This window comes from Lycium barbarum, chromosome 6 (assembly GCF_019175385.1).
Source record: "Lycium barbarum isolate Lr01 chromosome 6, ASM1917538v2, whole genome shotgun sequence".
In the NCBI taxonomy this organism is placed as follows: Eukaryota; Viridiplantae; Streptophyta; class Magnoliopsida; order Solanales; family Solanaceae; genus Lycium; species Lycium barbarum.
Window position 1 is genome coordinate 16,269,818 of NC_083342.1, and position 72,089 is coordinate 16,341,906.

Below are 72,089 nucleotides of genomic sequence, written 5' to 3' on the forward strand. Positions count from 1 at the left end.
CATAATTTGAAAAGACGATTATATTAGCGAAAAAAACTGTCCTTCCATGAAGGAAGGTTGTCCCCTGATTGGGGCTGCGTTTGTAAGTTCAACCTCATGAAAGCACGTAGAAGTATTTGTAGAAACCTCCTCGAATCCCACGTCAGACTCTCCTCCTCTTTAAATGTCCGATAGACACGCGTCCGTTACATACATCCATTTAAATCAATTTCCATCCCGCATTTTCCACATTAAAAATATCCATTATTTGACTGACTTTTTTTCTTTGACTAACTTAACCAACAAGTAAAGTCGAACAACACGGTTAAATTAAACTGCCACGTTTTCAGAAACACGCAAGCTTAGCCTAGCTGAAACCTATATATATGTGATGAAACAACACCAACAAATGTATCATATCCCACTTCTATATTCTCTCATTTCTTTCAAAGTAAGTATCAAAAACTTGGTATACTAAGATATCCTTATATTTTCATAAACATGACTAGCATGAAAAGAAGCAGAGAAGATGATGGACAAGTGGAAGCACAAGCCATGGCTAACTGCGCCTTAATTCTAAACAACAAACTAGATCATTGGAATGACTTCGAATGCAAGACTTGTAATAAACGGTTCCCATCTTTCCAAGCCCTCGGTGGTCACCGTGCAAGTCATAAACGGCCAAGATTACTCGGAGATTTTGTTGTTGAAGCCAAAAAGAACAAGTTGTATAAATGTTCTATTTGTGGAATGGAGTTTTCTTTAGGTCAAGCATTAGGTGGACACATGAGGCGTCACCGCGATGAAATTAATAAAACATCGACGATGATTCCAGTGTTGAAGAAGTCAAATAGCAGCAAGAGAATTTTTTGCTTGGACTTAAACTTAACCCCCGAGGAAGGAAATGTTGATCTAAAGATATGGCCAACGGCATCAGTTCCATCTCCAGCCTTACATATCTTTTATTTAGGTCCCCTTTCATTGTAATCCTTGTACATAGGATTAGGAGTTGAAGTTGATTTGTTAGTTCTTTTCTTGTACAATTCATGCTGCATTTTTTTTCTTGTATATTTCCTTAATTCCCTTGATTCTTTATGGGAACGGTAGAGTAATTTTATTATCTTGACTCCCTTGATTCATTTAAATTCTATCAAATTGTACTCCCAATTTATGATATAGTTTGAATTCAATAAAACATGAAATCTTTGAAATTTCTAGTCTTCAACATGAGAATTTTACATCCACATACATAAAAAGTTCCTAATTATCACTCTTTTAAATACTTTTAACTAATTATCAAACATAATGGAGTAATATTTTACAATTTATAGCAATTTAAGAGAGAAGGAATATCTCTTAATTTTATGGAATAATTACTTGGCATAGCTATTTCTAAGAGGTAATTATTGCTAATAACTATCTTTTAATTTATTTATATTTAGTAGCTACACTGATTTTGTAAATTACCATTCGTAGCTATAACAAAATATATCAAGCTTTTGTGGCTGGAGTGGTTATTGGGTGTGGCTCTGTCACTGCCCGCTAGGTTCGAACTCAGTCAATCACATTACTTGTCTTACATATTTTTCATAGCTTCTTCTACTTGTATTTTGAGTGTATCTGAGTGTATTTCGGCAAATAAAGTTCAAATACATGTGACATCAGATACAATAAAGTTCAAATACATGTGACATCAGATACAACTGAACATGTACACTCAAATACAGCGAAAATGTACACTCAAATACAGCGAAACACTGTCAAAATACATGCGAATACACAAAAGATAGCTACGAATGGTAATTTCGAAAAGGTAGCTACGAATGATAAGAAGGGGCAATAAGGTAATTATTTATATAAGTTTACCTAATTATATCCCCCTACAGTTGGAAAACCAATTTCGCCCCAAAAATAAGATATGCTCTTTAATTTTATCCCCTAAAATTGAAAAAAGTCTATTCACACCCGATATAAGATATAATTCTGAATTTCCTCCCATTTACTGCTGCCACTAGCGTGTTAGCCATCGATGGCGACGTCACTACTTTAATATTGGTGACAGTAGTACTGTCACCTCCTATGGCCTCTTCTTCTTCTGCGGCTTGAAGGTAGAAATGAATGTATATTCGGTGTATCTCATTATATATCTGGTGTATGTCTAGTGTATATTATTGTATGTTATATGTATCACCATACATACAGTGACATACACACGACATACAAATACATACAACAACATAAAAATCCGTATATTACTATATGTTGTGTGTATAATATGTAAATATCTTGTATTTTTGTGGGAGTATATATCATTGTATGTTATGTGTATGTCATTTGTATATTTGGACATACATAGGATATACAATACTAAACAATGGTATACAAGTGTACATGGAGAGGAGAACTTGTAGAAGCCACGGGAGAGAACTCGTGAAGAAAATACTGATGGGAAAAAGAAACGGATAGATGTAGTCATTTGATTTTCCGGTGAAATTTAGACGAGACGGGGGCAGAGTAAATGGCGGCGGGCGGTAGAACAATGGCGGCTGGTGTTGTGATAAGAGAAGATCTAAATTAAAGAAAGAGAAGCTAGGAAGATCTCCAAAATTCTTAATTTTGTGGGAATTGTTGGAGGTTGTATACGTTTTGTTATAATTGCTAGTTTTTTAAAATATGATTTTATCGTTAGATCGGGCAATTAGAGTCCTGATTTGCATTGCTGAGACCTCACATGATTTGTGCGGCAATAAAACTTTTAAAACTTGTGTTCTTAAACATGTCATAATATTTATATGACTATAAAATTTTAAGAGTAAAATGGAAAATATATAAATAATTATTTAAAATATAGATACGTTATATTTTTCGAAAGAAACTAATAAAAGATAGTATCTTTTTTAACGAGATATAAGACTTGAGTTTTCGCTAATAATCAAGAGACTAGCAAAGCACGAGTCTTGCACCTATTGGTCCTATTCTCGTTGGTTCTAATGTTTTTTTTTTTTCGTTGGTTCTAATGTTGGAGAGTGATAGTATGTTTTTTTTTTTAGTCCATTTATCTTAATATTATTTATTCTCTCATACATGAATAAGTTTTAGCTCAGGAATTCGTGTAAGAGAGCGAGATGGATATTAGGATGAACTAGTGATGGCGTGATGTTCGAATTAGTGTCTTTGCTGGATTACTGACCGATTTACTACTTTTATTCATAGTTTGGAGACCCAATACACAAAGCAAAGGGCAAAAAACATATATATACATAGTAAGAGAGTATATTTACAGAATATGACGATACTTTTCAGTTTACAAAATATGTCAATAAATTTTTTACAAAATCTATACGAATCAGGTAAATTAAAAAGAAGCAAATAAAACAGTAAATAACGTAAGGAAACTTCCCTTATTTTATCAGCTTTTCTCTCCCATTCAAAACTAAGAGATATTGTTCCCTGATTTTCCCCAACTTTTGTTTCCTTATTTTATCCACTTTTCTCTCCCCATTCAATATAAAGAGATATTATTCCCTAATTTTCTTCGACTTTTGCTTGAAAAGTCCATTCTAATCGGTTATTCTCTCATTCAAAATTCATACACAATCAATTTCTCGGTATGAATCAGTTTTCATACAAAGTTCGTTATAATTTTTGCAATTGACACAAATCAGATTTCATACAAAGTTCATACACCAGAAAACAGATATGTATAAATTTTGTATGCACTATGTATAACTGTATAAATTCGTTATAATTTTTATGTATGAAATATGTATAAAAGTTGTATGTATATTTTGATTATCATAAAGTATATATAAATTGTATAAAATCTTATCAAAGTGTATATAAATTATGAGAAAATATGTATAATAAATCTGTAATTGTACAAACCAGATTCCATACAAAGTTCATATACCAGAAAATAAATATGTGGAGTATAAATTTTTGTAACGATGGGAGATCGAGTGAAATAAAACTGTGACATACCTCCGTCTTCATCAATTGGGACCATTAGAAGATTTGAATAATCTCTCTTGTATGACCCTACCTCTATTTTTTGTTGGATAATTCCAAAAAGAAGGGAGAGATTTATTATATAACTGCAAAAGGGATATATGAGTATTAATAAGGGCAAAAAATGTATATGTAAATGTTAAAATTGGTGGAGAATTGTTCGTCGAAATCGTATCATACTAGGAGAGAAGATGAATTTTAGGTTTGAAAATGGTATCTGTCAACATCTGTAAAGGAAGAGAGACAGAGAGAAATCTTTTTGAAAAGAAGAAGAAGGTGATTGGTAACTATCCTAAAATTAAGCTCACATTTAAAAATCAGATTTCTCTTCCTTAAAAAAAAACTCAAAATTATGGGTATCTTATTAAGTCCAAATCTGATGAACTTTATAATTCTGTTGGTATATTTTATAAATAAGAAAAAATATTCTTATATTTTATAATATAAAGTCTTAAATAGTATTATTAGATCATTTTTTCCCAAAGGAAAAAGCATGTGAGCCTCGAATGATGTTTGGTGACACACAATTAATGTGCAAATTAACCCATGAGCGATGCTGGATAACCTGAAACTTAGTCCAAACAGAATATTGATAAGTGTGTGAATAAAATTTCACGCGAAAACTAGTGTTAGGCTTCTCCGGAAAACGTGCGAATTTAGATAAGAAACAAAATTTCCACCAAAAACACCCCTCCGTCCCAAAATAAGTGTCTCTTTAGCTCATTTTAAGCTCATTTAGTGGCGGAGCCACGTTAGCTCCAGGGGTATCCGAACCCCGTCGGCAAAAAATTACAGTGTATTTTCAAAGTTAAAATTATTTTATTATGTATATATATAGTAGATGTTGAATCCCCTGACTTCTTCGTGTATTTACCTTTTAGAATTTTTGAACTCCCTAAATGAAATTCTGGCTCCGCCACTGCGCTCATTAGAAAACACAATAAATACAATGTATAGTTTACTAAGTTATCCTATTTATTAAATGTTTCTTGTGAATTGGACACTATATTAAGAAGTTTTTTAATATAAAAGTATAGTTAAAAACAATTACTCCCTTTGTCTCAATTTATGTGACACCATTTCTTTTTTGGTCTGTCTCAAAAAGAATGTTATTTTTTTATATTTAGAAGCAATTTAACATTACGAGATGATTTACAGCCACATATTTATATAAGGTTTTTTTTGGACCACATATTTTAAAAGTCTTCATTTTTTTCTTAAATTTCGTGTCAAATCAAATGATGCCATCTAAATTAAGATGGAGGGAGTACTATTTTTGTCTTCAATTTCCAAAACGATATTGGTTGTGGATTTTTTTTTTTTTTTGTTAAAGGGACACTTATTGTGGTCCGGAGTAGTGAGTACTAATGTGTCAAAACAAGAAACAATGGTGCTGTTACATTCCCACCAGGTGGACAGAGTTTGCACAAAATATATATATATATATATATATATATATATATATATATACTATACTACGTGGTTGTCACTTTGAGAATCTTGTAGAAGCATGGAAAAACACAATTCCTCAATGCAGCTGGTACCAATGTCACCGACACGTCGCCATCGAAGCGGTGCAGAGTACCAAACTTACGGTCAACTAATGACTGTGCCACCTACCACCACCGCCATTACACCATACACTTCTGTTTCAAACTTTAAGCTACCACCTGGTTGGGGTGTTGAAGAAGTACCTCGCTCTGACGGATATCGAGTTGACAGGGTCCATCACTTTTCCTTCTTTAACATTTTGCAATTTACTTTAAGTGAATTTGCTGTAAATATACTTGCTCTTTGTTCCCATTTTGAAGTGAACTTTTATACACTAAAGGGTCGTTTGGTTTGAAGACAAGTTAAGCTGGAATTAGTTATTCTAGGATTAGTTATTTTGGTATTGTTTTGTTAACGGTTTGGTTTGTTGTATTAAAAATAACATGCATTGCATATTTTTAAAAAGAAGTTGCTTGTTTACAAAAAAGCCCTCCAAACTGGCTGGTAGAAAAAAGATTTTGAGGGATTTCAAGGGTATTTTTGTCATTTTCATTGTTAATTCTGATACTATTATTGCTAGTTCATCACTTTTCCTTTTAATATTTTTGCTGCATATACTTGCTTCCCTTTTGAAGTTAATTTCTATAACTGAAGGGAGGGGTCGTTTGGCAGGGTGTATAAAAATAGTGTTGAATAGGGTGTATTAGTATTGTAGAGATTAGTAATGCTAGGATTAGTTATGTGGACATTATTTTTATCAGACTATTTGGTTTGTTGTAGTAAGTAGTAACACGCATTGCATAATTTTTTAGTAGTACTGAATAGGGTTTATTAGAATAGAAACAATATGGTATGGTTAATGCCTGGTTTACTATGTATAAGTATAAGAATAGTACTGAATAGTGTGTATAACAGAATGTATTGAATAAGGTGTTACTTATACATAGGTCGAAAACACTACCAAAAAAGGCATTAAATAATACCAAAGCTAATATCATTATTATTTTCTCTAATACCTCCTACCAAACAACCCCTGGCAGTATAAATAAATTACCACATGTGACATGGCAGTCTATGATAAATGAGAATAGAATTTTTAAAAAAGTAAGACAAGTAACACAAGTGTAATAGGATAAAATTCACTTATAGTATACAAATTCTTTACATTTATCAGTGTATACAAATTAGATCCTTCTATTTTTTTACTTCATTGTTTCTGCTTGCTAACTTTCAACAAGAGAAAAATGGGATGAATGTCACTTTAAGGCCATGAGATTTTGAGTTAGGGTGGTGTGGTGAACTGGGTTAGTGGAAGAAAGATATTGTAAATTGCTTAATTAATTCAATTTGGGGGTAACTGAAGTTGACAGGGTAACATGTCGTATGATTTTTGTCTCTCCAACCTTTAAGGAGCAGATATAGCATGTTAACGACGAGTACGAGCACACAACGATATATGCATATTCACATGGTTGAGAATTTCTCAAAACATATAACTATATTAGGCATTTGGACGTGAGTTGGTTGAAATTTGGAAAAAAAGTAGTAGTATTTGATGTTGAAGTTGAAAAGGGTATTTGGAAGTTGAAATTGTATTTGGAAATGAAAACACAGTTGAATTTAGTAAGTAAAAACTTGAAAAACTTCTAAAATTCTGCTTTTTAAACTTCAAATTCTATATTTCAAGTTTGAAGTTGAAGTGATGTACCAATTTGATAAACAAACGCTTTTTTTTGGTAACAACTGTATAAACAAACGCTTACTTGAGATACAACAACAACAACAACAACAACAGCCCAGTGAAATCCCACATCTTGGGGTCTGGGGAGGGTATAATGTACGCAGACCTTACTCCTACCAAGGTAGGATGGCTGTTTCCGAGAGACCCTCGGCTCAATAGAAGCATAAAAAGGGGGTCAGATAAGGTTAAAAGATTTAAAACGATATTGCAATGAAATAATGCAAGCGACACAGTAAAACAGGATAATCAAGGAATTCAAAGCGATATGGAAATGCAAATCACGAAAGCGGCACAGATAAAATAGAGTAATCAAAGTACAGAAAGTAGCAAATAATAACATAAATCAAAGCACAAGAAATTATAATGCGCTAATGCGCCTACTAATAAGGAAAGATAACGAGACTTATATACTAGCCTTCTACCCTAATGTGGGTCCTCCACACCTTCCTATCTAAGGTCATGTCCTCGGTAAGCTGTAACTGCGTCATGTCCTGTCTAATCACCTCTCCCCAATATTTCTTTGGCCTACCCCTACCTCTTCTGAAACCATCCAAACGCTTACTTGAGATAATCTCCAAATATTATTTCAAATCTTTGAGCCAAAATCTATGGCCAAACCGGTAAGTCTGCATCTATTGTGCCAAAGAAAAAGTGGGTGAGATGTTAACTTTCTATCATCTGAAGTTATTGCTAGTTATCCTGTAACTGAGGTATTTTAAAGGTTGAGTTTTGCTATAGCATCAAACTTAAGTTCTTCCTTTCTTTGCATTTTTATTTCTTTATTTTGATGCATAGAGTATTTTTAATATCACAAAACCTGTTTTGATTCATTTTGTCATGAAATTTGAATGTTAGTAGACAACTAGGTAATTTGTCCCTGGGAACGTCATACAGTAGGTTCACACTATAGCTGATGAATAAGAGAAAGACTAACCAGGACTAAGAATAAAGCTGAATTGAATTAAAAATTGATTTAAATATGAGATCTTTATGGCTTTGTCTCTGAGGTTATGTTGCGTGTGATGAAAGAATTGATGTGTCTGTACCTTGAGGCATGGATTTAGACCTTCAATTTTACAAGTCTGACTATTTTAGATCGTTTCTGTTGTGTCATAAAGATACAACAAGTCAATTGTGTTTTTATCACATCATGCTCTAAAACATACATTATGTTGTGATGCAGTACTACTATGAACCTGGGACTGGACTAAAGTACAGATCATTGAGAGAAGTCGAACGACGATTGAATGGTGAAATATTTGCTCCTAGAACCAGGGCATCGGTAATGAGAAGCTATCCTAAGGCAAGTCTAAGAGTTGAATATTTTCACAAAGATTTAGTACTTTCTCTAGTCTGATGATGTCTGAGTATGAATCTCCTTTCTTCTTATTTTTTACGTGGTGTTTTTTCCTGTTTTGGTCATCCACGGAGTATTCATCCTTCACAGAGTTCTCTATCTCGGAAGACGTTTATTTATGGTGGAAAGGTCAGACTTGGCTACACTTTCGCCCTCAGTTCTTTTCTAACTCTTTTTGTGTGGATGGAGTGTGTTGAATCATTATTATAGTGATATGTTTTCTTTAACTTTATTTACATTTTTTCTTGTGTTTTTTTATCTTGGGTTTGGGATGGGGGCGGTGGAAGGAAGAGGGTCATGTTGTTGCTCTTCTTCTTCCCCTTGTTTTTGTAATTGAAAATTGAAATTTGTAACAAAGCAATGGACTAAGATTTGAGAAGAAAACAAATTATGGTTTTTCGTAAGGGAAATTACTAGGAAACTTGATAATTGATGTCGACGAAATTTCAGTTCATGAGTATGGATGAATGGGCAATTGTGCCATCAACAAGTGCAGCCAACTTTCCCTGTGAACTTCCTGATGGCTGGGTGATAGAAGAGGTACCACGTAGAGACGGAAGCAACGTGGATAAGGTACACTCCTGTCCTTCAAAATAGTTAATTCATTTTATCTACCTTGATATCAGGCTGCTGTTATGTTTTCTCAGATTGGCCCTATCATTTATGTCTAATAAACCATGGTACATTAACGGATCCGAGGTAAAATTTCTGGTAGTTTGTTAAGTATAGTTTTCTTCTTTAAGGTAAGAGCATTCCCCTAAGGACGGATAGTGGGAGTTGAGGCGGGGTGGTAATAGAATCATTCTAAATATTTTAACCCTTTTCATAAGCTTTTACTAAACATCATATACGTGCTTCATTTTGCACGTTATGCAGAGAGTTATCCGAAGAGCTATTTGAGCATGCTTTTGCGTTTTACAAAATTTCTCATAGAGAAATTATTATGGAATTCTTTTGATTGTTGTCTACTTTATTCTATAATTCAGTTTTACCTTGTTCAGAATGCACTGATTTGACTTCTGAAGCATCATCAATCATCATAGGGTAATTTCACATATAAGCATATTAATGCAGTTATTAACCCTCATCTTCTGTCTATTTCTTTTTCTGAGTTTATGAAGTTTCATCTATTAACATGCTGTTCTTGTCCGTTTTGGCTATTATGATTTACGACAAAGATTTTTCTTTTCACCTTTTCCTTCTTTGTTTTGGTATGTGCCATTCTGATGAAATTGTAAACCGGTTTATTATTATCCTCGTGTACAGTTTTACTATGAACCAGGAACTGGACAAAAATTTAGATCCAGAATAGCAGCACTGAGATACTTGGCGGAAATGAGAGAACATGTTCCTTTGTCTGCTACTCTAGAAGAATTAAAAGAAAATAAGCCACTGTCCAAGATGTTTAAGTTGCAACATCCTGCAAAGGTAAGCTAATATCCAGAAGCTCAATATAAACATAACATTTTATCTTTTTTGATGTCAAGAATGTCTCCTTTTTTGCCTTTGTAGAGATCTCTTCCATGTAAGAGAAACATTGCTCAAGAAACTTCGGACCAATCCTCATTTCTTTCTCCACCAGCAAAAGTAAATTGGGTTCTATCTAGTCCTAAAGGGGATGCTTGGAATCCTTTCATTGCTGGAACACCAATTCCTGATTCGGTAAAACAGCAATGGACTAAAAGATTCATGTTGTTCATGAATGATGATGAGACCCTGAATGCAGAAAACTCGGACTAGAAAGGTAAGCCAAAGCACTAAAGCTTCAATTCTTCTATATTCCCTTCATATAAGGCATATTTTCTCTGGAAGTAACGTTCCCAACAACTCATGGAGCGCACCTAAACACCTCTTTTCACGTTCATTAAATCGAGAACTTTCACTTAATATTTCATGTGCATGTCAGCTGAAATGAGACAATTCAACTATGGTAGTTTCCAACTCAAAGCTCTCTGCATTTGTTTTGTCAGCTTTCATGCATTATATGAAGCATGAGTTACCTTTTCTTGTAGTAAAACAACTAAAATAGCACTGCATATACCACTGGTGCGTCTAATCAGATGGCCGTACGTTATCTTCCTTGCAGGCGTTAAATGGAGAGTCCAAAAAGAATGCGGTTGGTAACAGTTGTTTATGCTCCAAGAAAGCTTGGACTGCTTCTTACCTAGAGAATTGCATGCTATCTTGTACATACTGACATTATGTTACTTTTTTTTCACGTTGCTATCTAATCGCTGCACAGAATCTGTTGTCCTGTTAATTCTGTGTCTTGTGACAATTTCGGATACTTTCTTCTATGGTGCATGTCAGTTCAAGCTTTAATCCGGTGTACTACATGTGCTCTGATTTGAAAGCTCGCGGCTGCTTGAATCAACAACATATCCTTGCCAAAAGGTTCCTGCACAGGCGAGCTCGGGTAATGTAGATGTAGACAGCTCTACCTCATCATTGGAGAGGCTAGTTCCAAGATTCGAACTGTGAGCACCCGTAAAAGTCAGAGCACTTCTCCATTGCCCCTTGACCCGCCTTCCATTTAAAATAAGCCATATTAGTTATCCTAAAACTTTAAAAGTGCATTAGAGGAATTTTATGTTAGAAAATTGTGAATAGTATTTCAAAAGGAGTATTCTTAATTGGTTAATAGGGCTCTCTTCTTTCCTTTATAATGGGTTATTCTTTATTTGGCTTGTAAAGAGTTAGTAAATGGAATTGTGCTAGTGCGCTATTTCTGAGAAATAGACTGTTTGGCAAAATACCCTCCCCCCTTGCTGTTGAGATGTGCGTAAGGCCTAATCCAAAGCGTAAGGCCTAATCCAAGTTATGATTTGAAAAGGGCAATTTGCAGGATTGCCCTTCGCTGGGGTGGTCTTTAATTTTTGCCCTTCAAAAAGATGGTCTTTAACTTTTGCCTTTCGGGCAGAATTTCACTGCACATGAGGCTCAAATGTTGCCTTGCGAGATTTTTTTTTTTTTTTTTACTAAGCTGGGATTCGAGCGAAGGACAAAACTTAAAGAACATCATTTGAAGGGAAAAAATTAAAGACCACCCCACATGAAGAGCGATCCGCCCAAAAAAAAAGATTTGAAAATAAAGAAATTGCATGACTTCCCCTTCAAATGGCCTGGTCTTTAAAAAGTTTCCCCTTGAAACGGGTTGGTTTTTAATTTTTTCCATTTAGCAATCACACTTATGGCTAGTGGGCATAAATTCTTTAAGAGCGCAAGATATAATTTATTGATATTATAATGTGAAAATATAAATTTATACCCTCGAAAAGTTGTTCGTTACGCGGTAAAAAATTAAAGATCAGCGCATAATAAGGTCATAAGTGCCAATGACCCTTTGAAAATAGGGCAACTTAAAAGAATAACTACCTTTTAAGGGATGTTAACAATTAGTAGCTATCTTTTATCAATTTATAATTCGTAGGTAGTTTATGGCAAATTCGTTGTATTTGAGTGTATTTGAATACACTGCTCAGTTGTATCCAGCCTTATCTGATGTCACGTATATTTGACTGTATTTGAATACATGCAACCTTAATTTCTTTGAATATACGTTTATTCAAAATGATTGTATTCCAATACATTTAAATACACGACAGAGCTGTATATTTTATTGTATTTATATATTGATTTATCCTTTTGTTTTGGTTGTATTTGGTTGTATATAGATCATTCAAATAACACATACAGTCAAATACATCTAGTTTGCCGAAAAATAAAACCAACCAAATACATTAAACTTATATTTACACTCAAAAAATGACGAAATACACTCAAATATTCTCATATCTGAGATATAAGAAGGAGAAGAAGCCATGGATTCTGGTCAAATCTTAGGTCAAATTCAAAAAAAAAAAATACACTAAAAAAATGACGAATACACTTAAATATACTCTGATATACAAGAAGGAGAAAAAGCCATGGATTCCGGTCAAATACAAAAAAATACACTAAAAATATGATGAATATCTCATGTTTGTTACTCAAAGATCTCATGTTGTTACAAATGGACCGCAAATAAAGACCCAAAATCCGACTAAACATTCAGCCCCAATTTCAATTGCATTTCGGCGGCGAAGTTAACGCCACTGCCTCTGGACGGCAAGTTTCCGGCGAGATCGAATTGTAAGCTCCTGAATTCTACTAAAACCCTAATTTGCATTCCTAATTCTCTAGATTTTATTTGAGTTTTTATTGCTGTTTATTTGAAATCTTATAGTTACAGGGTATAGAATAGTAAGGTTATAAAAAATGAAGTAATTACGAGGTGGTCACTGTTTCAATCAATCACCTATAGCACAAAACTATGCCTCCACTACTTTTATTCGGATCTGACCATATCTGGCCGGAGAGAGGCACTAGGGAGAGAGAAAGGTATTTGGCCGGAGAGAGGGAAAGGTATTTGGCCGGAGAGAGAGAGAGAGAGAGAGAGAGAGAGAGAGAGAGAGAGAGAGAGAGAGGTGAGGGAGAAGAGAGGAATGAGGGAGAAATACAAGTCATGAACCTGATGTATTTTGGTATAGCTATGAACGGTAATTTACAGAATCACTGTAGCTACTAAATATAAATAAATTAAAAAGTAGTTATTATCAATAATTACCTGTTAGAGGTAGCAATGCCAAATAATTATTCCAATTTTGAGCCTGTCATAAATATGTCCAAATATACATGTTCACATAAAATAGGCAAAATTAGCTTCTTGATTTAATAGTCAGATTCTTAACAGTTTTAGCCATTTTCTCTTTCAGAGAGAATGACGTACATATACATAAGAATAGGATTTACAAAATATGACGATACTTTTCAGTTTACAAAACATAACAATAGATTTCTTACAAAACATATACGAAAATTTTCGCTCAAGGCTTGGAAAATTCACTCAAAATTTGTGATGAAAACTGTATGAAATGTTTATATCTTGCTCAAAGCTTAAAAAATCCACTCAATATTTTTTGTATGAAAACTGTATATCTCACTCAAGGCTTAAAAATTTCGCTCAAAATGTTGTGTATGAAAATTGTATGAAATATTTACATCTTGCTCAAGGCTTAAAATTCTCACACTTTTCGTGTATGAAAACTGTATAAAAACAGTATGGAATATGTATATAGCTGTATAAAATTTGTGTAAAGTTCATGTTAGGTTTTGAAAATGTAATACAACTACAACAACATTGTATACAACTTTCATTCAAATTTTATAGAATTTTGAAACTCGCTTTGAAATTCAGATGAAGTTAAATACAACAACATTGTATAAAACTTTCATTCAAATTTAATATAATTTTGAAACTCGCTTCGAAATTCAGATGAAATTTAATACAACGACATTGTATACAACTTTCATACAATATTCATGCAAATTAAAACAACTACAACAATATAGAAAACTTGAAATATAATTTTCTGTAACATAAGTCACGATTCTATCAATATTCATATAATTTTATGTTTTAAATAAGTTACGATTCTACCATTATTCATACAATTCATTGCCCAAACTCCTAATTATTCAACACCTAGATATCTAAAATTCACGTGAAACATAGTCGACTTCAGTTTTCCGCTTGCTAATCTTCTTTTGGGACAAACCGGTATGAAATATGTATATCTCTGTTGAGTTGTCAACCACCACTCAACCATGAAAACCACCTTAAATCACCAATAACACGACCCCATCAAAAAAAAGCATTAATCCATCTTCGTTTCTTCTGCATTCTTCTTGTTCCTCCCAGATCTATGGAACCGCTTCATCGGTGACGTCAGTGGAGAAAGGTAAAGCTTAAGGTTCCGCCATTGATTTCTCTGAAAATCAGCCCTCCGCCACTCTTCAACCAAATATCACTATGGGATAGCCAACAATTGAGATCCAAACACCTGAACTACCAGTGCCACCATTGATTTCTCTGAATTCCGTCTCTATTTTTATCCCATTAAATCACCATAGATGAGTTAATTAAACAATTAATTATAAAAAGAATGTGGCAGAGATTGCAAGACCAAAACGAGAGGAGACAATCTTCAATGTGGTGGTGCCGCTGGACGTGCTGGCTGAAGGATGGGGAGGAGGGCTGCCCTTTTAATTTTTTAGATCTCGTATATTTTGTAAATTTTGTTGTTATGTTTTATAAATAAAAAAAAAATATCTCTATAGTTTGTGATATAGAATGTTAATTAGCCTCCTAAATGGGTGGGGAAAAAAAAAAAAAAAAAGAATGTTAATTAGTATTATTAGGTCATTTTCTTTTTCGTGAATTTGAACGGACTAACCACCAAATGATGTGGTGCAGTGGATGGGGTTGTTCCTCCCTTAATCAGAGGTCTCAGGTTTAAGCCTTGGGTATGAAAAAATCCTTGTTAGGGAGCGCTTCCCCCAAAATAAGATCCTACGTGACACGAATTCAGATATAGTCGGGCTCTAATGCGGATACTGTATACCGAGTGGAAAACTAAAAAAAAAAAAAAAAAATCTCGTCGGTCGTCGGGTCATAGATTTTAATTTAATGATTTGAAATAATATTTGAATATTATGTTAAATAAGTATTTGTTTATCAAACTGATTCAGTATTTTAATTTTAAACTTGCAATACAGAATTTGAAGCTTGAAAAAAATAGGTTTTAGAGAGGTTTTTCAAGTTTTTCTTTTATTTTTCATGCCAAAACTTCAAATGTTTTCATGTTCAAGTACAAACTTCTACACACATTTTTTCAACTTCAAATATTACTTTTTTCAAATCTCAATTAACTGAGTGAGTCATGTACTCATGTCCAATATTAAAAATTTGCAATATTATTAGCATTTCCTTTCTCTATGTTTTCTTGGTCTTATAACACTCGCTTGCTTCATTTTCTGATTACCAATTAATATGCAAGTAAAATACTTTATAGCTGTTACAAGGGAGTAATCCTTCCATTGTGTTAAAGATGAATCTTCAAAATGACGTGGATTATACTTTGTGTTTGTCAAAACATTGTTGGTTATTTCCTCGTGACTTAAACTATCCCTGTAGTATATATTAATATCATAGTAAGGGTGTGTTCGGTCATGTTCAATTGGTCAAAAATTTTGGAAAACATTTTTTTTTTGGGAAAATAAATTCCTTAAAAATGGAAAAAATGATTTCCCTAATCAAAATAGGAAAAACATGAGGTGAGATAGATGACGATCGTTCGCTCTTACTCAAATACTTCGGGTTCAAATCTTAGGAATGAAGAAATCTTTCCTGGCAAGGAATCCTAAGCCTTTTAATTGTCCTACGCGATACTAATTTAAATTATAGTAGATAACAAATGTTAAATGATTATGTAAAAAACTGAAAGCATGAAATACTATACTTTAATCACAGGATAATATTATATTTTCTATTAGAATCATCCTAAACATTTTATTTCTTCTGTTAAATAAATTTCAATGAGAACAAAGAAACAGAAAATCCATAATTACATTGGGGAAATCCTTCAAGTGACATCAATATTTTAATTAGTCAGAGAGAAATGAGCTTGTTGTCCTTTACAAACTATTTTTAGTTTTATGGTCCTTTTACAAGAGGTCTTCATTTTTTTACACATAAGAAATCTGAAAGAAATACATAAGAGATTTGAAAATGTTATTTTCTTCTATTCAAACAATAAGAAGGCAAGAGATTTTATTTCCTCTTTGCCTAACCTTCTTGTAGTAACTAATTTATGATGTTTTGTGATGTACCCCTTGCTTTTGCTTTATCTTCATTTCCAAATAATTGTCTACGTACTATATATCCTCTGCAAATCAAGCTTTGTAATGAATGCATTGAATGGTTCTAGTATCAGTAAAATCTAGTCGTTAAGTTCTAACCCCACTAAAAAAAACCTTCTTATATACTACCAGAGATTGGCATACCAACAAGCTCAAAAGGAAAGTATAATATTTTTCTCATTGAAGTATAACTTTTGCAACTATACGTGATACGTCAACTAAATTATGCCTAGAAATATACTGGAGTCATTTTTTTAAGGAATGGTTAGGTGACTAGTTAAATACTTACTCTCCCTATAAGTACAATTGCAGAAGTACGGCACATAAGAAAAGGAATTTTATAATCCACAACCTCCTACTCCACCGTTTTTATTGAAGAAAAATGTAGATGGAAAATAAACTTAATAATTGAGATATACAGTTCTAAAAGCTACTAGTTCGATTGGGGCCCGTGTCATGATACAGAATAGTAATTCTAATTGAAAAATATAGTAATTTGTGTCACATTTTTCGACTGCATAATTAATTTAATCTAATGGCACATTAATCATTTTTTGTTGATAAGTCTTGTGGATAAAAGTGTTCACAAAATCTTCTTATGCAGTTTAATAAAGTTAGCTAGGAAAAAGAAAATCAATTACATGAGAATCTCACTGATTCAACACGAATAAAATATGATATCATACAATCACCAAAATTCAAGGTACGTAGTTTTAACTTCTTCAAAGTGATTATTGAAATATATGTTTCTCTAATATTTTCTCCGTCTAATTTATGTGGCACTAAGTTTGACAAAGTTTAAGAAATAAAGAAAGATTTTTTAAATTTGTGATCTAAAATAAACTTTAAACATTTATGTGTCTATAAATCATTTTATCAAGGACAAAAAGAAAATTTTAAAGCTAAGTTGTTTCTAATTATAAAAAAGTGACATTTTTTTAAACAGACTAAAAAAAAAAAATCACGTAAATTGAAACAGATGGAATAAGAGATAAGAAGACATCCACAAAAAGTTACACCATTATTTACAAAGACCCAGGTAAATTGTGTTAAGAAAATCAATGATGAAAAAATGAGAATACAAAGGAAAAGTAGCATCCACATGGAGAAATTTCATAGGATCAAATAGTGTGTGAGGACGATAACTTTTTCGGATTGACGCTTATATATAACTAGATAATTGCTGCCTGTGATGCGCACGGGCCCAACATGAGGAACGACTTCAAAGTTGATATGCTACTGTGTCACTCCCTCTAAAGTCTAGAAATGCCCATATATTTCATCCTACTCAAACAAATTGAATATAAATAGTTGTTGTGCGTAAATAGGATATGTACATACGGAGTATACATAGTTGCTGACTATTTATGCTACATAGAAATTTCTTGAAAGAACAAAACTTTTTTAAATAGTACAACTTCAAAGCCAAAAGATTAAATGCCATAAAAAGACATGACATGAGACATCACTCGAAATTCATCATTTGATTTTGCCTGCTAATGTTTTTCATCGTCATCCTTACTTCAAAAATTCCTGATAGCCTCCATGCTCCACATTAAATATTGACATAATAGTAGAAACCTCCTCATGAAATCAAAAGAGTATTACTGTCTTGCAATAGTCCTGCATAGATTTGAGTTTGAGGCACATAAAGTCATACACAAGGCCATTGTGTGCAACAATGTAAGGCTCGAACCTGCCACTGTTTTCTTCTCTATAAAAGGCATGAAGAAGGATATATCATCGCCCCTGTGATGACTGGCTGCCGAGATCATAACCTTGTACTATAAATATGTATAAGGTTTGTTGAGTGTGATCCAATGCTTCACCATGTCATGTCTCTGCATATGTTGTGAAGTCCTGCTTACAATAAGGTAGATGAGTTCATATTAAAGTTACAACAATTTCAAGCAAGATTTCCCTCGCCTCTCCATTTATATAAAACATGAACAGATCCTGATCACCTCATTGGTAGCAGATGAACACCAGATTGAGAAATCAAATTACTAAGTTATAGAATGAGAATATACCTGTCTGCAATTGTCTTTCCTAGAAACCATCTTCAAAATTCGAGGTTCTCAACTCTTAGTGCAGTTTCAACAACATAGTTCTTTAGTCATTGTTGTATTTCCCTGCAATTGAATAATTCATTATAGCCTGTAGAATTCCCTGTTAAATAATTCATAAAGGGTTGTACAATGACTATAAAATTCCACAATCCACAATGACTAACTTGTCAACTCTGAGAAGCTGATAACACAAGAATTGATTATGAAAATATTACAAAGCAAAGAAGGAAAAGACCAACCTTTCTCTTCTCACTGGCCTAAGGATTTTATGATGCATTTTTCATCATTACTAAAGTGTATTCCTGAAATAGGCCGTTGTATTCTCCTCTCTTAATTTTCAATCAACAGACAGAAAATATTAAATTCATCTGTACAGCCTCAAAAGTATTCATGTGTAAACTAAACAAATCAGTAACTCAACAGTTTACGCCCATCGAACAGTAAGGGATCATAATCCCAATACTTTTTTGGTTGAATCGAATAGATGTATGTGTAGAATCCTTTAAGAAAGTTAACAAAAGAGATGGAATATGTGTCCACTGTAAAAATCTCAGTCCATATCAAAACAGAGCTTAGACTGGAAAAGAAATCAATACAATGTAACATTGTTAAGTCACGTGTTGCTGTAAAAATAAAGTACATTATGATGTTTCTTTACGTAGAATGCGTGCAAAACAAATGCTAGCAAAATGTACAAACGGAAAACATTGCGAGTTACCAAATATATGGACGCACTCTGCATGTATGTCTTTTTTGAAGGGAAAAACTCTCCTATTGTAGGGTTTTAACATTCAAAAATCTTTGTAAGAAGGAATTAGGGAAAGAAATGAAAAGTACATTTTCTTAAATACTTGTAAATTGACTTACAATGAAGTTATTTTATCTTAGCGCATAAGTCTTGTAAAACATGTAAAAGAATGTACTCAGTTCATATTGTCTTCGTCCAGGACAGCATTTTTAGTATCATTTTAATCAGTTGGGAATTCCTCAATCTAGTCCAATTATTGAATTCTCAAGTTAAGTTACACATTCAGACAAAATAAAAAAGAACGAAGGAAATTAGATCAAGAAAGGTCTGCTAATTGTAAGATGGGAAAACATAGCCCTTGTCTCACTATCAGCAGACAACCTTATTAATTATCAAGTTCCCACATCCGTAACTGGTAAGTAGTTAACACTGAGTAAGTCATCAGTATCTCTCACTGTCTCAAACCAGAAAATCGGCAATAAAACTAACTTCAAGTTGCAGTTGGTTTCATTAAAACATTAAGCTCCATTACCTTACATAAATAAAGTAATGAAATTTGCAACTCCTATTCCTCACTGTAACTTCAATCTATTCACACAAATTCATCAGATAAGAAATCAAATAGTTAAAGAGGCACAATGAAATATTACCCGGGCGATAACTGGATCAAGTTGTCTGGTAATGTTCCTAAAAGTACCACATAACCAAGCATTCTTATATACTTCAAACACATTAGTTCCAACTGGAGGATCCTGAAGGCAACATAAAAAAGTAATATTTTTGGAGTACAATTACAATTACAAGATTTTTGTTAACAGAAGACCAAGCGGCAGCTGAGATGACTGTTTTTAATTAAGATGATGGAAAGTAAGCAGAAGATCCAAATGAGCCATTTATAATATTTACCAAAAAATGTAGTACTATCACCTTGAGAACCTTTAACTACACTGCACATAACTTCCTTTTCTTCTTTGTAGCTAAGATGATTCAAAGGATATCATCAACAGTTGGAAAGCTAAAGAAAATATACTATTGGGCACTTACTCAATTTTGCTACTTGCATTTATTCCTCAATCTGACTGCTCCTCAAACTGCACCGTTACTCTTGTTTCCTAATTAATACTTCCAAGTCAGAGAAAGCTATGATCAGTAAATAAGTAAGAAATTGCATATCATTGGTATTATATAAGCATATGGATTTAGCACATATATAATTGACACAGCAATTCAGTAACTAAATTAAGTTAAGACACCCTTACCCATTACTATTTACTATACAGTGTGAACCATAATAGCAACATGCACTTTCATTTACTTGGCATATTGATTGAGAAAATTAGCTTCTCAGGAGACCGCTGGGGCAAGAGTCATAACATTAAAATATCGCATATTTCTTCTGAGCGAGAAGGACTTATTCCTGATGCTGCAGTCAAGTTAAACGATACAAAAACTTTTAAATTTCTTTTAGCAATATAGGTTGCTATCCAATTAAACCCACAATCCAATGAACAAACTTACAATAAGCTTCAAGGGGCAGAACACTGCTCATACCAAAATCAACAAATTAAATCATGTCAACTTTGCTGCCGAAATTCAGGGAGGAAAACACAAAAATACATCTTGGCCAAAAGGAGAGGAGGAATAGGTTCATGTAGTTAGTGATGATAACTTTAATGCTTCAAAGATCTCAAAATTGCATCTCGGACCAACAGTAACCCTGTTTTTACTGTATTTAAAGAATAAAAAGAAAATAGATCCAACAAACACCTAGGTGCATAGTCCACTTCGTGCATACTTTCAGGTATTTTTCTTTGATTTTCCATAAGACCGTTCAATTTTTCACTAATTAATTGATGACAAAGACAAAGCGCATCAAAGAGACATGATGCATGTGAAAATCTTATAAAATTACTGACATGTGACTAAAAAATCTAGCAAGAAATTATATCCAAAAGAATTAAACACCAACTCATATACACTAAATTTTGGTTCATTTACTTGTCCTTCTTAATTAGGCCTATTTCATGTGTTTTATGTAACGCCTACCAATATTGTAATTCTAGGAGGCGTGAAGTGAGCTTCTTCTTCTCTTTTTTCTTGTCCTTCTTTCTTAAATACTTTCAAAAAGAAAAAAATGTCGTCTTATTGAGTGTCGAAATCAGAAATTTAAGTAAGGAAATTTAAAAATATCACACCTAGGTATAAATTTTTACAAAGGAGATTCAATAGTTAGTGCAGCAGGTAAGGCAATCCTTCATACTTCTTGGTGAAGCTCATTTAATTTAAAACTAAATCTGCTCCAAGGGAAAATAAAAAAGCAAAATATTGTTCACTTTGGCATTGCAGAATCTTACATCTCCTACTAATACATGAAAGTGACTTTACATTCAGATATTCAAGACATTTTTGGAGAGCAGAGGACACTTGTGGTTAACTATTATAAATCCATCTTTCGGAAACATAAAAGTAAGCAAATAAGAACTTACCTTTAGCATTCCAACTCTATTGTCACATACTATATCTCTGTGTCATCCATCCCTATTTAACTATCAATACAAACAAAACAAAGATAAGCAATCCCACTCGTAGAAATGCTAACATGTAAGCATAATAGTTGTAGAAAAAGCAAATCTAAGAGCTGTCCAAACTAAAAGGAATGAAGTTAATGCACTTTTTCACACTTGCAATGGATAAGAACTGGATAATTCTCATTATAAAAGAAAAAAAAGGATAATTTTTGACATCTACAGACATTAAGAAAAGAAAGTATGCATCCATTCACCAGGGTTATTGACCTAAAAGCATGACAGAGAGAATGTTAGAGACTGCTTACCTGTTAGACATTTCAAAGCCACTGGTATAGCACAACTGGACATAGTTGATGTCTCCTGAAAAGGAACTGTTTTTTTCAATCAATAATATTAAATCCAGAGAATAGACAACAAAAGTATACTCCAAACAAATTGTTCTTCAGACTCTTCCACTTATTTTTTTTCCCATTATATTTTCCATTAAAGTTGTTTCCGCCCCCCACCCTCCCCATATTCAAATCCAGCTCGTTCAGTTGCTACTTTTGTGTCTCCTTTGACTGAACAAAAGTGTTCATTTTTTTGTTGTCTTCTCCAATGTCATTCAAGGTTAGTGTCATGAGGGAACCAGACTACTTTTCGTTTTCAGCACATGACTGAATATACACCTTTCCAGATGTTGGTTGATAATTGCGTGCAAATGATTCTTTCACTTGGATTTTGGACATTTGAACATCTTGCATTGATAGGAACTCTTTTCAGGATAAGAAATTCACTTGTTTTGCGAGTTCAGTCAGGTAAAAATCAAAAAATATAAGTTGTTTAACTTTACCAACAACACAACTATTTGATGTGGCTACATGAAATTTATTTAAAGCTGTAATTTGTATCTTAACTAAAGTTAAATTTGTGAATCTCCTCTGCAATAAGGAATCATCATATTCTTTTTTAAAAATTTCTCTATCACATTGCCTCTTGTCACTCCCTACAACAATATCTCAGAAAATAAACCTGAAGATTTTTAGTTTTTTCTAACAGAGAATCAGGAAGCACATATAGTATATTGATACTCCTATTAACAAATTGAAAAGCAAAAGAATTACATACCTTCCTGCTCACCATTCTTGAAGAATTTTCCTTCAAACATTCAGTTTCTTCTATTATCCATCAGTATGATTGTAGCACAAGATTAAATATAATGTATCTTTATTATGGGAACGGTATAGTTCCGTCTTCTTGTGCTAGTACATTTTGTATGTATTAAAAGGACTAAGTAGAGATAAGTGTTTTTGTACTGAATATATAAAACAAATTCCAGAGTTCATTAAATGTACTTATACTCTTAATCTTGATATAATTATTACGATTAATGTGATTTGTTTATTATTTTGATTTATTAAAAGGTACGACTCAATTGCGGGTCTATGTATTCCTAGTAAATTGGATAATGGTATGTATTCCTAGTAAATTGGATAATGACAAAATACATTTGTGAAATAATAATTAGTTGATAGAATCCATATCTCGACTTTGAGATTGATGATACCCCTTTATGAATGCTTATAAGTCTCATGTGAGATCCCTGCAGGTGGATTTGGTATCCGTCACATGATATAAGTTAAGCGGAAATATAAAGGATTTGATTAGTCAATGAATTAAATTGTCAGTAATTTAATTTAATTGATTGGTATCTGTAATCTTAACATGGGGAGCTAAATAAGATTTAATGAAAGATTTCGAAATTAAACTGAAGAGTGCAATTACAATTTTTTAGTAGAATAAATTGTAATTTATTGTGGTAGGATTAATTCATTCATATTCCAAATTAATACCACAATTGGAAGCTTCGTTATTAAATTAGTGGTCCCTGCTATGCCTAATTATTCTTGGACTTGAAAAATAATATTCTTTGGGGAAAAGTTAGCCCACACATTTTAAACTAGGATTTGCACCCTAAAACGTGGTTAAATATAATATGCTTTTCAGCCCTAAGAGGGGCGTTTTTTCCTGAGCTGTAATACTTGCGCACACAAGTATTCACAGTCCAAAGGCTAGTTAGGTTCTATAGAAGAAGACTGCAGACTGTGGAACTGGAAGATGATCTCGTAGATTGTCTCTGCTCGTGATTGAAGGTTCGATTAGCGGTCGCGGTCTCGCTTCAAGAGATAAGTATTGATTTTATGTTTGATTAAAATCTGTGATTATGTGTTGTCTATATTACATGCAAGTTCGATCCTGGCTATTTATTTCCGTTGTTTATGCTTGTATTCCATCAATGTGAACGTATCTCCTTTTTAGTTCATGTCAAAAAGAATGACCACTTTCTACATTTAGACATAAACAATCTTTATGCAATGATTTATAGCCACACACTCTATATGTGACTCATTTTACACCACAAGTTCAAAAGTTTTCTTTTTTTCCTTAAACTCCGCGCCTAATCAAATAGGTTCACATAAATTAAAATGGAGGGAGTAGTAATATTTCACCCTTGTGCTTAATTTTTACTCCTAAAAAGCGCTTATATAAAAGATATTTGCAATTGAAGCAAAACTAAATGAAGGGAAGGGAAACAAAAAGGCTAAATGATGCATCCACATGAAGAGTTTAATGAGGAAAGGATTTCCGTTTAGTTTAAAAAGAAAAGAGAAAATGGTGTTCTAATACATATTTGACATTTTTGTGTCTTTATTTCAATGCTTGAAACTTATTGTTCCCGAGTATATTCCCTAAAAAGTCATTCATTTATTGAGATTTGGCTACAAATATCATTTTTGTTTCTTTTAGAACTAGAATATCGCTCAACTATCACTATTTTTCCTCAGAACATACTCAACAGACAAAACCCTCATTCTTTCCTAGTTGGCATGCCATGTCACATAAAATTCTATTTTTTAATAATAAATTTATGGGAAAAGGACCAAAAATGCCCCTCAACTATGGGAAATAGAGCAAATTTGCCCATATATGAACTTGGTCCCAAACATACCCCTATCATTGATGGATTGGCTCAGATTTGCCCCTCAACTCTTAGAAATAGAACTTTGCCCTCCATTTAACTTGGTTACCAATTTTTTTATTTTATTTTTTGGATCAATATAATTAAGACTCGTTACATGTAAGCTAAACCAAAACCAAAGCATTCTACACCGTATGCCAATCAACCAACTTGGATCTCCTGCTAGATACGTAAATTAACTAATCTCTATTGCTTCTCTATGTCTTATTATATAAATTCTGGATTCAAATGTCAATTTCTCATAAAAATGAACTGACACAAAGTTCTCTAATGTTATCAAAGCTAGACGAATGGTTAAAAAAAAAAAATCAAACCTTAGAGAATGTTGAGGGAATTCAATTATTTTTAAAATCAAATCCAAAAGAGTGTGCAAGGCTAAATAATCTGCAATGTCTAAGAACAAAAAGGCAATTACTCCAGTTCATTAACGGGTCTTACGAAACGCTCATCACCCTTTCTAGTCTCAATGTTTTCAGTTGATCTTTTACACGATTAAATTTTTAGTTTTAATAAAATGTATTTACAAAATAAATTAAACACTCTAATCGGGTTAAATGAATATAAGACATGAGTTGGTTGGGTAAACTGGTTTGGCTTGGGTTGAGTTACATGGATTTGATGACTTAAATAAATTTATTATTAAAAAATAGAATTTTATGGCATAGCATGTCAACTAAGAAAAAAGAAGGGTTTTGCGTGTTGAGTATATTTTGAGGAAAGTAGTGATACTCTAGTCCGTAAAGAAACAAAAGTGATATTTATAGGCAAATCTCAATACATGGATAACCTTTCGGGCAACTTACTCTATTGTTCCCTTGTATTTATCATTTATAAATAAAGCAAATCGTTTACATTATTCTGGAATTTTTGGGTAAAAACTGATGTCTTACGTCTGATATTTGAAATGTGTACATGCATTTTGTCTCCTTGGAACTAGGATATGATCGGTTTAACGGTAAATTCAGAATTCAAACAAATGAGATTTTGAATTGAAAGAATGAACTTTGAAATTTATACCGATATTACTTTGAAATTTTTACCGATATTTACTTATACTAATTTCTCACACATGGTTCAATCGCGACACCTTTATTGAACCAGATGGTTGTGACTTATAAGTCAATAAAGAAACAATTCTACAATCGCAGGTCAATCTACAACTGAATTAATAGTAAAGTCATTTGGCATGGTAAGGCTAACAAAAAAAATTGTACATATTATTAGGTAAAATACCAATAGATAGATCAATTACTAACATAACTGAAATTTTAGCAAATTGATTGATGATTGGATAAGTCATTTGGCATGGTAAGGCTAACAAAAAAAAATTGTACATATTATTAGGTAAAATACCAATAGATAGATCAATTACTAACATAACTGAAATTTTAGCAAATTGATTGATGATTGGATAGCAGCTACTAGCATCTTATCTATCCCCTTAAGCAATAAATTTATAATGGTAACATCGACCAACTCAGGGCTTGATTCTGGCTGCACGAATTAATATTTTTTTTTTTGGGTTTAGACACGCATTATTTTAAACACAAAGTACATGTTAATATATAGTTGAAAATTAGTAACATCCGTAGTGGTATTCGACAACCACTTAGCCTCTCGACCTACTCATTTAAAGCAAAGTTTTTCGGTTACTTGTAAAGCAATAGAAGGAAAAAAAGAAAAAGAAAAAAAAGCAATCGAAAATTATTTAATTATATGAATTGTCTCATTTTAAGGTTTACCTTTTTCTTTTTTTAATCAAACAAATATTTCTTTTTTGTTGATGTATGGCGTTAAAACTTGAATTCACTACATCTAACTCTTTCGTCCATTTAAAAAGGTGTAGTATTAATTAGAGAGCAAACGCATTATTTATTTATTTATTTATTTATTTATTTTACAACAAAACAAAAGTTACTGAGAAAATAATAAACTGCTTCTCTCTAATAATTTCCCATTAATATATATTATGGATCTAGAGAGTAACATATGCAACCACCAAATTAAGGTGGTGATGGGGGCAAGTATCCCCATCCTTGAGCCTCGAAAATAGAATTGCTTTTGGTAGGTAGCGTTTTATTCCTCAAAGGAGAACTTTCGACGTGAGTACGAGTTAGTCGTGCCTCAAAGCGGATACCCAACACCGGATGACAAACCTAAGAAAAAAAAGTCAAACCTGTTTTTCACCTTGAATTTGTCAAACTATGCGAAACTTCTTACATAAAGGATTAGATCCAATAATTGGGGGTCTGTGATTGATTTATATTGTCCATCACTATTTAGCTATTGTAATTTGTCTTTCTGATAGCGAGTCACATGTATAGGACCAACTGAAATATTAGTCATGCTACTTATACAAATTTTTCTTGAAACACGTCCAATTGCAATCGTAGCAACACCATCCACTAAAACTTAACCCTTTTAATACATTTGTCTCAAGGAGCCTGGTTTTTTCTTTATGCATACATGTATTTTTATTGGAACATTCATATATACTAATGGAATGTTTAGGATATATCCATTCCAAGGCCAACTTGATCCTCTTACCTAGAGATCTCAAATGAGGAAATCCTGGGAGAGTCACCGATTTCAACTACCATCCAAGTACAATCCACACTATATCTGATCATTGTCCAACCGACCTCCGTATGGAATGAAATCCGAGCTTAGTATGTGGACCAATCATATACCAACACGTGGAGGTATTGACTCAGCCCTGTTCGGGTTAATAGAGAAGTCCCCGATCACAACCCGGAGGGGTTCTCACACCATCATCCTCGTCACGTCTTGGACCGGTACCGTCCCGGTGGGACGTGGGATGCTCCGTGGTCGAGTAATCAATAGAGCCGTTGACAGGGGACCTTTTTCCTCAATCACGACTCTTTTTTCCAGCTGGAATGCACTCCCAATAACTCTCGTCCAATATCAGTCAGTCTCCAGCCTTGTGATACTGTTCGATAGGATATTTGTGCTGTTGAGTAGTCATTTGTACTTTTATGTCGCAAAGTCTAAGGTTTGCATAGATAAATATACCTTCTTGAAGAAAGAATAGCACCTGCTCATCTATACTTGTAATCGTAACTCCATTGTTGAATACACGAAATACCACAAGCTTTCTACTTTATTTCTTGTTCTTGTCCATTAACTTTACGCCATTTACGTACTGGCACCCACACATATTGCTCTGTTTAACTACAAGAAAATGTTTGATCAAATACGATTTACTTGTTTTTAACCCTTTTCAAATAAATTTAATTGTTATCCTAAATTCCATTTTTAACAGTAAACAAGCTCGTTCAGGTTCTTGATAGGTCATCTTTATTCCAGTAAAGTCTTTTAGTGGCAAATATCGACCCTTTTATCCGTTACTTAAAAAAGAAAAAAAAAGGTGAGCCACCGATTCAATCACAAAATACTTAACTTTGCTACTAATCTACAACCACAAGTGTACAATGTTAAATATGCCTCTTGTGAGTCTAAAAGTTTAAGGTTGACTCTGACACCATGTTAAATTAAAAAGATTTATGCGTTTAAAAGTTCGAACTCCTAGAGAGGAAACACATTTTCTTATATAAAAAAATGAGATAATAAACAAAAAAGAATAGAAAAAGCAATATTCTTTCTCTCTAAATTACCCCTTAATCTAGATTATGGATCTAGCAAGAATAGTTACAAATTGGTAATATCGACAACCTGACTTTACCTTAGCAAATAGCAACCCCCCCCCCCCCCCCCCTTTTTTTTTTTTTTGTTCTTCCTTTGATTACGCTAATATTTCTGTGTGTTTTTTTAACTCTGAAATCTATGAGTATTGACCATTGTAAAGAGAGTCTCATTCAAGTCTTCCTTTTTTTCCTTTGAATCAGATTTTCATGTCTTTCACATTGTCTTAAGCAAAAACAAACACAACATAACCAATACTCCATAAAAAGCATTCTCCCTATCTCTACTTGTTCTCTAGTGTATACTCTTTTTATGTCAAAAAACCCACAATATACACTTTCTTGGTCTATTCTTTTTCTATTTTTCTTTCACAATATATATGCACTTTGCATGCTTTGAAACATTTCAAGAATACCACTCAACCTAAAACACACACACCATTGACATCAAAGTAGCTTGAAGTAAGTGAATTTATTTCTATTTGCATATGTAACTTGCATGTTTTTATCTATTCAACACTTGTATATGTATATATGATATGATCTTTCTTTGTTGTTTTTTGACTTTTATGAAGAAATGGGGTTTGTGTTATCTTTGAATTCTAATGAAGTTGTTGTGATTTTGTTTGTTTGAAGCAAGTGAGATTTGTGGGTTTTGATTGAATTGAGTGATGGGTCCTGTTAGAGGGCATAAAAAGAAAAGAAAAGTAGACAAGAAAGTTGAAAAGGAGTATCTGGCTTCTGGGTCTTCAGAAAATGGCTCTGGTGATTGGTGGGAGATGTTATCCAAAAGAATTGCTGGTAAAGTTATTATCTTTCATTAGTCTTTTTTATGTATGTGTTATAAAAATGTTGTCTTTTTGATGTATTGAATAGTGGTTCTTCATTTTCCTTTGATCATGTTTTGTAGGAATTTTGATTTGTGGATAGTTGAATTCGTGTTTTTCGTTACCTTTCGTTGATGTTACATGTTTATGTTCTCTCAATGCGCTGCGAATTGAGAACTAAAAGATCCCTAATTTGCATTTGTTTACAAGTTTCCATATATACAATGCTCTTGTTTCTGTTGTGTATGTGTGGAAAAAAAAATGTTGCCTTTTTGATGTATTGAATGGTGGTTCTTGATTTCCCTTTGATCATGTTTTGTAGGAATTTTGATTTGTGGATTGTTGAATTCGTGTTTTTAGTTACGTTTTGATTGATGTTACATGTTTATGTTCTCTCAATGCGCTGCGAATTGAGAACTAAAAAGATCCCTAATTTGCATTTTGTTTACGAGTTTCGATATGTACAATGCTCTTGTTTGACCTAACATAATTGATTCATTAAGTTACCAAATGATGCAAGAGAAAAAGCTAGAAAGAGTTAAATTATTATGCGTTTGTAACATCAATGAGTCGGATTTGGAAATGTGTTGATGTTTACAAAGTTTGGAGCACTTTATTAAGTTCGTCCTGGTATGGGCGTCTTGATTTTCATTAATTTTTTGTTGAAGTTTCCTTTTTATGATTAAGCTATTATGAGTTAGTAGCATGTGCAGTGTACTTGTTTGAGATGGGCAAAAGATTGAGTGCCATTTGAGGACCTGACAATATGTGCTTTGATAAGTTTATCCCTGATTTTCTTGTCAAATAATCCATATTTGGACTGCTAAATGGTACTTATAAGTGGCGTTCATATGAGTATTATGAATTTTATTTTATTTCTATTGATAATACCATTTGAAGAATTTCATGTGTTTAATCAACAATGTGAGCACTTTGCAAATGCAGGTAGGATGCACATTGTGTTATGAACATTACTACCTAATTTCAAGTTATAGAGGAGAGTTTTTAAAATTTATCTGCATAATACTCAGTGTCATTCTTTTTTACAATAAAAGTTGCTTTGCATCAATGTTATGTTTTACAACTTAAGCAAAAAAAAAAAATGTTTTACCATAAAAATGTAGTCATGATCCTTTTGCTTTTAGTGTATGTGGGCAGGTGTGAAGCTTACATATTTTGCAATATCAACTATGAAGTCTTGGTTCTTCGGTTTCAAGATAGTTTCTTTTTTGTGTTCACAGTAGTAGGAAACTGATGAGTGATAACTAAGACTCTCCTTACACCTATGGCTCCTAATTTACAGCTAACATTTATTCTTCTGTTTTGGTTGATGTGTTGTTTCTTTTATTCTAGAGCTGAAAGTCTGAAAATCTGGAGAAGATAATTAGAAGACCTTTAGAATTTAAACCAAGTTGCCAACCAAAAAAAAAAAAAAAGGAGAAAGAAAACAATCTTTTAGAAACATGGAATTTGGAGTGAGGTGATCAACTCATCATTAGCTTATTTTAAGTAATCCAAGTTGTTAGCCTAGACGGTGAAGATCAGTATTAGGCCTAGCCTTAAATTGGTAAATTGAACCAGCTATCCAACAATTAAATCTTGTAGAGCCAAAAATGAAATTTGCAAGTGTTTAGGCTCTACAAGTGGTTGGCTGCTAGAATTGCTATCTGCTTGGGCAGTTAGTGATATGTTATTTCCTGCCTGTGGTTTTTCACATATTGACCAAGTTCCACATGCACGATTACTTCCAATAAAGCTTCGTAACTCCTTACCTTTCTACCCCGTAATGCTTAGGGAAGCAGTTTTTTGTTGCTTCAACCAAATTATAACCAACCTGCTCATCTTTCATCCCTTAGAGAACCATTTACAATATTTAGCTGGCTTGAGATCTTGATGTGAGATTCACCTGCACGTGAGAGTTTCTGTCTGTTATCCTTGGGTAACATCTACTGATAATAGGTGATGATTAATGACCAAAAAACATCCTGCTTGGCTAGTACATTCTTGAAAATGTGTTTCCTTCTCTGTTTTCCCTTGCGCTGTTTGAAAATGATGTTTTTATTAAAGGCTGTAAGAGGAAATTTTTCTCTTTTTTGTTTTTTAAGTAAAAAATGTTGAAGCACGACCAAACATACTTATTCATTCCCTTTTAGCAGTTTTTGGTTTGGTATTGTCACGTGGATGTAAAGTTTCCATTCTACATGGAAGCCATGAACTCAGAGTTGTACAGTCCAAACCTCTACTCTCCCTTGGCTGCAAACAAAACTGGCTTGGTCATATAGAGATTAGGTTAGTATATATCAGATTCGGTTAAAGGTGTATCTAAGGAAGCCTTTTGGCTGAAGTACTCGGACTAAAGGAGATATCAAGATCAGACAAGGTTGCCGAAAAGTGCAACATAATGGCAAATAAACTGAGAAAATGGATTCTTGGTTTGCCATTGCATTCTTTTAAATGGTTCGAATATTGCTGACTTGGAGAATAATATCACTCTTCTCCCTTTCAGCTGATTACATGGTGGTCCTCTTGTTTTAGCTAGCTAGCTGTGTTCCTCTCAGTGTCTTACACATAAAACACGGTTCAGGTGAAGCCATTAACCTGAATGTTTCATATTTTCAGTATGAGTTAAAATTGGGTTTTTAGTGAAAAGAGAATGAAACATGGATAGATTTATAAGTTGACCCCACAAATGTTCTAGCTCCTTACATTATGTACCATGAGGCTATTTTTCAGTTAGTTAAAGCTGCTCATACTTGACAATTCTGTACTCTACGTTACTGGATAAAGGAAACGTCCTGTCGTAGATCAGTTTAATTTTAGCTTTTGAAAATATGTCCTTGCCGTAAATATTGAGCATATGTGGTTTCTCTAAAGATCAATTAACTTTTGAGTGTTTTGAAAATATGAAATTTATGAGGCATTTTTTGTAATGAATTGTGAGGGCAGATTAAGAGGAGAATTGATGGATTTCCCAAAGCAAAGGCCACAGAGGTTTCTGCTGAAAATTGCTTCTGTTAATGCAGGTTTACTAGAATAATAAGTAGTTTAGTTGCAGGAGGAGTCTTAGTTTAAATCTAAATTTAAATTTAGTTAGATAAGTTTAGTTGAGTAACTTAGGTTTTTGAATTTTGTTCTGCAGATTTTCTGTTTTCAAGTTGGCTATTTAAAGCCCTCTATACTAATAAGATTATTGAGAGTCATTTTAAATTATTCTTCCAACCTTTTCTGCTCCATTTTTTAAAAAACCAACAGTTTCTCTACTACCATTCTTACTGTGGAGATGTAGCTGAACCAATATGTATGCCTATTATTTTAATAGGCAATAGATGATGGTTAAGGAGTTTATGCAGTAAATGCCATTTTTATCTGCTGCTATTATTCCTTTAAATGTTCTAGTACAAAAATATTACCAGAATCTATTATGGTGCTTATGCCATTGCTTGCTGCATGGGTATCATGATGATATTCATGTAGATTTATAGCTACAAAGCTGTTGAGTTTGAAAGTGAGATGTTTAGTTAGTGCTAGAATTGTAGTCAATAAGATATTCTAGCTTAGTTTCTTTGAATGAGAAAAGGTTAGAATGAGGAGATGCTTATCAGCTCTTTCATCAAGTATATCTTTGTCTATATCAAGCTTAGTGCCATAAGTGGTTAGATAACCACAATTTACTTGGTGCAAAAAGTTGACAGAGAATTAAAACCAATGAGGTTTTTAGTAGAATTGATTTCTGATATAACTTCTTCATGTACTCCATAGAACCACTGATGGACAGTGCACTTTTTTGTGAGACAAAAAGAAGCCTCAAACTAGTGTCAGTTGTGTGAGGCACATATAAAGTTTTTCTATTTTATCCATAAAAGATACTAATAGCAATAGTTTTTTTTTTTCTTTCAAAAAATCGATTTTGAGCAGCACCTTTATGTCGGGTTTAAGAGTTCTCCAGTAACTATTACATTCTTAAGTAATCAATAGACTCTTGGAGGTTTTCTGACCCTACAAGAATATGCTACAAAATATTTTTTCAGAAAAATTATTATTACAGTATTAGTTTCTACGGAGGGTTTCTGCTTCTTGTTGTGTATTTCTTCTGCATGTCCACTGGTGCCTCCTATGCTTGAGGGCACAATTAGTCAAAATTTGGTTATTTTGTAGTTTGAACTGCCATAAGAATGGTGTGCCATATTTGACAGCATGGGAAGGAATTTTTGTTCTGAACTATGTGAGAAGTACAAATGAAGCTCACTTTACAAACCTAACAATGTAGGATCATGGAATCTAGGTCGAAAGAAAATGAAAATGGTGATGAAGATATCTAAGTTAGTACTTCAGAAGTTGAGACAGATGATTAAGTTAGCACTTTGGAAATTGAGATTAGATGGAGACCTGACGCGAAGTAATAGACTTTGTGAGAACCCCTTGTTTACCATATTATATTATTAATAGAGGTGAGTAGGACAGAGGGTTCAATTTATAGAGTGAAAGGAGATAGATCTTTTGAATTGGTTCTTAATTAAACAATTTATCTACTCAAGAAATACGAAAGTCGCAATATATTGAATAGTATTCTGTTTTGCTCTTTTCCAGTCATTTAAGATAAGATCAAATAGATAGTTTTCTGTTCCTTAAGTTAAATATTGAGAAAAGAAATAGAAATATTTCAGGAAAAAGTATTCCCAGTCACAGTAAGAGTTGGAAAGCAAAAGAAAAACAGAAGTCCAAAAAATGATCCAAAGAATAATATTTGTTGTTCCTTGTTAATCTTCTGTTCCTTGATAATTGATGGTCCTTTATTGTCTTGATTTTTATAATGCTACGCTGGAAAATATCAAAGCAAGGTAGAGATAGAAATCCCTCGTTCATCTAAATTAGTTATGGAGATCTGAAGAACTAGCTTCAGACATGTGAAAATCAATCAAATAATGTGATAAAAGGCATCGGCTCACATTTTCGACTGTACCCTGTTGAATACTTCAATTTTTATGTTCTTTTGGAACACATTCATGTCCAAGGGCATGAAAATATCCATGTTGACAGAAAATGCCATATGAATTGCATTTGTTGATTGTCGTTGTGATTACACTCTGATAAATGATGAATGGTTTGATCCATTATGGAAGCTTCTGGAAAACTACCCTTTTTACTTGCTGCCCAACTAAATTGTACAGAAGAACTTGAAAAGCTTTTGCAAGCCTGTTTTTTATTTTCTTGAAACTAATTTTTAAATTCTTGTCAAGCAGTGAAAGTAATGTAGTTTAAAACTATTACAAACATAACCACCAACCTATTAATTCAACCAAAATGAAGACTGCATGAAGTCAAATGATTTATCGTGCAATGTTGCTTAACATTAAACATGGTGCTGTTAGATGTACTCAACTGTGTGATTTCCATTTTTTAAAATCATTTTCAGATATGTATTTGCATGATAGTTTTAAATAACAGCAAACAGGATTACTTTACTTATTTTACCTTGCCTTCTTAATCAACCAAAGTTCTTGAACCTGACAATTTTTAAGCTCTAACAGCATGAAATTTTATTATTTTGCTGCTGTGGATAAATTAATCTTTTTCTGCAGGAAATGTTTCTCCTTCAAAAGGTTTGGATAAGTTCCAATCTGTTTTCAAGATGTCTAGAAGAACTTTCGACTACGTATGTTCCCTTGCAGAGGAGCACATGCAGGCGAAATCAGCCCACTTTGTGTTTTCAAGTGGCAAGCCCATGTCTTTGCCTGAGCAAGTAGCGTTAGCTCTAAGGAGGTTAAGCTCGGGTAATTCACTAATTTCAGTGGGTGACTCGTTTGGGGCCCACCACTCGACGGTGTCTCAAGTAACTTGGCGCTTTATAGAGGCTATTGAGGAAAAGGGGCTTCACCACCTACGGTGGCCCACAACAGTAGAAGATATGACACAGATAAAGTCAAAGTTTGAAAGAATTCAAGGACTTCCAAACTGTTGTGGTGCGATCGATGCTACACATATTACAATGATGCTATCCTCTTCCGAGCAGACAGCTGATGTATGGCTAGATCAGAATAAGAACCACAGCATGGTTCTGCAAGCAGTTGTGGACCCCGAGATGAGGTTCCGTGATATTGTCACGGGATTGCCTGGGAAAATGAATGAGAATTCAGTGCTTCAGAGTTCAACGTTTTTTAAACTCTGTGAGAAAGGAGAGAGGTTGAACGGGAACAAGATAAATCTATCTGAAGAAGCAGAAGTACGGGAATATATCGTTGGTGATTCTGGTTTTCCCCTGCTACCTTGGCTTCTAACTCCTTATCAAGGGAAAGAACTTTCGGAATCTAAAGCCGAGTTCAATAAGAGGCATTTTGCAACTCGTTTCGTGGCACAAAGGGCCTTGTCTAGGCTGAAAGAAGTTTGGAAAATGATTCACGGAATGATGTGGAGACCTGATAAGCACAAGTTACCTAGGTTTATCCTTGTATGCTGCATTCTCCACAACATTATTATCGACATGGAAGACGAGGTATTGGATGAGTTACCTCTATCATCTAATCATCACGACCAGGGGTACGGGCAAGAGGTTTGTGAATCCGTTGACAAGACTGCTTCAGATTTGAGGGACAATTTGTCCCTTCACTTGTCTGGGAGGTGACATTCTTAAATGATGAATAGCATAAGCTGTCAATTTGATGGCAGATAGAGAATATTTTCAAAGATGTTTAGGCATTTATATTTGGTTTTCAATTATTATATTACAAGTTTGACTAGATACCCTGTTTCAGAGTGGATAATTGTAGGAAATAAGACATTATGGGGTTAATTTCCTTTTTTAAGCATACATTATTTTGTTAATCCTAGGAATTTAGCATGTTGTTTAACTAGTGCAATGAATGGTGCCAAGGGTTGCCCAAAATCTTGGTACCTTTTAGTTAGCAACTTTGAGTTGTGTGCCAAATTTGGGTGAACTCAATCAAAGTGCTATGTCTCATGAGAGGAGATATGAAATGAAAGGAATCGAGCACCCCTTTCGGAAGCTCAATTTGTAGGACCGGAATGAATACAGATATTTTGATTGAGCGCAAAAATCTAACTTGACTAAGATTTTATTAAGTAAATGGGAATCCGCCAGAATTTTATGGTTCAAATTGTTAGAAAACTATTGGCATAATCACGGAACGCACGGAAATTATTCAAAGCTTGGAGGTGTGTCGATGACATTATCCTTAATGAATTTTACCGGTAAAAGTGTATTAATGATACCATCCTTAAGGACATTTTACTAGTACACGTATATTCTCAAGATTTAACAAGCTCTTCCGGTATAAACGAAAGAGCAAAAACAACCTTCTCAATTTAAGAAGAAGACCTAGCAGAATTGTTGAAAAGAGAATTATTTTTCGAATGTGTCTTCCAAGAAGTAAAGATCTAACCATATAATATTAAGGAGTATTATAACTACTATAATGTTATTAATGGTTGTATACTTGTATTTTTGTTATCCCCACTACCCTCTCCATTGAGCATACCTAGAATGTGCTGGTCTAACCTGTTTATCGATACCCTTTCTCGATAAACCATAACGACCAGGGATTTTTAAGATCAGGATTTTCGAGGCATCGAGGTCTCATTGGTATGATCGCTATCACAACCCTCAAATCTATTGCCCTAATCCAGGGGTTTCATCTTTAGTTCGAACGGACATTTGTACTAAAAGTTATGTAAATTTTATTAAACAGTGTTTTGCTGACTTACGGCAGGTTTTACGGGCCATACTTCAGGCCGTAAAAATAATTTATGGGCCAGACTTTGGGCCGTAAAACAACCCAAAAATCACAGCTCACTGTTAACGACTTACAGTTGATTTACAAGCAGTAAAATGGGCCTTATGTAGGCGTAAACAGGTCGGACAACAACTTTAAAACAAATGTATTGTTATGTTTTGTAAACTGAAAAGTATCGTCATATTTTGTAAATATACCCTATTCTTATGTATATATACGTCATTCTCCCTTCACAAAAATGGGATTTCTATTAGGCCTTAAGTGAGGCCCATAAAGTGACGTTTATAGGCAATTAATTTCACTGTGTACCCTTAAATGGACAGGTCTTTAATTTTTGTCTTTCAAAATTGAAATTATGCCTTTAGGGCCATAAATTACGCATCATAATATTCACAAGTTATGCCTGCATCCTTAAAGAACTTATGCTCCTATAGGCATAAATTCGATTTTGAAGGGCAAAAATTAAAGACCAGCCCATTTGAAGGACAAAAATTAAACACCACCACAAAATAGGAACAAAAGTGCAAATGAAAACTCAAGATAAGCTGTAATTGCTCAGCTGGACCATCTCAGTGACCTGGGCTGAAGCTCGGTTGTTGGATTTTATTTAATTTTTCTGCGCGGATTGGCCTTCTTTTGGGGCGGTCTTTATATTTTGTCCCTTATATTCGTGGTCTTTAAATTTTGTCCCTCATATTTGTAGTCTTTAAGTTTTGCGAGGTGGCCGAATACCTGAGGTTCTGGGTTCGAACCCCCGCTCAGGCATAAAATAAAAAAATAATTTTGCAAGGCAGGGCCGGGGGACGTGTATGCCGAATCCGGCATACACGCCTTAAGGAAAAACTAAAGTTATGCCGGATCCAACATAACTAAAAGTTTGTCCCATAAGACAGAACTTTTCCTTAAGGCATAGTTTAGTTATGCCTTATAGGGTAGACTTTTAGTTAAAGCATAACCAAAAGTATGCCTCATAAGGCAGAACTTTTCCTTAAAGCATAGATTTTGCTTTATAAGGCTTTAGTTATGCCTTAAAGAAAAGTTCCGCCTTATGGGGCATACTTTTAGTTATGTCTTATGGGACACACTTTTAGTTAAGGCATAATTAAAAGTATGTCCCATAAGCCAGAACTTTTCCTTAAGGCATAACTAAAAGTTTGCTTTGAAAAGTAGAAAAAAAATAAAATATATGCCTCAAGGCAAAATCTGCCGGAGGGGGCAGAGCGAAATTCAAACTCTGCCTTGCGATTTTTTTTTAAATTTTTGATTGAGTGGGGCTTCAAACCCGGAACCCATGGGTTTTAGGCGAAGGGCAAAAATTAAAGACCACCAATTTAAGGGGGAAAAAGTTAAAGACCACCCCAAAAGAAGGGCAATTCTACGAATTGTCCATTTTATTTTGGGAAGGTTACATATTTGGCAGCTCTCTAAAATAATTACAACCATTGCCATATGCCCATATATACAAAAAAATATACACTAGTTATATATAAAATGTATATAGTATATGCATATACATCAATATACAAAAAATATACATTTTCCAGCTATTATTTTGATGGAAGCTATACAGTGTAAGAATCCATCTTATTTTTACTTTTCGAACCTTTTCTTCATTGTATGTTTTATGTGAATTATATATTAACAACTAATTACATGTAAATATCTATGTTCATATTGATAATGTACCTGAAAAGGGTGGAGAACCTATTAGAGCTGGTCAAATTAGATATGAAATTGTCAAATATATATATATATATATATATATATATATATATATATATATATATATATATATATATATATATTGCTGCATCGTTGCATAAAACTTAAAATCGATTGTTGTGCTTCCTTGATCAAACAACTTTAATTTTTGATAAGCTATATAAAGAGCTACAAATTAAATGCCAATGTGTTCCATTGAAGATCTGAAAATGTAATCAAGATAATCTGCAATTGCTACTAAGGTGACTATTGGATGTCACACTTTTGGGCCCAGGATTAGCCAATTCCTTCTTACAACTAAATGAGCCCAGGTCTCTAAGACCATCTTTAGAATAAGCGGAAGAACCTGTTTCTCAGAAAGTAGTTAGAGGTTTTTAATAAAATATACAAAACATACAACAATTATATTGTTTTGTATATCTGGCAAAAACAACAACATGACTTAATAAAACATATACTCCTAATTATTTTGTTGTATGTAGTTTGCATGCCGCGTGTATATCACTATATCCAGTGATACATTGGACATACAAATAACATATACCCGACGATTATTCACCACCGTAACCGCCACTAGAAAATCAACATACCTTTCACCAAATATCACTATAACTATCATTTCTTCAACCATAACAATGCAAAAATCAGTTTCCTGCCAAAAGAAAAAAAAAGAAAGAAGAAGAAGACGAACACGACATGGGAGAACTCGATGGATCTAACTAATTGTCTCATTGGTATGTTCTCCAAAATCTTCCAGGGATCTGACTTATCCTTTTTATTTATATAGATAGTAACATAAATCAGATGTCTATACAGTGCAGTGTTTAAGAGGTGGGGTGCGAGACGAGGCGTTTTATGCCGCACGGGGCGAGGCGGAAGTCCTGAGATATTGAGCGTAAATCCCATGAATCTACGGGACGTCTGTCTCATAAATCTTCAATTTTATAATTTTATTACTAAAAAAATAAGAAAAAATAAAATTGTCATTAAAATTCTGTAAATAAATTCAAGTACATCACCAATAATATTAATATATTATTACAGTTATTATTTGAGAAAGGTCACAACACAAAAAATGATAATAGCCTAAATAATCTTTAAAATGAAATCTTCATCCAGTTCTTCATTTTTTTTTTAAATCCAGTTCATCATCAATCTCCACATCTGTTAGTCTTTCCCACCCTCAACTAATATTTGCACTGATTTTTGCTTATATATTTCAAAGAAGGAGAAAGGCAAAAAGAGTAAGAGCAATGACAAAAAATGGATAAAGTTGCTTCAAGAACATAGTGCTATGAAATCTCTATCTATCAATTTCCGACATATTCATCTAAAGAAATTGTTTATGACAATGTTATTTTCCATGAAAGTTTTTTTTATTATTTATATATTTTAGAAAAATCACCACAATATGGAAACATGATAACATAAAGCATAAATATCATTACACCAATAATAAAAACCATAATCTTTAGCAAAAATATTTTTAAAATAAAAAAAAAAATCAAATTTAACCCCCGGGGCGTACGCTTTTACTCCCGGGGCTTACACTTCCCGGTACTTACGCCTCAAATTCTAGAGCGGAGGCCTTATGGATCTATGTTTTTCATTTGCACCCTGGAGCGTTTTTGATACACCCCGCCCCGGGACTCGCCCCGGACTTGCCCCAAAAACGCCTTTAAAAACACTGATACAGTGAACTGTTCATATGGTCAAGAATATGCTTCTATTGTTGAGAAAGAAAGGGTTCTGTGCTTTGCAACCAATTCATCTAGTAAGACTCAATTGCTATATTTTGAAAACCTTGCTATGTAATTAAGTGCAAATATACCTAACCGTAGTAATTAGGCTTCCAATTTTGCATCTCTAGGTAAAATTCTCATTAATTTATTCAATATTTTTAGTCTAACAATTATTTTAAAATATGTATAATCATAAGAAACTGTGATTTGTGATAAGTTCTATGTAATTTGTAGCCTTTTAATTTCAGTTTAAATTTTTTTAAAATCCACACATGAATGGGCATAAATGTTTAGGATAGTTTTTATTTAGCCTGCCACTTTAGGGAGAGTAAAAAATTTGCCTATTTTAACTTTTTTTATTGTGGAGTCAGAAGGTGGGGACTCGGGAGAATCTTATTGTTTCGATATAAGACAAGGTTGACAATTACTCAAAGGTCTGAAAGGTTGAGCTATGGCTCTTAACATTTTATAATGGTTAATTTCTCAACTTCACAGTTGTTTCACACCTGAATTTCCAGTTATTTAAAGTCAAATTTGTCTCTGTTTTACGACTTTTTTTATTTTTTAAAGAAGCTAATGGTCAAAACAACGTGATTAAACAATTCATAGATAGGTCTTCTAATCGATGTTTAGGCAACTAGAATCAAGGGTAGAAAAGGTCAACATAGTACCAAGGAATTTGACCAAGTCATATAATGTTTAACGCAAGTCGAAGCTCTCAAGTCAAATTCTCAATCAAAATGACATAAAATTCTTATAGGAAACAATTAAAACACAATGATCCAGCTTGCAAAGTGACAATCAAATAATCTATCCACAAATTTTCCAAAATATCAGTGCGTGATATTTTGCCTCTTAACTTGAATAAAGGAGATAGAGATAGGGATGGCACACAATGAGGAGAAATCTAGCTACCGATTTAGCAGAATTCATTAGCCTTTGATTAAAATTTTGTATTTGTATTAAGCTGCCTTTTCTAAAATTCAAAACATGTACATTGCATTTTTTAGAATTCAAAATTCATAAACTCAAAATTATTAATCCGTCTTTTGCCAAATCTTTCCATATTATTTTCCTTTCGAGCCTTTTGGGTCACTACCCAGTGTAATCTCACAATAGTGGGGTCTGGGAAGGGTAAGATGTACGCAGCCTTACTCCTACCTGGGTAGGGAGGCTGTTTCCGATTGACCCTCGGCAACCCTCCTCCTTTATCCGGGCTTGGGACCGGCAATGTGAGCGAGCTCACACAGGCGGAGTTTCCTTTCGAGCCTACATTCATTTTTTATTGTCACGTCAACTTTTATGGTGGCAACTAATTTACTTCGGACAAGATAGAGAAGTAAGAGTATGTTTGGATGTGCTTAAAAAAAGCAGCTTATAAGCTGTTTTCAGCTTATAAACTGCTTTAGATAAGCTAAGCCAAACGGGTCCAATTATTTTTTTGGGTTTATTTTAGACACAAAATGGCTTTAAACTAGTCAGTCAAACACTCAAAAAAACTGAAAATAGCTTATAGCAACTTATAAGCTAATCCAAACGAGCTCTAAGAGGACACTTGCAAAATTGAGTGTGGAGAATTTTTTTAACAAGTTAATAAGACAAAATATGTATTTTCCCAAATTTAAAGCAAATTAGAACTGCTTTCAACTCTCACAATCTCGAGCTACAAGATAGAAAAAGTCCACATGGAAAGACAATGTGCAAAGCGACAAGCGAAAAATTCCATCCACAAGTTTCAACCAAAAGAAGTTGTATTGAAATTCTTAATACTCCCTCCGTCTCAATTTATGTGATATAGCTTGATCAGGTTCGGAATTTAAAAAAAAAATAAAGACTTTTAAAACTTGTGATCCAAAACAAGTCATAGACATTTTTTGTGGCTGAAAATTATTTCACTAAAGATAAAACAAGAAGTTTAAAGTTAAATTATTTTTAAATATAGAAATATATTTTTTTTTTAACAGACTAACGAGAAAAATGTATCACATAAATTGAGAGAACGGAAGTAGAAATTAGCAGACAAGAATCCTATCACTTTCTTTTCTCAATATAATCTTGGAACCTACTGTCACAAGCCGTGCCGTGCTGGGATTTGCAAGTCTACTATTAGAGTGCATCTTGTCCTATGTTTCTACATATCACATCCTCATGTTTTCTCCGAGAATAACAACACTTTTTTCTTGTCTTTTCTTTGAGCCCACAGAGATTTACATCATCACTAAAAATAGAAAAAAAACTAGTGATGGACAAATTTTGTAACTAAATAATATAATTTGATGCTAATTCTATTTAGCGACGGATTGGTGACATATTATCAAATAATTCTGTTAGCTACGAACGATTTAGCAATAGATTGACAACGAAATTTATAGATAATTTCCAGTTTTTCTTAGTAGTGTATTTACAACCTACTATGGAGATTCTGACCCTATCTAAACTATTGCTTAAGCTCTAGAGTTGGGGTTGGACCACTACCCTTTTGCTACCATGTTGGCTACTGCTACTACTAGAAATACTGGCACTGCTACTGCAAGACAAATCACTGCTTGCTAGTTCATTTCTGGCAGTGGATTGATTCTTTGGCCTTCTTGGAATGCATTTTGTTCTCACTTCTTCTATCTCTTTCTCCCTTATTTCCAATTTCGCGTTCCTGCAAACCAAAAAAGAAACCCGACTATGGTTAATTTAATTCAGGCTGTTAAAATAGCTAATTAGCCTCTAATTACAAGCAGTTGGAGGGCCGGTACCAACTAAGGATCCAATAATAGTCTATATTGCTCAAACTCTTCAAAAATAGCATCATCCACGTTCGATCTTTCAAAAAAACATAATTTCAAGGATCCAAGATGTACTCATCGACATTTTTGTAGAGTTTGAACAACATAGGACCTGTACCACCTAAGGCCATGTATGGTCTAATTCAATAACAGTTATGTTGCTCGAACTCTTCGACAATGTTGCCACATTTGAATTACATCCTTAAAAAATGCACTATTTTTTGAAGGATCCGAATTCCGAGACACGAGCGTCAACCTTTTGCAGAGTTCAAGCAATATAGATAACAGCAAAGTAGTAACTGAAGCAAACTATTAACCGAGGATATGCACGATTAATTTTGTAGACTTTAGGGCCAAAAACTACATTTTTCCATTTCAATTTGCAGGAAACAAAAAAGGTTTAAGAAGATGGGCAACCCCACATGACTAGAATAGCAGGCGGCAATAATGTTACAAAGTTAATACTATAACTTTGTTTCTTCTTTCTGCAAACTGTTCTGTGTAAAATCAGAATATGGATATTCTGAAAGATTACAGAAGTTATTAATATTGATTGATCTGTACTGTTTGGGATGACGGTGAGAAATTAATTAGCTACTTGTATCCTACGTATGGCAATGTGACTATGACATTGTAGTAAATACCCCTATGGCCTATGCTAAGTCACAATAAGGAAATTGTACTTTTTAATTATGAAAAGAGGACAAAATTCACAGGTTTGAAGTTTACCCCGACTCGAATCTTGAAAAAAGTTAGACATCAATTTAAGCAAAATGTCAATTGTCACATACTACCAGTCACTGATGAATTTCCCTTTAAGTAATAGACGTGTAATGGCGTATAAACTTGATTTCAAGTTATTTTTTTGTTTCTGTGGAAAATAATAAATGCTCAATCACCCAAAACCAGAAACTGCAAAAGAACCTCTTTAAATGAGTATTCCTAATAAATAAGTAGGGAAAAGGGTCAAAAATATCCCTTTATTTTGAGAAAAAAGCTAAAAATATCCTTCAAATTAATTTTGAGTCAAAAATACCCCTCACATCATTACAGTTTTCACATATAACCCTGTCTTAACAGAAATTCCCAAATCTGCGAAGATAATCCGGTTTCATTTTTTAAATTCGTTCCATTATTTAAACCCGACCCAATTATATAAAAACTTATGATCCTACGATCACATTTTTTCACCCTGGTCTACATGTTTAAAGGGGATTGTAGGATCGTAGGTTTTTACTTAGTTGGATTGGGTTTAAATAATGGAGCGGGTTTAAAAAATGAAATCAAATTATCTTCACGAATTTGAAAATTTCCGTTAAGACAGGAGTATATGTGAAAACTTTGATGACGCGAAAGATATTTTTAATCTAAAATTAGTTTAAAGGATATTTTTACCTTTTTTTTTTTTGAAGTAGAGAGATATTTTTTATCTTTTTCCCAAATAAGTATCTCTTGAAAAGTTGTATTCTTATGTCAGTATTTCAGATTGCAGACTGATTGACCACATGAAAAAGCCACTAGCGTTACAAATTGTGATTTCTTATTATCTGCCCAACAATAAAAGTATCGGTGGACAGAATTATTCAGTACTAGTAAAAAATATCAAGTGTTTAAAAAAAAATAGCAAATGCACTGTGAATTAATTGAGGTGCACGTAGATTAGATCAGATACTACAGTTATAGAAAGTAAAAAAAAAAAATACTCTAGTGTTACACAGTACAAAAACTAATTCTATTTCTTTGTGACAATGGGTTAAACTTCGAATAGATTTTCACATTTGTGAAAGTTTCATGCTCGTTGAGTTTAACTTTTATACGATAATAGAATAGAATATTTTTACTCAATCAAATTACTAAAGGATACTTATAAGTAAATATTAAGGGTAAATAGAACTAATTAGCTGGTAAATAAAGCACAAAATCTGTTTTTAACATACTAAATTACTCTGATAATATAAAATTCTTTACACTTCGTATGTATATATGTTAAAATCCTTGCCCTATCAAGACATTTAGAAAGTAACTGTCTATTATAAGTAGATCTAGTACGTTAAAAATTAAACATATAACCTAATATAATTGGTCAAATTATACTAACAGTATAATTCTATTTACAACGTTAGAGTATACTCTTACATGTTAGTAAATTCTAATTATGTATGTAATTTAAGTCAAGGACAATTGATGCCCTTTTTTTTATTCCAACATTAATAACTTGATTTTAGGCAAGACGACAATTTCTTTGTTTTGAATAAAACAAACATTATTGATTGAATCACTCCAAGCAAAGTCAGGTATTCTTTTGGAACTAAGCTAAAGTGTTATAGACTTATAGTCATGTTGTCATGATTTTTGACACGAAACATCATAATACTGTATCATATACTCAAAACAAAACAAAACAAAACAAATTAATAACAGGGATAAAACTCACCGATCTGCATTAAATGACGATGATCTCATCAGTGCTGGATATTCGTCCTTGTTTGTCTCTATTAAGCTTCCACTAAAGTACTCTTTATCTTCTAGCTTTGTGATAATCCCATTATTATGATACTCCACCTTAGTATCCTCTACATCCTTCTCCACCTGATTATTTAACCCTGTCCCACGTGGCACCCTTGACTTGTAATGTGAAATCAAGTTAAGACCATGATCTTTAACATAACCACCAGGCCCACAATCCTTGAAGGAAATAGAACCACATGATAATAATTGCATGAAAACAGAAGATCCTTTGCTTTTTACACTTGATTGATTGTTATTGTTATCAGCCGTTTGATCTTCATTGACTGTTTCTGGCCGTACGATCACCCTACCATCAGCCTTCATCAACGTCTCGAGTGTCTCGGGACTTGAATCGGACGGCGGAGGCGAAATTTCGCCTCTGCTCAATTCCGTTGAATGATTTTGAGTTTGCTGAATACTCGTATAGCCTGAGATTTCTCCTCTGCTCAACTCCGTTGAATGACTTTGAATTTGTTGAATACTCGTATAGTTTTCTTCCTCCTCCTCCTCTTCGGCAATGCCGATTTCTCTCCGTCGGCGACGGCGGTCGTCGGTCTGAGTTGCTGCATCGGCGGCGGCTTTGCCGGCAGACTCATTACTAGACTCGGCTTTGTAGACTCTGTATTCGTGGAAGTCAGCCGAACACCACGACTGGTTGTGCCGCCGTGAGACTGCCGGAACATCGTGATCTTCGCCGAGTTTTCTCACTTCCGGCGCCTGATTTTTCGAACTAGAAGAAAATTCTACTTCGTCTTGTGATTGAGATATTACCGTCATTGCACCGTCAACTAATTCTGATCCTTTGAGAACGTATTCTTGGCCGTGTGCTGGATATATAAAATCGTGCTCAGCCAAATCGTGCCACACAAATCCGTTCCTGTAACTCCTGGATTATTCAAAAAAAAAAAAGAGAAAAAATCAACTCGTGTACATAAAATACATATTTAAAATTGATTTAAAGAACTCAAATAGTTTACCTTTTGGCAGACCAGGAATACAGAGAAGCCATGCCTTTTCCTCGGAGAAAATTCAAGCGGTTGATCACATCTGGAAAAAAAAAAAAAAGACATTCAAAAACCAATTGCTAATAGCAGATTAACAAACATAATAATCAAAACTCAAGCCCGAACTCGAAGTCCTCATCTAGAAAGCCTGGAGATGTTAGAAATGAATTAAGTTGTGTTCATTTTGTATATTTGTAAATACTCTGATAATAGAATGTGCCTTGGTCTTCACGCCCAATAAAAAAACAACTCTGCGAGTGAAAAATTATGCGTACCTCTAAGATAAAGACCATCAGGTGAAGAAAGAGGGACTTCCATAAAATGGGGGTGTTCAAGTTGGCCATTTCTAGTGAGATAATAAACGACAGGCACTTTGCGTTCGTGTTTGAGCTTCGAGTTGGAAGATTCGGTCCAAACTTTAGTACGTTCAGGACTTGTTTCCCTATCTTTCCATTTTTTGTGCATTTGAAGCTCCGTTGTAGCTCTAACGGATCTCGACGAACCCGCCATTAATTAATTTTTCTTGTTATTTTTGCTACAAATACCAAAGTTTAAGAAGAGGAGAAGAAATAATGGAAGTTTGGAGTGTATCCCTATATAGAGAAGTTGTGAAGGGAATGTTTTTTACGAGGCTGAAAGGTTTGGAATTATGTGAATGTGTGAGAGAGTTGAAAATATAGAGAGTGAATGCCGGGAGGTTAGGGTGAAACAATGGGAGGGAGGCAGAGATTTCAAAATAGGATGCGGCAGACAACAGCTACATGACAAATTTCACTTCTCCTATTTCAATAATTTTCAATTCTCTTTTACTCCTCAATTTCAATTTATGTAAATTTATTTTAAATTTATGACCTTAAATACATATTATAACATTTTATACACGTCTAAAAAATTTAAAACGTGTGATCTTAAATATGTCTTACTCCCTCTGTTTCAAAAAGAATGTAATTTAACTCAAAACTTTTCTTTTTACCCCTAATGAAATGATTTACAGTCACATAACTAATTATGACTTATTTTAGACCACAAGTTTCAAAAGTCTTCCTTTATTTCTAAAGCTTCAGGCCTTCTCAAACTATATCACATAAATTGGACGGAGTGAGTAACATTTTACATGTTTATAAATTTATCAAGAGTAATAAGAGATTAAACTAAATTATTTTTAAATTTAGAAAGAAAATAGAATTAAACGAAATAAAAAAAAAATAAGTCACGTGATAAATAGAGATTGAGGGAATACTTCTTTTTTCCATATAACCCTAGACAACAACTTGATATTTACGTGGATTTTTAACTTTTGTATATGTACTTACAAAATAAAAGATACAGAGAACAGAAAAAGCAAGTTGACTTAAATTACTCCATCCGTTTCTTTTTACTAAAAAAAGGATTTTTCATTTGTTTCAATTTATTTAAGCATTATTTTTTTTTAAAGAAAATTTATGTTGGAACTTATTATCTTAAACAAATGACACTTATATGCTTACAAGATTTGTGATATTTGTAAAGTGCTTGTTTTAATATAAACTCATTAAGGATTTAAAAAAAAAAAATTAAATAGAATTGGACTAAGAAGAAGATTCGCATATATTGGAACGACAGGACTACTTCTCCATTCTATATTACCTTGGACAACAACTTGATATTTAACTTGCTTATTCACCTTTGTATTTGCACAAAAATCAAGCCAATAAAGAAACATACAGAGAAGCAAGCTGACTTAATATAGTTGTTGCAACTTTGCCTTGGATTTTTTTCCCAGGCCCATCCCGGGGAAACACTTCCTAGTCCCTATCAAAGATTTTTGCATATCCAGAACTTGAACCTGAGATCTCTGATAAGGGGAAAAAACCCATCCGCTTCACCACATTTTTTGATTCAATCTAACTATAGACTTTACTTCTTTTCTATCGAAAAAATAGAAGTGAATATGAATAACCGAGTCCTAGTTATTATAAGAACTTTGAATGACACTTTGAGACAATTTGTAAAAACGGAAGAATACCCTTTTAAGTACTAGCTATTACATGAATTATAGTAATCCTTATTATGAGAGTATCAACCAAGAGATTCAGGCATGAAATTAGATGCAACATTTAGTCCAAACTCGTTTCTGACAAGGGTATCAAATGGGCGTGAAGGGCTGAATTTAGGGGATCAAAATGGATTGAGTTAATAAATGAGCCGCGCAAAAGTTATTTGGGCTGAAATGAGCTAAAAAAAACAAAACACAACCAAACCCGCTCAATTCTTACTAAGTTTTAATTTCTTTTTTGTTCTTTTATAAGTTTTTAGTACTTAATAAAACTATTTCTTTCTTTATTATGGTTATATATAACATATTAAATTAAAAAAAAATATATATCTTTTTGAAAATAGTTTGACAAAATTTTCACGGGTCAACTTGAGTTGCATATCAACTCAATCTTTTATGGGCTAAGCTAATAAGTGGACGGTCAATGATAAGCCCAAACATGGACGGATCGTGCTTCTATGAGCTTATTTTACCGATCGTTGTCGATCGCTCGATCCACAGCTTACTTAGCACATTTATTTTATGGTGTCTTAACAAATTGTTGGATGAATTAATCGAAGCATATAAAAACAATTCGAGGATTACCGTCATTAAAAACGGAACAGTGCAAACAAAAACTAATGATAATAACATGTTGGACTATATTATCTAAATTAAGGAGGGAATAAATTATGGCAAAAGAACTGATGCTTTTCTCTCACTTTTGTTTTAAAATTTAATTTATAGAAGATTTTCCAGCAATTTAAAGCAACGAAGTATTCAAAATTGCATGAAGGAAAATAAGCTACATTAGAGAGTGACATATTCTTCAACCTGCATGTACTTTTTGTACTAATTAAACCTTTCTAATTCACTTTAGATACATCAAGTACTTTTGAATTACGCAGTTTAGTTTTTAATATTGAGTTTGAACTCGTTCTTGTTATTATGCGAGTTGAATCGCTCTTGATTCCAGTCGGAGAAAATTCAAAATAATTCAAAAAGAGTTAGACTTAACACTTCTGTCATACTTCACCAAACATTGACGAAATCCTACGATGATTATGTTACTAAAAACATCTTTTCTTCAAAGTAAATTGAAAAAGTAACTTACCTGGGACCCAAATATTTAGAAAAATTAATAATAGAGGAGAAATGATAAATATAGTCTCTTATGTAGGTCCAAAATAATACTATCTTCATCTTGTATACAGATTTGGTCATTTAAGTTTCCCAAAAGTTAACGTGACTTCCCTTTAGTGCCTGCTTGGGAAGCCACCCAGGTAATTAGAATTGGATGTAATTAGATGTAATTATATAGTTTATCCTATTTATTTAATCAATTAATTACACAATTAGGTGTGATTGAGTGTAATTGAGAGAGTGTAATTACACTCTCCAATTCTCAAAGGGAGCTGACTTTTTAGTTTGTTTCTTTTTTGTTTATTTTAATTTCTTTTGGTTTTTAATTTATTTTTATTTTAATTTCTTTTTATTTTTACTTGTTAATTATTTTTATTTTTTTAAATGTATTTTTTATATTATTTATTTTTCATTTCCTTTCTTCTCATTCCCAACTTTTACTTCTTGTGGTTCCATGTAATTGCACATATTTTTTTTATTTTTTTATTTTATTTATTTAGCATAACCGTGTTATTATTCTAATTTTTGATACTACACCTCTTAATATTGGAAGGAATGAGTCATTAACAAACTTGGCATATAACGAGTGACGTTATTAAAGTAGAATTTCGTTGTGAATGAGACTATAGACTTATATTTTCCCTCTCTTTTGAATTATTTACTTAAGTTACGCTGAAACTTACTTATGTAATATTGGAATTTCACATAAGAGTATTATGTTAAACCTTTTCTTTTGGATTTTGAATTTAGGTTATATTTTCAATTTTGAATTTAGGTTATATTTTCAATTTTATGTCATTTGCTTTCACATTGCAAGTTGTTTATTTTTCAATTACATTTGATGGATTTTTTGTGTCAAACATTTGAATAATGTTATGGCATTATATTTATAACTATTATTTTTTTGTCAAACATCCAATCAATGGCGTTTTCACAAAAAAAGTCTTCTTTTAAGTTTGATAATTAATTAAAATTTAATATTATTAATTTGAAAAATAATTAAATTATTTTTTACAATATTAGTTACAAATATATGATTATTAATTAATATATTTTCAAGAAACAATGTGTTATTAAATAAATAATTTAATATCATTTATAATGAAAAATATTTTTTAAATATTAATTTTAAATTTTTTATAATTAAGTTTTATTTTTAAGTTAAAATAACTGTGTAATTACACTTGTGTAACCAAATATGTTATATCCCGTATTTTTGAACCTCGGAGCATCTGCTGGGGTGGGGCCCACATACCGAGATTTTTTTTGGAACATCTGAAAAGTCATATGAATCACATATGTAAAGTTAAACACAACTCATGAAGTACCTTTGGACCAAATCAAAGTGGAAACCCTCCAAACGAATATTTTTAAGAAAACGTTTTCGGGTGACCTGACTTTGGGGGGCAAAAACTGTATTGTAAGTTTGGAATTTCGAAAATACCTTGAAATAGAAGTTGTAGATAATTGAATTAGCTTTCAATCCATAGGTCGTGGGTTCCCAGGTGACGTCGGTACAAGGAGTTATGAACGTTTTAAGGTCGAAAGGTCAGTGGGCTAGGCCCAACTCGGGACCAACCGAGTTGGCCCAAAAAAATAAAATAAAAATTTAGGCCCAATGTTTAAGGGGTGGCCGGCCAAGTGAGGCCCAACCCATGGCTTTAATGAATATTTCCATGTGCTAATTAATTATAAAGGGATCACTATCCCTTAGAAGGTTCAAGAGACTTAGAAGAGAAAGAAGAGCAAAACAAGAGCAAAAAAAAGAAGGCATTTCGGGTTTGGTGTGGAAAATTCACCACCAAAAATCTTGTGTTAAAAATTTGTATTTTGTGGTTTCCTTACTAAGTTGAGTCCCCTCTTCAACTTGGTGTAGTTGGTTTGGAGAAAGGAGGCCTTGGTTCACCAAAGTGATCACAAATTCAAGTAAAGAAGACTAGAGGAAAAGGTAAGAATTTATTCTTGTGTTATGGAGTTTTGTTTGGGTTGTAGTATATAGAAATGTGTTGATTGTATGGAGAAATGGAAGTTTGCAAAGTGGGTGTGTGGTATATATGTGTAGCCATGTGTATTTGTATATTGTATAGCCAAAAATGTATAGAATTCATGTTGTATTCTAGTTGTGAATGTGATGGAATTTATGTTGAGAATGAAAGTGGAATAAATTTGATTGAATGGAGAAAAATAGCATATGGCCGTGTGGTATATTTGACTTGGGAATGAAATGGATTAAGTTTGTTTAGAGTATTGGAGTGTTGTTGTAATGCTTGATATGTAAATGAAGTTAGAATGATATAAGTTTGTATGGAATTGGAATGTAGAAACTTATGTCGTTTTAGTATGGTTTTTCCGGCATTAAGGAAATGAAGTTGTTTGGTTGTTAGTTGTGATGACCATTGATGAATTTGGAAGTTGGAAACTTGTTATGAAGTTGTATGCCAAAGATTTGATGTTTTGCATAAGTTATGATTTTGGCGGAAGATTGTATATCATGTATATCGAGTGTATATCTTAAGGAAAACGATATGAAATGTTTCTAGAACTATATGGTCATGATCATGATGGTTGTTGAATATGAAATTATTGATCTTAGTTGAAAGTTGGGTTGAATTGAAGATTATGTCAACTTGTGAGAAAAATGACTAGTTGAAGGATATTTGTGTTTTTAATGTTCATTGTTGATATTGTTGTTGTCGTTTGGGTTGTTGTTGATGATTTATAGCCGAGTTGAATTCTCGGGGTGTCATATGTATAGGGGAAGTGCTGCCGAAATTTCGGTAGCCAAATATGCTTAAAGTTGAAATAATGGCATTAATAATTCACAATTGGTAAACTTGACCAATTGCAGTTTTTCGACGAAACGGGAAGTGAGTTTGGAAAGGCTTAAGGAGCGCCAAAGGTATGTAAAGCAACCCCAATTCTTCCCTTGGCATGCCCCTAGTGTGTTAGGGTCGGATCCGGGCCTCGAAGGACCTCTTGGCCCTCGGAATCCGCAAGACAAAATTTCAGTTTTTCCTTCAGTAGAATTGAACCATTTTGATACGCTTTTTCTGAAATTATGCAATTTTGCTCTAAATTATTCAGAAAGTCATAGAATGTTTGTATAACCTTTTTAGGTGATACTATATGCTTAGAGGGCACAATTTGAGCCCGCCGCCTTGTTTGTCCCAAGGCGGGCCCGCTATTTACGGTTTTGCCCCTAATGTGTTAAAGCTTCCTTTTTAAGCGATTTTTGAAAGAAATGTTTTAATTACCCTACTAATCGCTTAACGAATATTATTTTAAATATTCTGTTAAATATTATAAATTATTTTGACACTCGGAATGACTTCGGGAAAGTTATACTTCTGTAATTTATTATGATATCCGAAATACATTTATTATGATTCCGTCCGACCCCATTGGATTTGTTTGTCTTTGATACGCTTCATCGAGTCTTTGAAAACATTTATTATATTTTTAAATTGCATTAGTCTCTCACTACTCCATTCGTGGATGTCCCAATGTTTCCCACACTGAGCCCGGGCCAGGATATGTTGTCAAGCGTAATTCTCTGCATTGTTCGCCGCGTCCCGATGTGAGGGGGCAGGTATACGCGTACATGGGTCTGTGGAGTATGATGTGCCATGTCCGCCTATTCTGATCTGATCTGTATGGCCATTTTGATATGACATTATATGATACGGGGCCACGCCCCTTTTTCTGATTCCTCTGTATAGTGGCACCAGCGTCGGGAGGGTGGCCACATTCTGTCTGCCGAGTCCCGTGTCAGGGACCGGATATGATATGATATGACATATGTTTCTGTACGCATTCTGTCTGTTTTGGAAATATGCATTTGACACTCTGGATTCTGTACTCATTTTCTGTAACCATTATGATTTGACTTCTGTGATTCCGCTTTACATATTCAGTACATATTTCGTACTGACCCCCTTTCTTCGGGGGCTGCGTTTTCATGCCACGCAGGTACTGACGACAGGTTCGCTGATCCACACGTTTAGGATCCTATTTCTGCTATTTGGGGCGCTCTCTTCTACATAGCCCATCTTTTGGTACAGTCTGTCACTGCTATCTGGATATGTACTTTGTTCAGGGTATGACGGGGCCCTGTCCCGTCTTATGATTATGATATGTTCTGTAGAGGTCTGTGGATACATCTGTGTGGTTCTGTACATATGTTTGGGATATTCTGTTCTGTGATGGCCTTATCGGCCTATGTGTGCCAAGTCTGCTTTTCTGCTAAATTCTGTAGCGACCACTAATATTATTATTATATTATTATTCTGTTAATATGCTAATTTGGGGTATTGGGTACGTATAGGTGCCCAGCTCGGGCACTGGTCGCGGCCCACGGGGTTGGGTCGTGACAAAATAGCACGCTTGTAATTACACTGTAATTACGTTATGACAGAAAGAAAAACAGGTCATTGTGATTACATTATTGTGTAATTACTACCCTAGTAATTACACCAATTCCAATTACCAGTTGGCTTTCCAAATAGACCCTTAAAGATTTAGTAATTTATGATCATTAAATTTGAAAAAAATAAAAATAAAAACCTTAAACACAAAACTGCGATAGACACCGACACAATATAAAATAGTAAATATTACACCTCAAAAGGCCGCACTAAACGATAAAAATAAATTAACAATATCAGAAACTATATTGTACCTCTAAATTTGAGTTTTTTTCGCTAATTTTCTTATTCTTGTCCTTGTTAAATCTAACCGATATAGTTCCGTAAATACTTAATAAAGATTAAGAGCATGTTTGGATTGACTTATTTTAGATACTTTTAAGCTAAAAATAGCCTTTAAACACTTTTGTAGTATTTGAGTAAGATAAAATATACTTTTAAGCACTTATTATTAAGACAGATAAAAAATGATTTTAAGCACTTATTATTAAGAAAAAATAACAAAAATAAGCCAAAAGTTATATGTTAGAATTCCTAACTGATAGGTATAATTAAACCCACCCAAACATGCTCTAAAAGTGTTAACTTTTGACATATTTAATGAACTTAACTGTTACTCCCTCTGTCTCAATTTATGTGATATACTTTCCTCTCTAATCTGTTTAAAAAAAAGATACATTTTCTCATTTGAAAACAGTTTAACTTTAAATTTTACCTTTTATTCTTAACGAGATGATTTATAATCATATAAATATTTTTATTTATTTTAGATCACAAAATTTAAAAAAATTCTTTATTTCTTAAAATTTATGCTCATTTAAATTATATCACGTAAATTAGGACGGCATTACTACTATTTTAAGCCTACTCTCTAACATAAGAGACTATTTTTAGCATTTTCTCAATAATAGAGTGTGAATGACTGCTTTTGCTGCCGATGCGTCCATCAAATATCGAATCAATTTTTCAAACTAAAATAAACATCAAACCAAATCAGATTTGACGAGACGATTTGACGTTTTAGACAACAATGCATGAGATTATCTGCAACTTGACGTGACCGTATCTTTAGCGTATTTTCAACTTTGCTAGTAGCTTCACAATTCACATCATCTGACACTGTCTTTAACAGCTTTATTGGGTCTGAGAGTATTTTAGCTGCTATAGGAATCACTGTTATACATAATATGTATGTAAGTGTAGTTTGTAATACGGGGAGCAGTGGCGGAGGCAGGATTTCAGTTCAGGGGGTTCAAAAAATAAAATAAGCACGCTTGTGTTGGCAAATGAGCGGGTCGGATCAGGAATAACTTAAATACATAAAGTATGATTAACGAAGCACATAGCAATGGAAAGTCAAAAAGCAACTAACTTGCATGAGAGAACCTTAATAGTCCAATAATATATAAAATTTGGAATATAAGTAATACCTTGCAGACTTTTATCTAAATCACGTAGTAAGGCATACTTCCTCCGTAAATGGTTCGGAAGAGCTTCTATATCTGAGACAATGTCATCAATGTAGCAAATTGTTAGAAATCAAAGTAGAACTACACATAGGAACTAATTCCTATATAATAAATCAAGCATCACTCTTGCACAGACAATACTAAAAATCATGCTCGAAGCAAGAATAGTGTTGTCAAAGGCCTACTTGAGGCGTACATAAACCTCGAAGCTGGGTGAAGGCACCTCCGCTCATGATGAAGAAAAATATCACAATAAAATCCCACAATAGAGGTAATAAACTAAGCAAAAGCTAATAAAGTAAGAAGTTTCCATTAAGAAAGGCAACTTGAAGATGCCATATTACAAAAGTAAAAGCTTGGGAGCTTTTGAAGCAAAAACAAAGAAACTAAGTTAGACTACACAAGCAAGACCATGGAGTTCTACAATTGTACTCTACGAGGTTTCATATCTTCCTAGAATAAATTGTTCTTCCTAAAATAAGTAATTTAAACACAGCAAGACATTTTCAACTATCATATCTCCAAATACAAAAAATATGAGACAGCCTTTAATAAGATTTGGGGGGTGGACGTGATAGATTTGATTATCTGCTCATACTAAATGCATATTATGGACTAACTCTTCTTTTACTAGCAATCATATATATATTGAGAGACAAAAGTACTGATAATGTGGAGACTCCAAAATATGAAGTACTACTTAATACTGACCAACTTGAGGAGGAAGTGAGAAGCTTTAGTAGGCGTTTGAGCATCTTTGGTTTAAGTTATAAAAAAAAAAAATTGAAGTTAAGAGAAGGTATTTGTAAGTTAATTTATGTCCTAATTTGTCTTTTTGCTGCGATTAGTGAGAACACTGAGATATATTCATTTATATTAAAATTACAACTGAAAAATTGCATCTGAAAGTTGACTATCATATCTCCAAGATTCCATGGGTATAATCTAAAAAGCAAGAGAGAAAATTTTGCAACTGACCAATTCTCAGTCACTCCGGGCAAATTTGAAGCAATCGAGCTAAAATTTATAGCAAATATACAAAATAACAACAACAACAACAACATACCCAGTATTTTATTCTCGCAATAAAGCAAATATATAGAATTTTAGAAAAGATAAAAAAAAATGGAGAAAGGAGAGATCTAAGAACTTACCGAAGAAGCCATGAACGGAGACCAGAGAGCAGTGGCGGAGGCAAACAAATCAGCAAAAAAAAAACTGAGAAAAAAAAGAAAAGAAAAGAGAGAAAGGTGTTAGGTGAGGTGACAGTGACGGAAGAGAAAAGAAAGAAAGCATTTGGTTTGTTCAATATTTGACTTATTTAGGGATTTGAATCCAATTAATCCAATTAGATTTGTCCCCTACAAAACTACGTCGTTTTGTCCATTTATTTTAAGTAAATATAACGTTACTAAACTACGTCGTTTTGTTTAATGAAACAGCTGAAATAAAATGTTCAGGAAAATATTGCAAGCGGAGCTGCTGGGGTTCGAACCCGCGTGTAACGGGCAACTCTGAACCCCCTGCGCCACTGAGCTGCGCCTTTCGTTTGTTTTGAGGGGGTTCAATATTAAATATATACACATAAAATAAAAATTTGACCTTATATAAACAGTGTAATTTTTCGACTGAGAGGGTTCGGATGAACACCCTGGGATATACGTAGATCCGCCCCTGACGGGGAGGAGTCCCTCATCCACGGTCAATAGTCATTAATTGACTATAAAGAGCTAAATTCATTTGGTCTAATAAATTGACATATTTATAAGATATGTGTATTTATATATATATTTAAATAATTTGGACTTGGGCTGGGTTGGATCTTTAAATAAAGATTTTATTTTAAACAGTTTTTTTTTGTTTATTTAATATTTAAATTTTAAATTTAACAAAATATTGCCTCTGTTTAGAAAAAGAGCGTTTCTTCAGGAAGTCTCCTTGTAAACTTCTATAAGTACGGACTCATCTCATAAAAAGCTACACAATTTGCATGTACCATCAAAAGTTTTATTGTATCCTGATAGAAATTTGCTTGTAATTCCCAAAGAATATACAGGTATAAACTTTTGAAAGATAGTGATCTTTCACGCCTCAAAGCTTTAATTTTCTGTTATTCTTCTCTAATTTTCTAACATAATACATCTATACCATCGTTGATATTAGATCAAAAAAATACATAATTTTTTTTTTTTATTTTAATTATCAAATTTGAAGTTTAATCGCACTTTATATAATGAAGAAAAATCTTTTAATGATAAAAATATACATTCATATAATATTCTTTGTTCTAAATAGTGTATTAAAGTATCAAAATTGTGACATTCCATATTAGGAGGAAAGTCCCACATCGGCAAAATACATGAGAGGTGCTGGGTATATAAGTAAGTATGTTTTAACTCCTAGTGACGCGTTTTAAAGCCGTGCGAGCCTAGGACCAAAGCAGACAATATCACTAGTGGGCTGAATTGTTAAAAAAACATTTGGTCAAAATTTCTGGACCAATTATTTGTAATCTTAGAGGTTCTATATCAATAAAGATGATTAACCATTATCTTACCAAAAAAAGATAACTATTATAAAGGAATAATTTTACAAAGAGCATATTGTTATAAAGATGATTGTTGTTGCTATTGGTAAAAACCTGTTATATAAGGATGTTGTTATAGAGAGGTCTGACTGTATAACTTCTATTTTTTTAATTATTTTTCTAATTTTTGAGGAATTCTCCATTATATATATACTCCCTCTGTTTCAATTTGTTTGAACCTATTTTCTTTTTAGTCCGTGTCAAAATGAATGACCTCTTTCCTAATTTGGAAACAAATTCACTTTATGAATGATTTACAGTCACACAAATTTTCAAGACTTATTTTGAACCATAAATTTTAAAAAAAATCTCCTTTTTTTAAATGTCGTGCCCAATTAAATAAGTTCATATAAATTAAAACGGAAGAAATATATATATATATATATATATATATACACAACGCTTCATTTCAGTTTATCATTATTAGTGTAACCTGCCACGTACATGCATCTTTTCTCTAGTATAACATACAAACACCAAATCAGTGTCCTTCATAATTACTGCAGTGTACATGCATCTTTTCTCTAGTATATAATAATAAGGCCAAACCCACGAGGGATCGTTCAGATTTTTTACTTAGACATCTTAATTAAATGTTATTCCATTTAAACACCTATCGTAGAGCTACACTGTTTAGACACTTTTTGTTGGTAAATTATGTGATCTTCACACAAATCGGGCTCGTGAAGGCTGAATTATACAATTTTTTGCTTTATGTCTTCTTCTTCCTTCTCTTTCCTTTCAACACTTCCTCCACCATAACCACCACCTTGCCACCACAACGCCATCAATTTCCTTCACTAGATTATGAGCCGTTCAACTATTTGCAGAACATAAATCCCAAAAGAACATAATTCAAAACACGAATTGCCAACACATGTTGAGCTGATGTATGTATCAATCTCCACTCACACAGAAAATTTGCTTCTTGATCAGATAAAAACACAGCAAAAAACATATACAAAAGGCAAAAACCCCAATTGATGAAAACAACAGCACAAATTCATGACCCATCAATTTTGGCCTTAACATTGTCGATGGTGTCACTGCTCTCAACTTCAAAAGTGATGGTCGCGTAACAGTGATAAACAGAGGGGCGGCGTCGCTTTAACGGCGAAAGCCGGAGTGATCCCAGAAAACAAACTCCGACCGAACAAGGACCAAATCTGGATTCTCACCGGATTCCGATGAAATTTCGATTTTCTTTTGGGTAATGAACTTTGTAACGGGAGAACTCTCTGCAACATTCCTAATTCCTATGTATATCTTCTCTAAATTTCACTGTAATTCCGGCGCCGGAGCTCAGGTGGCTTGTCCACCAAGCTCTGGCAGAACTCAGAAGGGGGACGGAGGGGTGGGGGTACGTGGGGTTTAGAAAATAGGTATTTGTATATATTTTTTGCTAAAGATAGTTTTTTCTTTTCTTTTCTCTTCTCTTATAAATTATTATGTTGCATCCAAATGCCACGTGTCGTCTTTTAATGAGTCAGCATGCCACGTCACTCGCAAGTGTATTACACACACTTTGTAAGTTTAGCTGATTGTTAAAAAGGTGTCAAATTGGTACCAATTTAATGTAGTCCGAGTGTCTAAATGGAGCAACATTTAGTTAAGGTGTCTAAGTGAAAAATCTGAACGACCACCAGGGTCTGTCAATCATAATTTTGATAGTTTAGAAGATATTTTACGTGATATCATACAAGCACTGTATTATTATATTACAATTCGACCCTCGTTTTAAATATTTGAGTTTCCACGCGTGTTTTGAGCATTTACGTATGTTGATTTAGGAGTCGTTTGTCCGAGGAATTTTTTTCCTTTTTTAAAAAAAGCTTTTCAAATTATTGTTTGGTTATATTTGGACTGATTTTTTAAAACTTTTTGAAGATGAGTTTCAAAGTGAAAAATATTTCAACTCACATAATTTTATGTGAAATATACAAATCACGACAGCCTTTGATATTTCTTCCATCATCGGAACTGAATTTTGTATTACAAAGTTAATACAGAACTGGAAAGGAAAAAAGTGATTTTACCACAGCCCTTTTTACTTTTAAGAGATGAATTGAAAAGTAACGTAACATGGGTACTTACCTAGTTACGTAGAGGCTAGAGATAGAGTACATAGCCATGCATATATCTACCATGCTCCCCCAAAAGGAAATGATGTATGCTCACTGTCCGTTCAGTTTTAATAAAATTCAGTCATTATGGGCTAAGCAACTTATTTTACTTCTATGGACATCGACATTTTGGATTAAAATGAGCTTCTAAAAGACGAGCCCGATCCTAAGGTCCGTTCAGGTTTTTTGAAGGCTACTCTACCCTAAACTCTAGCTCATCCCTATATAAAGGGGTACATATTCCTTTAAAGGAGGCATCTCAAATATCCCATAAACTTTGATATGATCCTAGAAAGTTCATGGGCGATTATGAGGGCTAAAATCCATCTTAGAGCCTTGGACGTACATTTCCATGCCACTAGCCCTTGGATGATGAAGATAGGGCCTTTGGAGGCCATGGAAGGACAATTCACAAAGGCCTACATAGTGTGGATGATTGCCTGGAGGAGGCATGAAGATGAAAGCCAAAAGATGGAAGTCACAAAAAGTGGCTAAGATTGCAATTGGGCGTGTGAAGGTCCAATGTTGAGTTAATTGTGCAATGGCCACTTTGGGGCCTCTTGCCTTAGCCTTATTTTCATTCTTTAGCTTGAGATTTGTGAAGAAACTCTTATGAGTGTAGTTCTCCTTGTATGGAGTTAATTAGGATTAGCTTATGTTAGTGTTAGGTTAGTGGGTGGATTCCCTTAACTCTTATCTTGAATCTCTCTTGGATAATCTTGGATTAGATTTCCACGTATGAGTTTAAGTTTCTCTTCTTCCTTGGGTTGATTCATATATTTAATTATTGATTAATAGGTGTAGGTATCAAATCCTATGTTGATTAGTCATAATTAGTTGTTGATTAAACCCTTTCTTTCTTCTATCTCATCTCCAATTTCTTCACTCTCATCTCTTGATTTTCTACCTATCTTAATTTTCGCATTTTAATTGTTTGATTCAGTTTCTTCGAAGTTGAATCTTATCAAACTTTGAGTATTCATAAAGAGATCAAGACATATCTTGAATATCCCAAAAACTTTGGGTATTCATAAAGAGTTCAAGATAGATCCCGAATGTTCCATAAACTTACGGGTATTAACAAGGAGATCAAAGACATCAAATACGGAGATCATCCTATATTCAAGAAATATGCTACTAATAACCCTCAAATCACAGAGAATATTTAGGAGAGAAGTATCGAGGGAATACACAGATTTGCACTCATAATCTTGATAAATGAAATGTAACGACCCGTTTCGTCGTTACTGTGAATTCCGAGATAGTTGTGACGCTGACATCGGGAGACATAAAATAACCCCATTGCATGTTGGGGAAAACGTTACCTCAATCGGGAAATTACAAGGGTTGCATGAAAAGAAATGGATCTGGACTATCTGGGCCTAGTTGTACCGCTGTAGCGCCATCTGGGCCGCCCCAGCGATGGCGCAGCAGCGGTTGAGCAACCGCAAGAGCGGCAAAGCAAACTCCTCAATGACCGCCCCAGCGGTACCTTGGGCGAAGAGGCGGTACTGCTGGAGCGGTGACGCGACTGCTCCGGCAGCCACAAGCAGTGATTCCACCTATTTAAGTGACATGTCGGGATTTGACTTCATTTTTCTGAACCCTCAAGAGTCCAGCCGCCCCTGGGGTATTTTTGGAGAAAAACTTGATGCTCTTTTGGGAGGAGTAATGCTTTTAACCTTCCCCATTCTTCCTTCCCATTAGAGATTCCTATCAAGAACCCCTCATCTAGAAATCACAAGAATGGGTATCACAACCTCTCGAGTTCCATAAAGATGAATTGTTTGCTCTTCTTGATATAAATCCTTGGGTTATTTTCCCCTTGTTCATTATCCCAACTTGGTCCCTAATCTAATCCCTCATTTCCTCAATTGAAGCACAAATAGGCCTCTACTATGGATCTTGAAAATGGGTTTCTTGATGATAAGCCTAAAATGACAACTTGACCTAGCAAGTGACTTAGAATATTGTCATGATGTCATAAATGAAGGTTGATTGATTAACTAGCATTGTGAAAGTGAATCTAAAGCTAGAATAAATTCCATATCTACCTTATTAATTTCGAAGTCCTTGATAAGCACCCTAATGTTAAATTCTACTCTTAGGTCTCGTGGGTGTCTCCAAGATTTTCGTGTGGTTTACTAGATGGTGAGCAATTTGAAGGATCAACAGATATTCGTGGCACCCGCTCGGCCATGAGGTAGGTTATGGCTTCCCTTCGGTAGACTCCGGTTAGTTTCCCATATCGTTGTGTTAGAAGAAACGGAGAATGCATGTGTAGGCAATCGGAGATTTGGGATGAAATTTTAGGATGGTACTGTTGTGTGACTTGTTTGTTCGGGCTTGTGGCCTATAGATTCCTTAGGTGTTGATGTGATTTTCTTGATTATCGGTGGATTTATGTGACTTGGAAGTAGCGGACAAAATCTATTTTGTGTCTAACGATGAAAACTTCTTGTAATACATGATTACTTGTGGTGAATCTAGCTGCTAAATGAGAGAATAAAATGTACCCATAGTTGTGATTGAGTTCTAATTAAGTTGTGACGAATGACTTCGAGTGTAGGGTGAGATTCTTGTCCTAAGCTAATAGGCTGATTTAGGGAAGTGGTAATAAGGTGTATCAACTGATTGATCTGTTGTGTGTTGGGACTAGCCATCTCATTATGTGTGCTTTAATTGTTCCATTGTGCTGGTTTGATGCCATGAGTTGTTGATAGATATTGGAATCTGTGTTATCATCTTGATTGGGATAGAATTGACATACCCGCTGCTGTATTTGTACTTGGATATATTGTTGGCGTACCCACTGTTGGTGCTTGTGATATTGATATATTGTTGGCATACCATTACTGGTATTTGTGATATGATACATTGTTGGCGTACCCGATTGTTGGCACTTGTGATATTGAATTTGATTGTTGATGATTGATAAACGCATTGCACGTATCTTCTCACATTCATAATGCATGGCCGATACCCAGTGCTGATCCGGTATCATTGATTGAGTAAACTGATATTTTGATAAACTCTTTTATTTGAGTGATTGTGAGAAGACTGATGTCCGAAGATCAATTCTGGAATCGTTGATTGTATGAAACTAATATTTTGATAAACTCTTTTACTTGAATGATTATGAGAAGGCCGATGTCCGAAGATCAATTCTGGAATCGTTGATTGTGTGAAACTGATATTGATAAACTCTTTTACTTGAGTGATTACGAGATGGCCATTGTCCAATGATCTATTCCAGCATAGTTGTTGCATAGCCGATTCCGATGATATTTCCGGAATCGTTGTTAGTGCTGGACTCCCCGGGTCCCCCACGGTGGTACCGGTGAGAACCCCCGTGGGCAAAGATTCGGGGCCCCGTCTATCTATTAGGCAAAGATCCGGGACGGGTGGCACTTAGACTTCGCAAGTCACACTGGGTTGTGCCACCGAAATGTCGATATTTCCGTCCGGAGTACATATGTACACCTCATTTGCATGGCATTGCATTACATTCATACACTATTGCATTGCATTGCATTATGGATTGATGCTGAGATGTTTTGGGTGTTGTACTTGTGATGTTGTATTCAGGCGTGATTTATGCATAATTGGTACCTTTCGGGATTAGATGCTTTACTTAGGTAATGACAGGTGTTTTGAGTCTGGATTTGTTGTCTGAACTTGTTGAAGTAACCGTAGATCATCCGGAATATTAGTTATATGTTCGGTATCTATGTGTCGTAGGATAATGGGAATCCTAAGATGAGCTGACCGCTAGACTAATACGAATGACTAAAGGACATGCGAGTTGTGAGTCTAACTGGTGATTATTGGAGTGAAGTTAGTGATTAAAGGATATATTGTTGTACATTGTGTGGTAGATAGACGTATGAATTGGTTTGGGTTGTTATTATGCTTGTCTGTGAATTCTTTTACTGATATGTGTTACTAACCATTGTCAGCCTATGATACTTACTCAGTACGCATGGTTTGTACTGATATTACATTTGCTACACTCTTTTTGGGGTGTCGATTGTTTCAGGCATTTGATTGATATGAAGCGGAACGCGCGGTGCCTATCTAGAAGGCCTCCTCCCACTTCATTCCGGGATGAGTCTTAGAATGTAGTGGTAATCTGAGTCATTAGTCGCTCTTGTACTAGTCTAGACCAGGTCATGGGAAGTTGGATCAAGTCCGTAAATTGGTATTGTTGTAAACGTATAAACATTTGTGTTTATTGAATATGTAAATGGAATTCCGCTGTACTTCTAAATTATCTAATGCTTTAAATGGAATGTTGTTTGATTGAGGTGTTATACAAATGAGAGCGTTCGCCTACCAAGGTGGGAAGGTAAGTGCCCGCACGGCCCCGGATTTTGGTGTGACATGAAATCACTCTTTATATCTATTTTGTGATTGTAGTTTATTTTTCGTACTAAAAAATTTTGTTGTAAACAAATTGGCACGCCCAGTGGACCAAATCTACCCTTCATCTCTTCTCTCAAATGAAAATCGCAAAACCGCAAGAATGGACACACGTGATCAAGGGCAACTCTCACCAATGAAATCTAAGAAGTCTGATTTTCAGTTAGATTAAAGTCTATTCGAATTTGATTTCTGTGGGAACTGGGTTGAATTAAGCATATGTGAAATTTAAAGTCCAATCAAATTTGTCCTACGTGGATTCAATGCTACTTTTCTAATGAAAGGGAAGATAGTTTCAATCCCTATTCAAAGTGAGCGTATGCGGTCTTCCAAAGCGAAGGCCAAAAGGCTTTAAAAAAAAAAATCATCGAAACGGAATGCTTCAAAAAAAGTGAATTGGAGAAGAAAAGTTTAAGAAGTTTGGCATCTTCGCCGTTACTTCAAATCTCATTTTCGATTTTGGCGAACCTACATCCCGATAATTTTTGAAGTAGGGGACATTTGTAGACATCGAAATTTCGGATTAAAATGGGCTTCTGCAAGACGAGTCCGATCCATTTTATTCAAACCCTAAGGTTCGTTAGGATTTTTTGAAGGCTACTTTACCCTAAACCCTAGCTCACCCTTACATAAAGGGATACATATTCCCTTAAAAAGACATCTTGAATATCCCATAAACTTTGGGTATTTATAAAGAGATCAAGGCATATCTCAGATATCCTATAAACTCGGGGTATTTATGAAGGGATCAAGATATATCTCGAATATTCCATAAACTCAAGGGCATTAACAAAGAAATCAAAACATCAAATACCAAGATCATCCTACATTCGAAAGATAAACTACTAACGACCCTCGAATCATGGAGAATATTTAAGAGAGAAAAATCAAGGGAATAATTTTTACTTGCAATCTTGATAAATGAAACCAATCCTTTTATTTTATTTTGTAATTGCAGTTTATTTTCCGTACCAGAGAAAATTTGTTGCAAACAACTTCAATGATCAATCCCATAATTTTGATATCAATAGAGACATCAATAACATTGACCTGTCAGTTTGCACCACAATTCATTATAGAAAATAGAGAAAATCCAATTAGAATGAATAGATTATAAATGGAAGAAGCAAGTATTTTGTGGTCCAATTTGGTATATATTGTTTTGTTTTAACTGAAACTCTTCAAATTCTTCAGTTTAAAATTATAGGGAAAAAAACTTGGTTCACCTGCCAATTTGAGAAGAATCATTTATTTTCATTATTTAAGCATACAACTCTTCAAATTCTTCAGTTGTGAGTTTCACAAAGAGAAACTTGGTTAATGTACCTATGTATGAATGGATAATGATGTTTTCTGAAGGGAATTAAATTAAGTCCATCAACATAATTCAAGGCTATATTTTTCTATTTTATAGTGTTTGATTAAGGGTAAAATGGTTGTTCAACATTTGATGGATATTTTTATATTTCAACTTGTAATGGCTTCCCACTTATATAATAATATTATGATATGATATGATATGATGATTTTACAGCCCTATTTGAGTTTATTACTTGAATATATGCGGGTTTTAACACTCTAAGTATGAGATTTAATGGTGATTTTTTTTTTTTTTTAGCTCAAGTCCTTAAAAAGATCATGGATTTAGTGAGTAAATCAAATCCAAATGGAAATCGAATTATACATTTGTATGAGAGAATGGGTATTTCAATTCCATAATCTATTTCACGTTTTGACCAAGTTGACCTAGGGTTCCTTTAACTGTTTCACTTTGACTAAAGTAATGGAATTGAATCTAATATGAGTTGTTGATCCCGTTATTAGATAACTAGTGAACTTTGTTCGCGCTTTGCGCTATCCTGAAACCTCCTTAAATTTGAAAAATAATATATTTTTAAATACTTGCATGAGTATTAAAATAACTAAAAAGCGAGGTAGGATTTTCGAAAAGCTAAAAAATATTTTGGATCTTCTTTCAAGAATATAAATATACAAGTCATAACTTCAACCCAAAAATATTTTCCTCGCAAAACTGATTTTTTCTAAAATTAAGCAAAAGTCATGTCATGAAAACATTAATTATATTGCTTTATAATGGCACAAAAATGGTTTCTAACGAATCTAAGAAAAATATTATTACTGAGGAAAGCAAAAAAAGTTAAACACAAAGAGACCTTGACCATTCTCATTTTGATAGCAAAAATTAATGTGCATCTATATTCACAGCCACATTAAATAAAGATAAAAATCACATACATAACAACATTAAAATTGAAATTTTGGACCCATAAATTCATAAAGAGATCGTAACATACAATTCACACTTCTTTTCACCGCCTAAAGCAGTCCAATCACATTTTAATGAGCTTCTCGTTAGTTCAAGATATGAAAGAAATACAATCAATTAAGTAGTGGAATGACAGGGAATGTCATTAATTCCTATAATGTAAATTTTAATTATGCTCATATTTTATAGCTCTTTATTGATCTTACAACTCTTTATTTCCTTCCTTCATTACAGCATAAAATAAATGCTATTAGTTCTTATACTGTAAATTTTTATCATGCTTATATGTTACATTGCTCTTACAGCTCTTTATTTCTTTTTGGTAACTAAGCATTTCATTTCATTAATATTCAAGTGCAACATTACATAACCAACTCTTTATTTCCTTCCTTCGTTACAACAATAAATAATTATCAATTATAAAAATAAAAATAAAAAGGTGAAAACCAAACAATGAGTGAACGGGTTAAAAATTGAGAAAAGAAGATACACAGAATTTAGTTGATAAAGAAAAGATAGAATCTGAACTGCCAAAAATCAAAAACCAACTATATATCCTAAGATCAAAACAAAATTTCAAACTAATAAGAAAAACTTACATATGAAAAAAATTATATATATATATATATATATATATATATATATATATATATATATATATATATATATATATATATATATATATATATATATATATTCCTCTCAGTTTAGAAGGAGAAGTTAACATATCCTATAGAGAAAAATATTATGTTACACGATCTTGCCTTCCTTTCCTATTTAAATGATATGCATAAATAATATACAATATGTAATAATATTATGCAAGTTCTTTGAAAAATTTATGGAAGATAATCTAAGATAAACATGAAGTTACAGTTGAGGCTCGGGGAATATATTTGATCGTTATTACCTCCGTCCATTTACCAAATAAGTTTAACATTAAAAAAAAAAAAAAAACGCCAAGTAGTATGAAAAGAGAATTTAAGGGAGTTCATAAATTGACGATAAAATACTAAATAAATAACTAATATTTTCACATATAATTTTACTTAGCTTAATCCATTGTTTGGCGAGGCAAACATTATGAAGAGCTAAAAGCTTAATCCTTTCATATATTGTACAAAGGTTATGGAACTTATTTTTGGGTAAAGAAATCTGCTATTCACTTTTTTTCATTTTACTTTTATTCTTCTGTTGCCTTGTATTTAAAAGTTCAAAGTGTCTAATTACAATGGATTAAGCTAATAAATATGTCTAGAAGTATGCCTCAGTATATTTTGTTCTTAGAAGTATGTGTTTAAAACAAATGCCATGATATCATTTAAAAAGTCTATTTCAGATTCAAGAGAGTGAATGCACCTTTTTTTTATAACATGAAGAAAATCAAATAAACACACTATTCATTAAAAAAAAACACATATTTCTCGTAAAACTCATTTCAGTCTAACTAAAACAAAATACTATTTAGTTGCTAAATAGGGAGCTTGCCAGTTGAAAAATTATAAAAATAATTTATGCTCCAAACCTATAAAGTTGGTCATAGAAAAATAATAGGTTGCCTTGCTCCTTGGCACATCTTCTTGTGCCATAATCAAATCAATATCTCAAGGTTCAACTCCAGTTGCTCTTCTTCATCAATCTCAGATTAGCCTCCATAATGTTGAGTACGTAAAACATAGTTGGGCAACATATAAAAATGATCCAATAAAGAATATGAAAGGTTGTAGTAGTAACTGAGGCATTTAATTGAGGCATTCAAATATTGACTCTTTAGTTCTTCTACCGTAAGGACTATGAAGATTAGCAATCATTGAGACATTTATTTAACAATAAGATAAATAAAATAATAGAGAAAAAGGCAAAAAAAGAGAGAAAAGTTAAATAGGAATGGAGGTTATAGAGAGGTGTCACATCACCTAGTCTATGCCTAGCTTTATATTATGTATAGATTTGTGTAATTTGGGGCTATATGAGGTAGTTTGAGAGGGGATCTTGGACTTACAAGTTTGGGACTCTGTTATTTTTAAGTAAGATTTTAATCTCTCGATTGCTTGTTTTCAAAAAAGCATAATTTGAGATTTTGCATTATCATCTTAAAATGATTTCAAACGACCTAGTATATTGTAGAGTGAACGCTTACTCGGACGTGTATATCTTTATTGAGATAATCGTTACGTTTTGAGATGTTTTCCTCCTCTAAATCTATGTTATACTCTCTTTAGACAATAGCACGAAATCTTGAGAAATGTTACGGTATGTAATGCACTCACAGTGTGTTTGGATTTGCTTTTTAAAAGTAGCTTATAAGCTAAAAGCTAAAAGTCATAAGTTGGTAATAATCAACTTTTGTCTTTTGGCTTATTTTTGTATTTTTCTTGCCTAAAAGTAAGTGTTTTTAAGCACTTTTATCTTTGTCAAATACTACAAAATTTAGAAAGAAGTTTAAAAGCCAATAAACACTTAAAATAAGTTAAAACACCATCTTATTTTAGTACACCGAGGACGACATATTAGCTTTGAACGACATAGTACCATTGTTATACATGGATAAATATATGTTATGATTGATATGCATTAAATGATGATGTTGATTATTTGTCGTTGTTATGTGCTTGGTTGGTATATGTTAATACCAGTATCATGTTCATTTGGTCTAGCGGTCTATCTTTAAGGACCAATTGTTTGGTCTAAAATTCTTATTTGTGAAGACCCCTTTTTTAGTCTAGTAGTTCTATTTGTTATGGTCCATTTCTTAGTTAGCAGTTTTGTGTGTGAGGGCCATAATGGTCTGGTGGATTACCACAAGGACCTAATGTTCAGTGGTGGATGCTTAACATGCTTGGTGGCCTATATATGATCTATCGCGATCACCTACATATGATCTATCGAGATCGTGTGATACTCCCTCTGTCTCAATTTATGTGATACAGTTCGTATTTTGAGAGTCAATAAGAAAATATTTAATCGCGATTTACTCGTATGTCATTTAAATATTTTAAATTGTTAATAATTGTAACTCATAATACTTTTATATAGTTTCTAAATATGTAGATTATTTTTCAGAAAACTTAAAGATTGTATGTCAGAATTCACGATCAAAATAAAAAAGTTTAACTCTCGAAATCCGAATTATATCGCATAAATTGGGATAGAGGCAGGCCCGGCCAGAGGGTAAGGCTCTAAGGCCATTACTTTAGGGCTCCAAAATTTAGGGGTGCCATTTTCTAAATATAGTATGTTTATATGTTAATTTCTCTTTTTTTTTTTTTTTTTTACAAAAGTATTAAAAAGTATAGTGTAGAAACTATGAAATATTTAATCCCTCCATTCCAAAATAATTGGTATCTTTCACTTCTCGAGAGTCAATTGATTAATATTTGAAGCTAAATTAGATTTCATTAATTTAATATATTAAAACTTAAATATTCAAAAACTATACGAAAAGTACTGTAACTTGTAATTTTTCTCATATCAATATGATGAAAAAATACTCCTTAAAAATGTTGATCAAAATAGGTACCATTTGACTCTTTAGAAACAAAATAAGACAAATACGTTGGGATGGAAAAAGTATATAAAACAAAAAATTTAAAATTATGATTGATATTAGTGTAGAAAAAAAAAATTCATTTAGATTTTTACATTACGTCTGAATATAGATCTTCTTGGGTCATCTACATTTGTGATTGGAATAAATGACACAAGATAAACTAAGGCCTCGTATTGCAGTTTAGCTTTAGGCTACTAAATTTGTTGAGCCGCCCCTGGACAGAGGAAGTATATTATTTAGGCTGAAGTGGTGAAAACACCCCTAAACTTGACACGATTTATTAATTTAGTCCCTGAACTATTAACACACTTAAAAACACCCTAATCTTGACTAACTGAATTTTAATTCACTCCCGAATTGACACATGGGCAATTGTGCCCAAATTTAGGGGTGTTTTCACCTTCAGCCTATTATTTACTTTCATGCATGGTATTCTAAAGACTTGCTCTGAGGGGGTATGATAGAGATGATCGATGACCTTACTGGGTCTTCTTGATTCACCAGTTACTGCATTGCACAAGTTTAATAGCTCGAAAATACCATTGTAGACGGGTGAGTCATCGTTTCCCTACTCCACAATATTTAGGTGAGTAGTCCACCTTTCCATAGTCCAAATTAAAAAAAGGGTAAAAAATGCCTCTCTACTTTGAGAAAATAGCTAAAAATATCATCGGTTATAAATTTGGGTCAAAAATACCCCTTGCGTCATTAAAGTTTTCAAATATATCCCTGTCCTAATGGAAATCCCCAACATAATCCGATTTCATTTTTAAACCCGACCCAACTACATAAAAAATCTATATGCGACCAACTTGTTCTCGAGTCCTCCATCTGGAGCCACTAGGCATAAGAGCCGGTAACCCATATGCGTTTTTTATTTACTTGGGTCGGGTTTAAATGAAGCGGGTTTAAAAATGAAATTTGGTTATGTTGAAATTTCCGTTAAGACGCGGGTATATTTGAAAACTTTAATGAAGGGAGGAGTACTTTTGACCCAAATTTGTAATAGAGGATATTTTTAGCCCTTTTCCCAAATTAAAATGGAAAAAACAATTTGAAACAAAATGATTGTACATGATTGCACATTGTCAACAGTTACAAATTTCACCTGAGGATAAGTGGTGAAATTTCATCCCTAAGGCAAGAAAGAATGGGTGTTTCGTTATTGCAAACTCAAGATTGATATCAACAAAATCCCAAAGTTTTCAGGTATGGGTCTTAAGAAAGCATCATTTTCAACAGAATTTTTTTTTCTTATTAATTTTTTTTTTTTTGGTTTTCCGAGCCGTGTCCGATATCCGCATTGGGTCCGATTAAATCCAGATTCGCGTTGGGGGACAAAGCGCTTCTTAACAAAGGCGACTCTGTATCCGGTAGAACTCGAATTCGCGATCAATGAT

At 33.5% G+C, this 72,089-nt stretch overlaps 4 protein-coding genes and 1 long non-coding RNA gene across 7 annotated transcripts; 3 read left to right on the top strand and 2 right to left on the bottom strand.

The window, feature by feature from the left end:
• The first annotated feature begins 396 nt into the window (after window positions 1-396).
• On the top strand, window positions 397-1,190 carry LOC132599605 (zinc finger protein ZAT11-like). Its single transcript, XM_060312924.1, has one exon. The coding sequence runs from the start codon at window positions 481-483 to the stop codon at window positions 964-966; it is 486 nt and encodes a 161-aa protein (XP_060168907.1). The 5' UTR covers window positions 397-480; the 3' UTR covers window positions 967-1,190.
• A 4,258-nt stretch (window positions 1,191-5,448) lies between these two features.
• On the top strand, window positions 5,449-10,898 carry LOC132643502 (methyl-CpG-binding domain-containing protein 7). 2 transcript variants are annotated; one of them, XM_060359933.1, is made up of 7 exons: window positions 5,450-5,710; window positions 8,403-8,522; window positions 8,667-8,705; window positions 9,027-9,149; window positions 9,843-10,004; window positions 10,089-10,320; window positions 10,663-10,898. In XM_060359933.1, the coding sequence occupies exons 1-6, from the start codon at window positions 5,498-5,500 to the stop codon at window positions 10,314-10,316; spliced, it is 885 nt and encodes a 294-aa protein (XP_060215916.1). In that variant the 5' UTR covers window positions 5,450-5,497; the 3' UTR covers window positions 10,317-10,320; window positions 10,663-10,898. The 2 variants fall into 2 exon arrangements, with proteins under 2 accessions (XP_060215917.1, XP_060215916.1); XM_060359934.1 differs by lacking the exon at window positions 8,667-8,705 and having other exon boundaries at window positions 5,449-5,710.
• Window positions 10,899-17,507: 6,609 nt separating this feature from the next.
• On the bottom strand, window positions 17,508-22,817 carry LOC132643504 (uncharacterized). The gene is made up of 4 exons (XR_009583633.1): window positions 21,967-22,817; window positions 19,784-21,679; window positions 18,347-18,448; window positions 17,508-18,176 (listed from the first exon to the last, which is right to left on the bottom strand). It is a non-coding gene; the product is annotated as an uncharacterized LOC132643504 (long non-coding RNA).
• Window positions 22,818-28,450: 5,633 nt separating this feature from the next.
• Window positions 28,451-35,974, top strand: LOC132643505 (protein ALP1-like). Of its 2 annotated transcripts, none has more exons than XM_060359936.1 (3): window positions 28,451-28,804; window positions 28,983-29,143; window positions 34,749-35,974. In XM_060359936.1, the coding sequence occupies exons 2-3, from the start codon at window positions 29,014-29,016 to the stop codon at window positions 35,786-35,788; spliced, it is 1,170 nt and encodes a 389-aa protein (XP_060215919.1). In that variant the 5' UTR covers window positions 28,451-28,804; window positions 28,983-29,013; the 3' UTR covers window positions 35,789-35,974. The 2 variants fall into 2 exon arrangements, with proteins under 2 accessions (XP_060215919.1, XP_060215918.1); XM_060359935.1 differs by having other exon boundaries at window positions 28,452-28,804; window positions 28,979-29,143.
• Window positions 35,975-42,730: 6,756 nt separating this feature from the next.
• Window positions 42,731-47,371, bottom strand: LOC132643506 (protein SOSEKI 5). The gene is made up of 4 exons (XM_060359938.1): window positions 46,946-47,371; window positions 46,644-46,713; window positions 45,593-46,552; window positions 42,731-43,031 (listed from the first exon to the last, which is right to left on the bottom strand). Exons 1-4 carry the CDS (start codon window positions 47,178-47,180, stop codon window positions 42,833-42,835), a joined length of 1,464 nt encoding a protein of 487 aa, XP_060215921.1. The 5' UTR covers window positions 47,181-47,371; the 3' UTR covers window positions 42,731-42,832.
• Window positions 47,372-72,089: the final 24,718 nt, after the last annotated feature.

Excerpts from the sequence above, each read along its gene's own strand:
- LOC132599605 (XM_060312924.1), top strand. The coding sequence starts at position 481 with ATGACTAGCATGAAAAGAAGCAGAGAAGATGATGGACAAGTGGAAGCA.
- LOC132643502 (XM_060359933.1), top strand. The coding sequence starts at position 5,498 with ATGGAAAAACACAATTCCTCAATGCAGCTGGTACCAATGTCACCGACA. Across the intron at positions 5,711-8,402 it reads ACGGATATCGAGTTGACAGG|TACTACTATGAACCTGGGAC; the intron begins GTCCATCACTTT and ends GTTGTGATGCAG. Across the intron at positions 8,706-9,026 it reads CGTTTATTTATGGTGGAAAG|TTCATGAGTATGGATGAATG; the intron begins GTCAGACTTGGC and ends ACGAAATTTCAG.
- LOC132643505 (XM_060359936.1), top strand. The coding sequence starts at position 29,014 with ATGGGTCCTGTTAGAGGGCATAAAAAGAAAAGAAAAGTAGACAAGAAA. Across the intron at positions 29,144-34,748 it reads GTTATCCAAAAGAATTGCTG|GAAATGTTTCTCCTTCAAAA; the intron begins GTAAAGTTATTA and ends CTTTTTCTGCAG.
- LOC132643506 (XM_060359938.1), bottom strand. The coding sequence starts at position 47,180 with ATGGCGGGTTCGTCGAGATCCGTTAGAGCTACAACGGAGCTTCAAATG. Across the intron at positions 46,714-46,945 it reads TGATGGTCTTTATCTTAGAG|ATGTGATCAACCGCTTGAAT; the intron begins GTACGCATAATT and ends TTTTTTTTCCAG. Across the intron at positions 43,032-45,592 it reads TCGTCATTTAATGCAGATCG|GAACGCGAAATTGGAAATAA; the intron begins GTGAGTTTTATC and ends TTTGGTTTGCAG.